This window comes from Loxodonta africana, chromosome 10, assembly GCF_030014295.1.
Source record: "Loxodonta africana isolate mLoxAfr1 chromosome 10, mLoxAfr1.hap2, whole genome shotgun sequence".
Taxonomy (NCBI): domain Eukaryota; kingdom Metazoa; phylum Chordata; class Mammalia; order Proboscidea; family Elephantidae; genus Loxodonta; species Loxodonta africana.
In genome coordinates, this window is record NC_087351.1 from 9,029,615 (window position 1) to 9,101,703 (window position 72,089).

At 38.5% G+C, this 72,089-nt stretch overlaps 1 pseudogene; it reads right to left on the reverse strand.

Moving 5' to 3' along the window:
- Nucleotides 1-17,923: 17,923 nt before the first annotated feature.
- On the reverse strand, nucleotides 17,924-18,545 carry LOC100659574 (BLOC-1-related complex subunit 7-like; annotated as a pseudogene).
- Nucleotides 18,546-72,089: the final 53,544 nt, after the last annotated feature.

Genomic DNA, 72,089 nt, shown 5'->3' on the forward strand with positions numbered 1-72,089 from the left:
GAAGAAGGGAGCAGGCTGACTTATTAGGGGGAGAGTAAATGGGAGTATGTAGTAAGGGTGTGTATAAGCTTATATGTGACAGACTGACTTGATTTGTAAACTTTCACTTAAAGCACAATAAAAATTATTTAAAAAAATTCTGAACAGGAGATTTCAAAGGGTAGCTCAAAAAAACAAATAGAGTTAGAAAAACAAAAGAGAAACTGAAAGAACTAAAGAAAAAATTCTAGATTTGAGTTGCAATAGTGAAGGACTCTGTGAAGAAAATATTGAATGATGCAGGAAGCATCAAAAGAAGATGGAAAGGAATATACAGAGTCACTGTACCAAAAACAATTGGTTGACATTCAGCATTTCAAGACATAGCATATGATCAAGAACCAATGGTACTGAAGAAAGAAATCCAAGCTGCACTGAAGGCATTGGTGAAAAGCAAGGCTTCAGGAATTGACAGAACACCAATTGAGATGTTTCACAAATGGATGCAACACTGGATGTGCTCACTCATCTATGCAGAGAAATTTGGAAGACAACTACCTGACCAACCATGTGGAAGGGATCCATATTTGTGCCCATTCCAAAGAAAGGAGATCCAACAGAATGTCAAAATTATTGAACAGTATCATTAATATCACACACAACTGAAATTTTGCTGAAGATCATTCAAAAACATTTGCGGAGGCGGAGCCAAGATGGCGGACTAGGCAGACGCTACCTCAGATCCCTCTTACAACAAAGACACGGAAAAACAAGTGAATCGATCACATACATAACAATCTATGAACCCTGAACAACAAACACAGATTTAGAGACAGAGAACGAACTAATACGGGGAAGCAGCGATTGTTTCCAGAGCCTGGAGCCAGCGTACCAGTCAGGTACGGCACAAGCACAGAGAGTTGCTCCACCCCCCTGAACTAACCCCGGGAGGGGGGCTAGCTGGCTCCGCGGGAGGTGTGGGACGCAGCTGGTGGGAGAAGTCCCCGGGAGGCAGTGATGGGTCTTGGAGCATGAAGAGCAGCATCCCAGCCGGGGAACCGTCCCACCGGGATTTGGACTGGACGCAGGTACGGCATAAACACGGAGAGCTGCTCCACCCCCCTAAACTAACACCAGGAGGGGGCCCGGCCGGTTCACGTGGGCGGCGTGGGACGCAGCCAGTAGGAGAATTCCCCGGGAGGCAGTGACTGGTCTTGGAACGGGGAGAGCAGCATCCCACCCAGGGAACCGTCCCGCCGGGATTTGGACTGGACGCAGCAGATTTTCTGGAAAAACTAGTTTCCCAGTGATGGCTCGGAGACAACAATCCATATCAAACCACTTAAAGAAGCAGACCATGACAGCTTCTCCAACCCCCCAAACAAAAGAATCAAAATCTTTCCCAAATGAAGATACAATCCTGGAATTATCAGATACAGAATATAAAAAACTAATTTACAGAATGCTTCAAGACATCACAAATGAAATAAGGCAAACTGCAGAAAAAGCCAAGGAACACACTGATAAAACTGTTGAAGAACTCTAAAAGATTATTCAAGAACATAGTGGAAAAATTAATAAGTTGCAAGAATCCATAAAGAGACAGCATGTAGAAATCCAAAAGATTAACAACAAAATTACAGAGTTAGACAACGCAATAGGAAGTCAGAGGAGCAGACTCGAGCAATTAGAATGTAGACTGGGACATCTGGAGGACCAGGGAATCAACACCAACATAGCTGAAAAAAAATCAGATAAAAGAATTTAAAAAAATGAAGAAACCCTAAGAATCATGTGGGACTCTATCAAGAAGGATAACCTGCGGGTGATTGGAGTCCCAGAATAGGGAGGGGGGACAGAAAACACAGAGAAAATAGTTGAAGAACTCCTCACAGAAAACTTCCCTGACATCATGAAAGACAAAAGGATATCTATCCAAGATGCTCATCGAACCCCATTTAAGATTGATCCAAAAAGAAAAACAACAAGACATATTATCATCAAACTCGCCAAAACCAAAGATAAAGAGAAAATTTTAAAAGCAGCCAGGGAGAAAAGAAAGGTTTCCTTCAAGGGAGAATCAATAAGGATAAGTTCAGACTACTCAGCAGAAACCATGCAGGCAAGAAGGCAATGGGACGACATATATAGAACACTGAAGGAGAAAAACTGCCAGCCAAGGATCATATATCCAGCAAAACTCTCTCTGAAATATGAAGGCGAAATTAAGATATTTACAGATAAACACAAGTTTAGAGAATTTGCAAAAACCAAACCAAAGCTACAAGAAATACTAAAGGATATTGTTTTGTCAGAGAACCAATAATATCAGATATCACCACAACACAAGGTCACAAAACAGAACGTCCTGAAATCAACTCAAATAGGGAAATCACAAAAACAAACAAATTAAGACTAATTGAAAAAAAAATACACATAACAGGGAATCATGGAAGTCAACAGGTAAAAGATCACAATAATCAACAAGAGGGACTAAATACAGGAGGCATTGAACTGCCATATGGAGAGTGATACAAGGCGATATAGAACAATACAAGTTAGGTTTTTACTTAGAAAAATAGGGGTAAATAATAAGGTAACCACAAAAAGGTATAACAACTCTATAACTCAAGATAAAAGCCAAGAAAAACGTAACGACTCAACTAACATAAAGTCAAACACTATGAAAATGAGGATCTCACAATTTACTAAGAAAAACGCTTCAGCACAAAAAAGTATGTGGAAAAATGAAATTGTCAACAACACACATAAAAAGGCATCAAAATGACAGCACTAAAAACTTATTTATCTATAATTACGCTGAATGTAAATGGACAAAATGCACCAATAAAGAGACAGAGAGTCACAGACTGGATAAAGAAACACGATCCATCTATATGCTGCCTACAAGAGACACACCTTAGACTTAGAGACACAAACAAACTAAAACTCAAAGGATGGAAAAAAATATATCAAGCAAACAATAAGCAAAAAAGAAGAGGAGTAGCAATATTAATTTCTGACAAAATAGACTTTAGACTTAAATCTACCACAAAGGATAAAGAAGGACACTATATAATGATAAAAGGGACAATTGATCAGGAAGACATAACCATATTAAATATTTATGCACCCAATGACAGGGCTGCAAGATACATAAATCAAATTTTAACAGAACTGAAAAGTGAGATAGACACCTCCACAATTATAGTAGGAGACTTCAACACACCACTTTCGGAGAAGGACAGGACATCCAGTAAGAAGCTCAATAGAGACACGGAAGATCTAATTACAACAATCAACCAACTTGACCTCATTGACTTATACAGAACTCTCCACCCAACTGCTGCAAAATATACTTTTTTTTCTAGCGCACATGGAACATGTTCTAGAATAGACCACATATTAGGTCATAAAACAAACCTTTGCAGAGTCCAAAACATCGAAATATTACAAAGCATCTTCTCAGACCACAAGGCAATAAAACTAGAGATCAATAACAGAAAAACTAGGGAAAAGAAATCAAATACTTGGAAAATGAACAATACCCTCCTGAAAAAAGACTGGGTTATAGAAGACATCAAGGAGGGAATAAGGAAATTCTTAGAAAGCAACGAGAATGAAAATACTTCCTATCAAAACCTCTGGGACACAGCAAAAGCAGTGCTCAGAGGCCAATTTATATCGATAAATGCACACATACAAAAAGAAGAAAGAGCCAAAATCAGAGAACTGTCCTGACAACTTGAATAGAAACTGAGCAACAAAAGAATCCATCAGGCAACAGAAGAAAACAAATAATAAAAATTAGAGCTGAACGAAATGAATTAGAGAACAGAAAAACAATTGAAAGAATTAACAAAGCCAAAAGCTGGTTCTTTGAAAAAATTAACAAAATTGATAAACCATTGCTCAGACTGACTAAAGAAATACAGGAAAGGAAACAAATAACCCGAATAAGAAACGAGAAGGACCACATCACAACAGAACCAAATGAAATTAAAAGAATCATTTCAGATTATTATGAAAAATTGTACTCTAACAAATTTGAAAACCTAGAAGAAATGGATGAATTCCTGGAAAAACACTACCTACCTAAACTAACACATTCAGAAGTAGAACAACTACAAATAACAAAAAAAGAGATTGAAACGGTAATCAAAAAACTCCCAACAAAAAAAAGCCCTGGCCCGGACGGCTTCACTGCAGAGTTCTACCAAACTTTCAGAGAGGAGTTAACACCACTCCTTCTGAAGGTATTCCAAAGCATAGAAAATGATGGAATACTACCCCACTCATTCTATGAAGCCACCATCTCCCTGATACCAAAACCAGGTAAAGACATTACAAAAAAAGAAAATTATAGACCTATGTCCCTCATGAACATAGATGCAAAAATCCTCAACAAAATTCTAGCTAATAGAATCCAACAACACATCAAAAAAATAATTCACCCTGATCAAGTGGGATTTATACCAGGTATGCAAGGCTGGTTTAATATCAGAAAAAACATTAATGTAATCCATCACATAAATAAAACAAAAGACAAAAACCACATGATCTTATCAATTGATACAGAAAAGGCATTTGACAAAGTCCAACACCCATTTATGATAAAAACTCTTACCAAAATAGGAATTGAAGGAAAACTCCTCAACGTAATAAAGGGCATCTATGCAAAGTCAACAGCCAATATCACTCTAAATGGAGAGAACCTGAAAGCATTTCCCTTGAGAACGGGAACCAGACAAGGATGCCCTTTATCACCGCTCTTATTCAACACCGTGCTGGAAGTCCTAGCCAGGGCAATTAGGCTAGACAAAGAAATAAAAGGCATCCGGATTGGCAAGGAGGAAGTAAAGTTATCACTGTTTGCAGATGACATGATTATATACACAGAAAACCCTAAGGAATCCTCCAGAAAACTACTGAAACTAATAGAAGAGTTTGGCAGAGTCTCAGGTTATAAAATAAACATACAAAAATCACTTGGATTCCTCTACATCAACAAAAAGAACACCGAAGAGGAAATAACCAAATCAATACCATTCACAGTAGCCCCCAAGAAGATAAGATACTTAGGAATAAATCTTACCAAGGATGTAAAAGACCTATACAAAGAAAACTACAAAGCTCTACTACAACAAAGTCAAAAGGACATACTTAAGTGGAAAAACATACCTTGCTCATGGATAGGAAGACTTAACATAGTAAAAATGTCTATTCTACCAAAAGCCATCTATACATTTAACGCACTTCCGATCCAAATTCCAATGTCATATTTTAAGGGGATAGAGAAATAAATCACCAATTTCATATGGAAGGGAAAGAAGCCCCGGATAAGCAAAGCACTACTGTAAAAGAAGAAGAAAGTGGGAGGCCTCACTCTACCTGATTTCAGAACCTATTATACAGCTACAGTAGTCAAAGCAGCCTGGTACTGGTACAACAACAGGCACATAGACCAATGGAACAGAATTGAGAACCCAGACATAGATCCATTCACGTATGAGCAGCTGATATTTGACAAAGGACCAGTGTCAATTAATTGGGGAAAAGATAGCCTTTTTAACAAATGGTGCTGGCATAACTGGATATCCATTTGCAAAAAAATGAAACAGGACCCATACCTTACACCATGCACAAAAACTAACTCCAAGTGGATCAAAGACCTAAACTAAAACGATAAAGATCATGGAAGAAAAAATTGGGACAACCCTAGGAGCCCTAATACAAGGCATAAACAGAATACAAAACATTACCAAAAATGATGAAGAGAAACCCGATAACTGGGAGCTCCTAAAAATCAAACACCTATGCTCATCTAAAGACTTCACCAAAAGAGTAAAAAGACCACCTACAGACTGGGAAAGAATATTCAGCTATAACATCTCAGACCAGCGCCTGATCTCTAAAATCTACATGATTCTGTCAAAACTCAACCACAAAAAGACAAACAATCCAATCAAAAAGTGGGCAAAGGATATGAACGCACATTTCACTAAAGAAGATATTCAGGCAGCCAACAGATACATGAGAAAATGCTCCCGATCATTAGCCATTAGAGAAATGCAAATTAAAACTACGATGAGATTCCATCTCACACCAACAAGGCTGACATTAATCCAAAAAACACAAAATAATAAATGTTGGAGAGGCTGCGGAGAGATTGGAACTCTTATACACTGCTGGTGGGAATGTCAAATGGTACAACCACTTTGGAAATCCATCTGGCGTTATCTTAAACAGTTAGAAATAGAACTACCATACAACCCAGAAATCCCACTCCTCGGAATATACCCTAGAGATACAAGAGCCTTCACACAAACAGATATATGCACACCCATGTTTATTGCAGCTCTGTTTACAATAGCAAAAAGCTGGAAGCAACCAAGATGTCCATCAACGGATGAATGGGTAAATAAAGTGTGGTCTATTCACACAATGGAATACTACGCATCGATAAAGAACAGTGACGAATCTCTGAAACATTTCATAACATGGAGGAACCTGGAAGGCATTATGCTGAGCGAAATTAGTGGGAGGCAAAAGGACAAATATTGTATAAGACCACTATTATAACATCTTGAGAAATAGTAAACCTGAGAAGAACACATACTTTTGTGGTTACGAGGGGGGAAGGGCGGGAGGGTGGGTGAGGGTTTTTTATTGATTAATCAGTAGATAAGAACTGCTTTAGGTGAAGGGAAAGAAACACTCAATACATGGAAGGTCAGCTCAATTGGACTGGACCAAAAGCAAAGAAGTTTCCGGGACAAAATGAATGCTTCTAAAGGTCAGCGGAGCAAGGGCGGGGGTCTGGGGAACATGGTTTGCGGGGACTTCTAAGTCAATTGGCAAAATAATTCTATTATGAAATCATTCTGCATCCCACTTTGAAATGTGGCGTCTGGGGTCTTAAATGCTAACAAGCGGCCATCTAAGATGCATCAATTGGTCTCAACCCACCTGGAGCAAAGGAAAATGAAGAACACCAAGGCCACACTACAACTAAGAACCCAAGAGACAGAAAGGGCCACATGAACCAGAGACCTACATCATCCTGAGACCAGAAGAACTAGTTGGTGCCCAGCCACAATAGATGACTGCCCTGACAGGGAGCACAGCAGAGGACCCCTGAGGGAGCAGGAGATCAGTGGGATACAGACCCCAAATTCTCATAAAAGGACCAAACTTAATGGTCTGACTGAGACTAGAGGAATCCCGGCGGCCATGGTCCCCAGACCTTCTGTTGGCACAGGACAGGAACCATCCCCGAAGACAACTCATCAGACATGAAAGGGACTGGTCAGCGGGTGGGAGAGAGATGCTGATGAAGAGTGAGCTAATTATATCAGGTGGACACTTGAGATTGTGTTGGCAACTCTTGTCTGGAGGGGGGATGGGAGGATAGAGAGAGAGGGAAGCCGGCAAATTTGTCACGAAAGGAAAGACTGAAAGGGCTGACTCAAGAGGGGGAGAGCAAGTGGGAGTAGGGAGTGAGATGTATGTAAACTTATATGTGACAGACTGATTGGATTTGTAAACGTTCACCTGAAGCTTAATAAAAGTTAAAAAAAAAAAAAAAAAAACTTGCGGCAGTACATTGACAGGGAACTACCAGAAATTCAAGCCAGGTTCAGAAGAGGACGTGGAATGAGGACTATCCTTGCTGATGTAAGATGGATCTTGGCTGAAAGCAGAGAATACCAGAAAGATGTTTACCTGTGTTTTATTAACTATGCAAAGGCATTCAACTGTGTGGATCATAACAAATTATGGATAACACTGTGAAGAGCGGGAATTCCAGAGCACTTAATTGTGCTCATGAGGAACTTGTACATAGAACAAGAGCAATCATTCGAACAGAATAAGTGGATACTTTGTGGTTTAAAATAGGAAAAGTGTGCATCAGGGTTGTATCCTTTCGTAATACTTATCAATCTGTATGCTGAGCAAATAATCTGAGAAGCTGGACTATAAGAAGAAGAATGTGGTGTCAAGTTTGGAGGAAGACTCATTAACAACTTGCAATATGTAGATGACACAACCTTGCTTACTGAAAGTGAAGGGAACTTGATGCACTTACTGATGAAGATCAAAGACCACAGCCTTCAGTATGGATTACACCTCAACATAAAACAAAAATCCTCACAACTGGACTAATAAGCAACATCGTGATCAATAGAGAAAAGATTAAAGTTGTCAATGATTTCATTTTACTTGGATCCACGATCAACACCCATGGAAACAGCAGTCAAGAAATCAAACAACGTATTGCCTTTGGCAAATCTGCAAAAGACCTCTTTCAAGTTTTAAAAAGCAAAAATGTCACTTTGAGGACTAAGATGAGCCTGACTCAAACCATGGTATTTTCAGTCACCACATAATAAGGAAGACTGAAGAAAAGTTGATGAATTTGAATTATGGTGTTGGTGAAGAATATTGACTGCCAGAAGAATGAACAAATCTGTCTTGGATGAAGTAAGCCTGAATGCTCCTTAGAAGTGAGAATGGCAGGACTTCATCTCACATATTTGGACATATTATCAGCAGGAGCCAGTGCCTGGAGAAGGCCATCATGCTTCGTAAAGTAGAAGGTCAGCAAAAAAGAAAAAAAACACTCTAAGAGATGGATTGACACAGTGGCTGAAATGATGGGCTCAACCATAGCAACAATTTTGAGGATGGACAGTGTTCCATTCTGTTGTACATAGGGTCACTACGAGTTGAAACCAACTTAAAGGCACCTAACAACAACAACAACAACTCTTCAAAACTATAAAGGTCATCAAAAAAAAAAAAAAATGCAAAGTGAGAAACTATCACAGCTAAAAGAAGCCTAAGGAGAAATGACTATGGTTATCTCAGAACAGAAAAAGGATATTAGGTAAAAATAAAGAAATTGAAACCGCAGCTACTAATAGTGTATCAATTATTCAGTTAATTCATAAAACACTTCAGTTAACAATACCGCATCAGTACTGGACTTCAGTTAAGAACAATGTACCAACATTTGTGTGTTAATTGTGTCAAATATACAATAGTGATTTAAGATTGAATAATAGGGAAAACTGGGCATGGAGTATTGGCATCTCTGTACAATTTCTCCGTTAATCTAAAACTGTTCAAAATAAAAGATTTATTAAAAATATCAAATACAAATGACAAAGGCAAATCAAGGTGATCAGGATTCCTGGTTTCCAAAATGGATTAAGACTTATTTTAGGGCTCTGGAAAGAGCTAGAATAATTTATGTGTGTCCTATACAGTAGTCCTCTCTTATCCACAGGGAATAAGTTCCAAACATCTGTGGATGTCTGAAACCTGAATAGTCCTGAGCCCTGTATATACTATGTTTTTGACTTATAAATTAGGCACAGTAAAAGGTTAACGACAATAACTAATAATAAAATAGAACAATTATAACAGTACACTGTAATACACATTATGTGAATGTGGCAGGATGGAGCGGGAAGGTGTAAAATATTATCACACCACTCATTTAACATTTTCAGACCTTGGTTGACCATAGGTGACTGAAACTGGTGAAAGTGAACCTGGGGACGATGGGGGCCTACTGTACTTACCCTTCTATCCATATTTCAAATTATATGATGTTGCAGAAGTGTTTACCTTAATTATTTCACAACTTACTTAAGAATTGTACAATCATTCCAATAGTTCAAGAATATGTAATAAGTCATAAAAATGTCAAAGATAAATGCATTTTACTGCATCATGGATTTTACTCCTTTGCTGGCTCCGCTTCCAATAACTAAGCCATAAACATTGACTTTCTCAAGACTTTGCAAGAGGTTGAAAACTGAAGATAAGTAATATAATAAACACGTAAAGTAAGCCAGACTGCCAGACTTTAGGGACAATAACAGCAAAGACTGGGGAAACTAGAAAGGGCTGCCTATTCCCTAAAACAGCTCCAGTGTCTTGTTACCATGCTGGATATACTCCTGAGTTGGAGGATCTCTTTTCAAGGGAAACTAGATATCTGTATTTTTAAAGTGAAATCTCTTGATATTTTTAATGTTGGCAACTAATAACTGCATACTGATTTCATGCACGAGCTACATATTTGCTACCCAAGAACTTCATCCTATCCCTAAGCATTCCCAGTATTTCCTATGACTCCAATTTGCCCACCAATATATAGATGATTCTGAAATCTATATCTCTTGCTCAGACCTTTTGGTAGATTTCCAAGCCTGCATATCTAATTGTTTAGTAGTTGTCTTCAAACCTACCCTTAAACTGAACTCTATGCTCTAGTCATATGAAACAGCTTACTTTTTTTTTTTTTTAACACATCAAGGCTTTTCTCATTCATGCAATTTTCTGACATTGTTTATTCTACCTGAATTGAAAATTCTACCGTCTCCCTCATCACCTGGCCAACACCTACTTTTCTTCCAAGATTAGTTCAAACATTTCTTCCTCTATGGGCGGTTTCCTTATTCCAGAAGTGGATTTTACTAAAAAAAAAAAAAAAAAGAATTATTACACTTTGTACCTCACTTGAAAACTCTACAACAGAGATAATATAATTTTTCAAATAAAGGACTTTGACAACTGTCTTAGTCATCTAGGGCTTTTATAACAGAAATACCACAAGAGGATGGCTTTAACAAAGTGAAATTTATTTTCTCACAGTCTAGAAGGCTAGAAGTCCAAGTTCAGGGTGTCAGCTCCAGGGGGAAGGCTTTCTATATCTGGTAGCTCTGGAGGAAGGTCTTTCTCATCAATCTTCTCCAGAACTAGGAGCTTCTTGGGCAGGAACTCCGGGTCCAAAGGACACGCCCTGCTACCGGCCCTACTTTCTTGGAGGTGTGAGGTCCTCCAGCTCTCTGCTTGCTTCTCTTTCCTTTTATCTCTTGTAAAATAAAAGGTGGTGCAGGCCACACTCCAGGGAAATTCCCTTTACATTGAATCAGGGATGTGACCTTAGTAAGGGTGTTACTATCCCACTCTAATCCTCTTTAACTTAAAATTACAATCACAAAATGGAGGACAACCACACAATACTGAGAATCATGGCCCAATCAAGTTGATATATATTTTGGGAGGACACAATTCAATCCATGGCAACAACCAATGAAATTTCTGGATTTTTTTTTTTTCCTGAGAGTATACCCACAAGCTTACAATCGCTAATAAGTCCATATACAAGCCTATGTCCATAAGACCCAGGCTGAAAACCGCAGTTAAATGTACCAATTTGGAACAGCCTATTTAACCCTTCATTGTCCTTCTTTGTTTATATTTATCTCATCCATTAGACTTCAAACCCCTTGAGTGGAAGGGATTTGAATTCCTTATCTTGTATCTCAGAGCCTAAAACAACACTGGGGGCATAGTAAGTGTTCATTGATTGAATGAATGAATGCGTGAATAAATTATTTCTTGTGTAATGCTAAAGGTTGGGGCTATGAAGACTGAGGAATCAAAACCAATAATTTAAAAGAACCACTGAAGGGATATCTTACATATGTGTTATTGTATTTTTGTGGGTTTTGTTTTCTCTCCTCTTGAATCTCATATATCTATAGCTCCTTAATAGAAAAAAATCCCCACACTTTATTTAGAGCTCTAGTGGCTTACCAGTATCAAATTTTCATTTTAAATACAGGCAATAAAGTTTTGTCAGCCCACTGGTAGGCCAAAGACCTTCTTTCTAAAGCACTTGACAAAAAGGAAAGAGCTGATGCTACTGTGACAGTAACTTATGCAGGTGATTTGCTCCTTTGACTCCATCCTAATTGGAACATTAATTTTCAGCTAACGAAGAGACAAGCCTAATTAAGAAAGCACCATTCAACTCATTATGGATGTATATTCATTTAGAAATTGTATTACTGAACTTGAAGACATGTTAGCAGAGGATAAAGGGAAAGAAGAGTAAAATACAATAGGGAGCCACTCGTAATGCACTTGTATAATTTTCAACTAGCTTTTAAAGATATTAGTTAGCAATGCATTAATATAAAAAAAAAAACTGCTTAAAATGCTTTAAAACGTTAGGTAATTCTCCCCTGCCTCCCCTCTAAAAAGCCTCAGTAGCTAAATTACAGACCTGAAAATTGATGGTATTCCATTAGATAAGGTATTATTATGTTGTTAAGACCTGACAAACAGAACATGGTAGACTGTGGCAATAATTATTTTGGCTCGTCATTCAGATAAATGATTGGTGAATTTGCTCATAATATTTGGCGATGACATTTTTCCTCTGACCAATATGTTAATTCAAAGAAAACAATTAACTTCTTTGAAATATTCTAATGCACTTTGAAAAATTATTTATAGTATAGTAAGAGGACTTACTGGGAAAATAATTTTAAGATACCATACTGCTTTTGCTTGTACTGCTATAATAATCCCTGAGAAAACTGTTCAACTCCCTCTTTGAATATTACTTAATGCAACATTGTAAATAAGTTAGAAAACAATGAATAGTAAATAATAAATGGTGTCAACAGCTTAATAAGCATTTGGAAAATATTAGATCTTTAACTAATATTTTTCATTAAAAAGTCCATATGATTTTTTTTGAATCAAAGATATTACAGAAAATATAAAGAATTAAGGTACTAAAATAAGTTTATGCAAAACAATCAGGTGCATTTTTTTTAAAGTATGACATGAATGCAAAAGCTATAGGGAAAAAGAATAGATTTCAATATAAATTTAATTATTTAAGTTAAAAACATAAGTTTTTAAAAAGATAAAATATTTACAGCAAATATGACAAACAACGATTTTCTAATATAATAATGAACACCTATATAGATAAATGTGAAACAATATAAACTCCAATGGAATATGGAGAAAGGGAATAAACAATTTTAAAAATAATAAATATGAAGTCAATATATAATTAACTAACATTTTATTTTATAAATAATAAGTATAAATTTAAATATAAGATAATGCTCAGAAATTCAATAAACCAGGGGCAGATACAGGTTGTTGTTGTTAGGTGCCGTCGAGTCAGTTCCGACTCATAGCGACCCCATGTACAGCAGAACAAAACACTGCCCGGTCCTGCGCCCTCCTTACAATCATTGTTATGCTTGAGCTCGTTGTTGCTGCTACTGTGTCAATCCACCTGGTTGAGGGTCTTCCTTTTTTCTGCTGACCCTGCACTTTGCCAAGCATGATGTCCTTCTCCAGGGACTGATCCCTCTTGACAACACGTCCAAAGTATGTAAGACGCAGTCTCACCATCCTTACTTCTAAGGTGCATTCTGGTTGTACTTCTTCTAAGACGGATTTGTTCGTTCTTTTGGCAGTCCATGGTGTATTCAATATTCTTCGCCAACACCACAATTCAAAGGTGTCAATTCAAAGACACAGGTTAGGAGGTGTAAATTTCTAAAAACATGACTGTAGGTGCTCCTCATATATTAAGAGACAACAGAACACACAAGTGGCACAGTAGGGGAAACCTCTTAGACATAACTAAATGGGATGAAGTTCCCAGGCTCGAAGGCAGAGGACCACAGACTCAGAAGCCATCTACGTCAACTGACACAGCATAGTTCTTAAAGGTGATGTTCTACATCCTACTTTGATGAGTAACGTCTGGGATCTTAGAAGTTTCCAAGCAGCCATCCAAGATACAACCAATGTTCTCTTCTAGTCCAGAGCAAAGGAGAGGGAAAAATCCTAAAGACCCAAAGGAGCAATTAGCTCAAAGGACTAATGGACCGCATGAACCACAGCCTACACGACCCGAAAACCAGAAGAAAACTAGATGGTTCCTGGGTACCACTAGCTACCGCTCTCACTAGGATTGTAATAGAGGGTCCGGGATAGAGTGGGAGAAAAATGTGGAACAAATGATCAAATTCACAGAAAAAGACCAGATTTACTGGTCTGACAGAGACTGAAGGAATCCCTGAGACTATGGCCTTGGGATACACTTCTAACTCAGACTTAATGCTGCTCCTGAAATCCACGTTTCAGCCAAAGATTAGGCAGGCCTGTAAGACAAACAATAACACACTTGAAGAATGTGCTTCTTATATCAGTCAAGTATAGGAGATCAAATGGGTAATACCTGCCAGGAACAAAGACAAGAAGGTGGGAGGGGACAGGAAAACGGACGAACGGACACGGTGAGCCCAAGGTGGAAAGGGGAAGGGGGAGAGTACTGACACAATGGGGTATTGGAGCTGATGCCATGAAACAATTTGTGTATAAATTTTTGAATGAGAAACTAACTTGCTCTGTAAACTTTCACCTAAATCACAATAAAATATAAAATAAATAAAATAACACAAATTCAGTAAAGATACAGAAAGTGATAATACCTAGTGTTTGCAAAGATGATGGGCAATCATCTCCACAGTTCTTTGTTCATTGGCAATCTATTTCAAAAGCCTCCAAAATGTACCAACTTATTGGGCCAAGAATTCTCTTAGTAGGAGTTTAATTTATAAAGCAATCACAAAAATGATTAAAGATATATGTTAAAAGTTTATAGCACTATCTTTGAATTAATAGAATTTTAGAAACATCTTTAGTAAAGTGAGTTTATTTAAAAGAACCGTACATATTCATAACTGGAATACTATGCTACCAGTAAAGAAGGGTGTTGTAGATCCTTACGCAGTGATGTGAAAAGACTTCTATAATATATTGCTAAGAGGTAATTAGCAATATATTTATTTAGATTGTAGCTATTGCTTCTCTAATACAAGTGATGATGAGGTTTACATGGTTCTCTTATATTTTTGTTCATCAATGTTAATCTATATTATTGCCTTTCTAATTATTCACTTCAATACTATAAATTATATAAAAATTTTTGCTTATATAATTTTTCATTATTGATTGATACCCCTTGACTACGAAACACTACAGAAATGACAACCAGCAACTCATTCTATGTTCTACCCTCTTTCCCCTTCCCAAATGTTGGTGGATTATATCATTTCTATGCTTTCCGTATATATGATGTATATACTCCACTATCTCATTCTAATGTTCACCTTTATTTTATTCTTCATGCTGAGGTTAAATTTTTTTTAGTCAGTCCTTTTCTGGTAGTTTTCATAGTCATTTATTAGTTTTCTGAAATTTCTTTCTCCAATGATTTTCTCAAGAGAGAACTCACAGGAAAAAATATGTTCTAACTTATGGCCTGGCAGTGCAGTGGTTGAAGTGCTCGGCTGCTAGCCAAATGCCAGCAGTTCGAACTCACCAGCCATCCACTGGGAGAAAGATATGGTAGTAAAGACTACAGTATGGGAAACCTATCCTATAGGGTCACTATGAGTCAGAATTGACTCGATGACAATGTGTGTTTTTTTTTTGTGGGGGGGTGTTTAACTTGTGGCCAATTCAAAACAATGTTCTTTAGCCTTTCTTCCAGATGACTGGGTTAGCTAAATGTAAAATTCTTGTTTCATACTTTCTTTCCTTAAGCATCTTATAGATAGCATCCCTCATCTCTGTTTTTTTTTTTTTTACATTGAATGTTGCTGTGGGAAAATCTGAAGCTAGCCTACTTTTTCCCTACGATGTGAGTCGAAATCTGAGCTTAATTGTTGAAAAGATTTCAATTTATTCCTTTAAATTAAATGAATTTACTAGGATATGTCTTGCTGCTAAATGTCGTCTGTTGATTTTTCCTGGGAAATGCTCTCTTGGTCTTCACTTTCAATTTGTATAGCTAGTCTTCCCTCGCCCCCAAGAAAGTGTTTTTTTTTTTAAATATCTTTAAATATTTGTATTATTACATTATTTAGGTTTTCTTTTTCAATGTTGTATCTTTTATGTTCATCTTTTTCTGCCTAGCCTTTTAAGAACTTTTCTTTCCATTGTTTTTTGATACTTTAAACATTTCCTCCGCAGGTTTCCCACAAAATACAGTATCCTTTTTGTTCCCTTCAATTTTCTCTTCTTCTCTGTGATTACTTTTTTTCTTATTTCCTAAGTACTGACAACTTATATTTTTTTTGTATCCTATTGCCCAGCCATCTCAACTCTAAATTGATTTTCTTTATTATTTGTAGTCTTCATGCTGAAATACTTGCTCACAATTATTATCTACTCCATGGAAATATTTGTATGCAATATCCTTTGTCAGCGTTTAAGTTATTCTGTTCTGTTCCATGATTTTTCTTCTTAAAATATCTTTCTGTTAATGCTATACCGGTTTATTTTTTATTACTCATTATTGAATATTATCCTTGTTATTATTTGCTGTTAAGTTGTTTCCAACTCGTAGTGACCCTATGGAACAGAACAGAACTGCCCCATAATGTTTCCTAGGCTATAATCTTTTTTTTTTTAACGTAACTTTTACCTTTATTTAAATTTTGATTGTGAAATTTCCTTTATCAGATACAATGTAAACAATCACTGCTTTTTCAATGTTTGTTTCACCATGAAGAAAATGTACACCATAATTTTGTTTTAGTTTTTTCTTTCTTTTAAAGTGTTTGCATCTTATATACTTGCATAATTAGATTTTGTTTTATTTTCTAAATTGATGACCCTTCTTTTTAAAGACAAATCAAGCTCATTTACATTTCATAATTATAATAGATGTTGGTAGAATGAAATTGTATAAATGAATTTTCAGATTCTTCACTTCTGATTTTTTTAATCTGAAGTATATGTGCACATGTATAATAGAGATAAATGCAACCTCATTTGCTTAGTTGATTTGGTGATACACAATATGAATTAAATTGGGCTTTTATTTGCTTTCTCTTCTTTCAATGAAAGCACTATTTTCTGAACTAGATGGTACCCAGCCACCACCAACGACGGCCCTGACAGGGAACACAACAGAGAGTCCCCAACGGAGCAGGAGAAAAGTGGGGTGCAGAACCCAAACTCCAGCAAAAAGACCAGACCCAATGGTCCGACCGAGGCTGGAGGGACCCCAGAAGACAAGGCCCCCGGACTCTCTATCAGCCCAAAGATAAAACCATTCTAGAAACCAACTCCTCAGACAAAGAACGGACTGGACCACAAGGCACAAAACGACACCTGTAAAGAGTAAGCACCTGAGCCCAAGCAGACACACGAGACTAAACGGGCAGCCCTTGTCTGGAGACGAGAAGGCAGAAAGGACAGGAGCTGGCTGAATAGACATGGAGTGGAAGGAGGAGCGTGCTGCCACACCACAGGGAGAGCAACCAGGACCACACAACAATGTGTGCATAAACCTCTGCATGAGAAGCTAACATGAATTGCAAATCCCCACCCAAAGCACAACAATATATATATAGAAAGCACGATTTTTCTTATGTCAGGTTTGTAGTAAGATATTTCCTCCTCAGCATTAGTAAGAACTGAACTAGAAGAGGATAGTGTCCCATTTTCAATTTAAACTAAGAAATAAATATTCAGATTTGACAACAGACTAGTGGTTATGCCATTTAACAAGATGAATCTAACAAACACAGTAACATCTACAAACATAAGGTCTTCACAACCTTACGGCACAACCCTATGCCACAATCATTCACAGTAACTCGGCTACCTTCACATTTGGGAATAATGTCATACAAATGAATGTGCTAATGATAAAGAAAATTACTAAGGAACCCAAGGCCACTTAATCTTAAGAGTCACAACAACAAAGAAGCCCCAGGAATGAGGGTCAAGGCAGGAGGTTGCAGTTGGCCAGATATGATTCAATTAACCTAGTTCTCATCTAAGCTAAGTTGAAGCTAAATCAAAATTTGCTGAAACAAATAAACTGTCTCCCCTGAATTACTAGAAAAGAAAGGAAAACAACAGGTACTGCCCAGCACCATTCTGTGACCATAAAATTAAAATGTTTCTTGAATGCAAGATTAAAATTAAAAAATGGTCATTGAAAAGAAAATTACTTTTTTTATGTATACACATTGGAAGCTCTATTTCTGGATTAAAAACATTATTTAGTGTTTACTTAAGAATCAAATTTAGGCATTTTGACTTTCAACATATCAAGAGTTCTATAGGAAAAACTAAGACACCTTTTAATTCTACTTTAATAGCAAACTAAACAGAGCAACTTAAAATTTCACAAGAGCATGGGTTGGTCGGATTCAAGAAGTGCTTCCAAAATTCAGCCACCTAACTTCTGTTCAGGACAAACTGTACATCATTACAAATCTTTTCTAACTTAACTTTTGGGGAAGAAGGTGGAAAATCAATCCATGGCATGATGGTTGTAGTAAGATATTTCCTCTTCATCATCAGGATTTTGCACTGTTACATGTTATTCTATTTCAACAGGTAATCAAACTGGTCCCGTAGAGCTGATGACTGCTCAACATTCTTCCAAATAGCTTCTTGCTGGTATTGAAGGTGTGTTGTTATTATTGCCATTGTCCTTAAACTATCTTTTGTGTGTAAGATGGCATCTTCCTGTAGTATCATGTTTCGTAAGCTGCCTGGTCTACAAACTCAGAACTCCGAAGGTAGCCCTTCAGCACCTGCTTGGTGAGCGTGATCACGTCAGTAGCACAGGTGTTCTCAGAGAGAAGCCCTTTCCCGGATTGACTGAAGCGGGCTTGCAGATCCGGTGCCCCAGTAGCCATCACCTTAGCTGGCAAACACTTCCCCACGCTAGGCTATAATCTTTAAGGGTGCAGATCACCAGCTCTTTTCTCCTTTGGACTCTCTAGTGGGTTTTGGTTAGCAGCCAAGCACTCAACCATTTGTGCCATCAGGGACCTGCATCATTGAATAAATTATGTTTTTCAGGTACAGTAGTACAAAGATAGGGTCTATGTAGAGAGAAATTACTTTTGTCGTCTTTCTGGCTTTGCCATCAAATGGGATCTCTACTTCCTCACTATGACAGGGACAAACCAAGAAAGCCAAACCTGTTGTCTCTAAGTTGATTCTGACAAACAGCTCCCATCAAATATGACTTTTTATGAGCTTTGTTGTATAAAGTGCTTTCTGCAATAAAAGTAAATCCAAGATGGCCTTTGCTCTTACTCCTTCTCAGTGTGGTTCCTGCCTCTATTGTTACAATGAAATGATAACCATCTCTAATCCAGAGTGAATCCTACATTTCAAGTAATATACTTTTTGTCCTGAGGTTTTCTGAGCTCTGTCACCCTTGGACTAACCTACATGTATCATCTCTTCAATTCTGTACAGTGGCATTTGTACAATCCTAACATTTCCATATATGTGGAGTCTCTAGGGGACTCCCTGGGTGGTGCAAACTGTTAAGCGCTCAACTACTAACACAAGGACTGGATGTTCGAACCCCTGGGAGGCACCTTTGAAGGAAGGCCGGAGAATCTACTTCTGAAAATCGGCCATTGACAACCATATGGTGCACAGTTCTGCTCTGACACGTACGGGGTCTCCATGAATTGGACTTGACTTGATAGCAACTGGTTTAGTTTTTGGAGGGTACAGAACAAATATGCCTCACAGTTTCTCTGAAAATGCAGTTTGCAGATTCTTTTTCGCTGTACGAATTTTTATATGATTTCTAGGAGAAGAGGAAAGATACCGATTTATATGGCACCTTCGAACCTTAATTCCCCGCTAGCTGCCTATTTAACAAGGATTTTCCAGCTACTTGTTTAAATTTACATCTGCACGAGTTAATGCAGTTGATCCACAAAAGCAATCACATATAGATTAATCTTATAATCCACAGGAGATACAATTGAAAATTTGAAATTCACACATTGTAAGTGGGAGTGGTTACATACAACCTAGCAAAAACATATATGGTTGCAAGATATAAATATTACAATATACAAAACAGGTTCAAATCTGATGTGAGGGTGAGATCATGGGTTATGACTATAAAAGATAGCCCCCAATTTACTGGGAGGTTCTGTTCCAATGACTCCACTGTAAGTCAGTTCTGATGTAAGTTTAGTGCCTCTTTCTTTTTTTTAGTTTTCATTATTGTTGTTGTTAGATGCCATCGAGTCGGTCCCGACTCATAGTGACCCTGTGCACAACAGAACACTGCCCAGTCCTGCACCATCCTTACAATCGTTGTTATGCTTGAGCTCATTGTTGCAGCCACTGTGTCAATCCACCTCATTGAGGGTCTTCCTCTTTTCTGCTGACCCTGTACTCTGCCAAGGATGATGTCCTTCTCCGGGCACTGATCTCACCTGACAACATGCCCAAAGTATGTAAGACGCAGTCTCGCCATCCTTGCTTCTAAGGAGCATTCTGGTTGTACTTCTTCTAAGACAGATTTGTTCCTTCTTTTGGCAGTCCATGGTATATTCAGTATTCTTCTCCAACACTACAATTCGAAGGCGTCAACTCTTCTTCTGTCTTCCTTATTCATTGTCCAGCTTTCACATGCATATGATGTGATTGAAAATACCATGGCTTGGGTTAGGTGCACCTTAGTCTTCTTATTAGTACCTTCATTATCAGTATCTTTACAAATCATAAACATCTGAGAGTGAACATCTGAGAATGATAACAGCAAATTACATCTGTAACATTGTGCATAGTACATATTACTAACAATAAGATGTACAAAAAACAAAATAAGAGGTGGGAACAAGACAGCAGAATAAGCAGTTGCTTCCTGTGGCCCCTCTCACAATAAAGAGAAAAAACAAACAAACAAGTAAATAGATTATATATGATGATCTAGGAGCTCAAAACATCAAAGACAAAGTTGAGGAGTTGGATTGAGAGGCAGAGGAGAGAGAGACACTTCAGAAGCAGCAAAGGAGTGCCAGACTTGATCTATCTGGCACCCTGCTGGCTAGAACATTCAGTGCACGTGGGCTGAGGCAAGCACTAGCACTTGGGAAGCATTTTTACCACTTTGAGAGAAGCTGAGTGGTGGAGAATCTGCATAAGCCTTTGGACCCGGGGGGAAGTGGCGCAGGATCTGCAAAATTTAAGTGCAGGCATCTAATCTACTGCACAGGATCAAAATAACCCTTTCCCCTCTGGGAAGCGCCTCTCTTTCCCTCACCCGCCCCCTTCCCACGCTACTCCAGTGCTGGTATGGCAAGTTCAGTGGTTACCTTGCCCCCTGGGCCAGAAGTAGGATTGCTCATACCGAGCCAGTCTTCTGGCTTTGGGGAGGGAACAAATAAACAAACAAACAAAAAGAAAACCACAAGCTCCCCTAAGCTGGGCCCTCAGGGCTAACCACTCCCAAACTAGTCTTGTGGCTTTAAAAAATTGCCTTGCTCCCTAAGCCAGGAACTCAGGGCAGGCACTGCTCCTCTGCCTAGGCATAGGCATAGGGGGTCCACAGACTTTGAATGCCTTTCACCCCTGCCTAGACCTGTGTGGGCTTATTCAATGGCATAGGTGTTAGCATAGAACAGCAGGGTATATACCTGAAGCCTATTCTCAACTGCAGCAGCTAAGGAGGAGTGGTAGATTTGCTGACATTTGACACTGCCCTGTCCATTAAGCAGGGTCCTCAGCCACCCACATCAGGGGCCTGAGGGTTGGCAGCTTTGCCCACTACAACTATTCACTCATGAAAGAGGATCCTCCCACAGTCTGGCTGCAAAATCCACCCACCATGTGCTCTAGGATACAAGGACACACCTTCCACCTAGGAGCTCGAGGGCAGCCATCAGCTCCCTACCTCACTCAGCATGTAATTCCCTACTTCAGCCTGTGCCTGGCCCAATCACCCCTACTTAGCCCTGCCCATCTAGGATGGCAGGTGAGAGCCTGCATCACACACTCAGAGACCAACGACCTGGACACATGAGCTGAATCAACATAAGAAAAGTAAATAGACTCCTGGGCTCACATACCTAGTAGCAGCTCTAACTACTGGTGGCAAGACCTGAGAACTTCAAAGACACCAATAATTAAAGCAGCTCACACACTCAGCCTATTTGGACAAATAAAAACAAAACAAAACAAAACAAGAAGCTAGGACACAGTAAGCACCCGTACAATAAATAAATATAATAACTTATTGATGGCTCAGAGACAACAGTCAATATTGAGTCACATAAAGAGGCAAACCATGATGGCTCTAGCAAGAGACCAAAACAGAAAAGAACCAGAAACCACCAAGAGGAAAAGAAGGTTTTGGAATTACCAAAGGTAGAATTCAAAAGATTAATATACAGAGCTCTTCAAGAGATCAGGAAGAAGATCAAGCAAAACACAGACCAAGCCAATGAAGACATAGAAAAGCAATAAAGGAATTTAAGAAGACTATACAAGAGCAAAACGACAAATTTAATAGGCTGCTATTTTTTTTTTTTATAATCCATAGAGAGACAGCAAGTAGAAACACAAAAGATTAACAATAAAATTTTCAAATTAGGCAACCCAATAGGAAGTCATAGCTGTAGAATTCAGGCAATGGAACTCAGAATTAGACTGATGATAAAGCACTTGACACCAATTTATTTCAAGAAAAACCAGAGAAAAGAATTAAAAAGAAAAAATGAAGAAACCCTAAGAATTATGTGAGACTTTGTCAAGAGGAATAACCTATGAGTGATTGGAGTACCAGAATGTGGCTGATAACAGAAAATACAGACAAAATTGTTGAAAATTTTTTGGCAGAAAACTTCCCTGATATTGTGAAAGACTGGAAGATATCTATCCGAGAAGCTCATTGAAGCCCACACAGGGTAGATTCCAAAAGAAAGTCACCAAGGCATAATATAATTAATCTTACTAGTGCTGCTATAAAAAAAAAAAAAAAAAATACCAGAAGTGGATGGCTTTAACGAAGAGAAATTTATTTCTTCATAGTGAAGTAGGGTAAAAGTCCAAACTCAGGGCATCAGCTCCAGGCGAAGGCTTTCCCTCTCTCTTGGGCTTCTCATCAATCTTCCCCCGGACTAGGAGCTTCTCTGTGCAAGGACTCCAGGTCCAAAGGACATGTTATGTTCCCAGAACTGCTTTCTGGGTGGTATGAGGTCCCCCATCTCTCTTTTATATCTCAAAAAGATTGCTTCAAGACACAACCCAATCTTGAAGATTGGGTACTGCCTCACTAACGAAACTGCTGCCCATCCCCCCTCATTAACATTATAGAGTCAGGATTTACAATATATGGGAAAATCACAACAGATGACAAAATGGTGGCTAATCACACAACACTGGGAATCACGGCCCAACCAAATCGATACGCACATTTTTGGGGGGACATAATTCAATCCATGACACTTGCCAAAATCAAAGATAAAGAGAGAATTTTAAGAGGGGCTAGGGATAAACAAATCATCACTTACACTAACTCAGACTGCTTAGCACAAACCATGCATACAAGAAGGCAAGAGATGACATATATAAAGTCTTGAAGGAAAAAAAAAAAAAAGCCGCCAGCCAAGAATTATATAGCCAGCAAAACTGTCTCTCAAATACAAAGTCAAAATTAGAGCATTTCCAGATAAACAGAGGTTAAGGGAATTTTAAAAAAACAAACCAAAATTACAAGAAATGCTAAAGGGATGTCTCCAGTTAGAGAATGAATAATATCAGATAACAACCCAAGACTAGAACACAGGACAGAACAACCAGATATCAAACCAGACAGGGAAGTCGAAATATGTCAAAGCTAAAACACTGAAAATAGGGAAACAGAGGCATCAGTATGTAAAAGATGACAATATTAAAACAAAAAAGAGGAAATAAATGGTATAGTTATAGAACTTTCATATGGAAAGGAAGTTAAGGTGATACTGAGAAATAAAAGATTCATTTAAATTTAGAAAAATAGAGGAAAACTTTACAGTAACTACAAAGGAAACTAACAAACCTACACATCAAAGCAAAAGAAGAAAAACAGAAAGATTCACCAAATACAAAATCCACAGCAATGAAAAAGAGGAAAAGAAAATACATAAAGAAAACGACTCAGCACAGAAAATTAGGTGGAACAAAGAAACTGTCAACATCACACACACAAAAAAAATACATTGAAATGACAGCACAAATTCATATCTATCAATAATTATGCTGAATGTAAATAGACTAAATGCATCAATAAAGAGATAGAGAGTGACAGAATGGATAAAAAAAACACAATCTGTCTATATGCTGCCTACAAGAGAAACACCTTAGATTCAAAGACACAAACAAACTAAAACTCAAAGGATGGAATAAAATATATCAAGCAAAAAACAATTAAAAGAGTAGGAGTGACAATATTAATTTCTGACAAGATAAACTTTAAAGCAAAATCCACCACAAAGTTTAAGGAAGGAAACTATATAATACTATCAATACACCAGAAGCACATAACCATAATAAATATTTACGTACCTAATGACAGGGCTCTAAAATACATAAAACAAACTCTAATAGCATTAAAAAGGGAAATAGACAGCTCTACAATAGTAGTAGAAGACTTCAACACATCAGTTTCCCTGAAGGACAGAACATCTAGAAAAAAGCTAAATAAAGACACGGAAGATCTAAATGCCACAATCAACCAACTTGATCTCAAGGACATGTTTAGAACACTCTACCCAAGAGCAGAAAAGTATACTTTATTTTCCTATGCACATGAAACATTCTTCATATTAGACCACATAATAGTCACAAAGCAAGCCTCAACAGAATCCAAAACATTGAAATATTACAAAGCATCTTTTCTGACCACAGAGCCATAAAAGTAGAAATTACAGAAAAACAAAAGGTCTGTGGAGAAGGACATCATGGTTGGTAAAGTAGAGGGTCAACAAAAAAAAGGAAGACCCTCAAAGAGATGGATTGACATCGATGGATTGACAACAAGATGGCTGCAACAGTGGGCTCAAACAGAGCAACAATTGTGAGTATGGTGCAGGACTGGGCAGTGTTTCCTTCTGTTGTGCACGAGGGTGCCATGAATTCGAACCAATTCTAAGGCACTTCACAACAACAAACCTAAACTAACACACACCAAGGTAGAACAACTAAATAAGCCTATAACAAAAGAAGAGAATGAAGAGGTAATAATAATAAAAAACTCCCAACAACAACAACAAAAACTCTGACCCTGACAGCCTCACTGGAGAATTCTACCGAACTTTCGGAGAACAGCTAACACCAATACTACTAAAGGTATTTCAGAGAATAGAAAACAATGGAATACTGCCAAACTCATTCTATGAAGCCAGCATAACCATGCCAAACCAGGTAAAGACACCACAGAAAAAAGAAAATTACAGACCAATATCCCTCATGAACATAGATGCAAAAGTCCTCTACAAAATTCTAGCCAATAGAATTCAACAACATATCAAAAAACAAAAAAAAAATCACCATGACCAAGTGGGACTCATACCAGGTATGCAGGGATAGTTCAACATTAGAAAAACAATCAATGTAATCCATCATATAAATAAAAAAAAGAGTAGAACCACATGATCTTATCAATTGATGTAGAAAAGGCATTTGACAAAGTCCAACACTCATTCATCATAAAAACTCTCAGCAAAACAGGAACAGAAGGGAAATTTCTTGACATAGTAGAAGGCATCTATAAGAAACCAACAGCCAACATCATTTTAAATGGAGAGAGTCTGAAAGCATTCACCTTGAGAATGGGAACCAGACAAGGATGCCCTTTATCATCACTCTTATTCAACATTGTGCTGGAGGTACTAGCCAGATCAATAAGGCAAGGAAAAGAACTAAGGGGCACCCAAATTGATAAGGAAGAAGTAAATGTATCCCTATTTGCAGTTGATATGATCTTATTCACAGAAAACCCAAAGAATCCACAAGAAAACTGCTGAAAATAATAGAAGATTTCAGCAAAATATCAGAATACAAGATAAACATATAAAAATCACTTGTATCCCTCTAAAACAACAAACAGAACTTCAAAGAGGAAATCACCAAATCAATACCATTTACAATAGCCCCCAAGAAGATAAAGTACTTAGGAATAAATCTAACAAGAGGTGTAAAAGACCTATACAAAGAAAACTACAAAACATTACCTCAAGAAATCAAGGGACCTACGTAAGTGGAAAAACATACCACACTCATGAATAGGAAGGCTCAGCAACGTGAAAATATCATTTCTCCCCAAAGCAATGTACAGATACAATGCGATCTGGATCCAAATTCCAATGGCATTTTTTAATTAGATGGAGAAACAAATCACCAACTTCACATGGAAGGAAAAGAGGCCCCAGATAAGTAAAGCATTACTAAAAAAGAAGAACAAAGTGGGAGGCCTCACCCTACCTGATTTTAGTATCAATATGACAGCAGATACATAGACCAATGGAACAGAATTCAGAATCCAGAGGTAAATTCACCCACCTATGAGCGGCTGATATTTGGCAAAGGCCCAAGGTCTGTTATAAATGAGGGAAAAGACAGTCTCTTTTACAAATGGTGCTGGCATAACTGGATATCCATCTGCAAAAAAATGAAACAAGACCCCTACCTCACCTCATGTACAAAAACTAACTCAAAATGTGTCAAAGATCTAAATATAAAATCTACAACTATAAAGATCATGGAAGAAAAATTAGGGACAATGCTAGGAGCCATAATACATGGCATAAACAGAAGACAAACCATAAGTGACAATGCACAAACTCTAGAAGAGAAACTAGATAACTGGGAGCTCCTAAAAATCAAACACTTATGCTCACAAAAAAATCTTCATTGAAAAAGTAAAAAGACTACCTACAGACTGGACTGGGAAAAACTTTTTGGCTATGACATACCCGACAAGGGTCTAATCTCTAAAATATACTAGATACTGCAACACCTCTACAAGAAAAAGACAAATAAGTGAATTAAAAATGGGCGAAGGAAGTGAACAGACAAGCCACCAAAGAAGACATTCAGGCGGCTAACAGATACATGAGCAAATGCTCAAGATCATTGGTCATTAAAAAAAAAAAAATTTTTTTTTAGTCATTAGAGATATGCAAATCCAAACTACAATGAGATACCAATCTCACAGCAACAAGTCTGGCATTAATCCAAAAAACACAAAATGATAAATGTTGGAGAGGTTGTGGAGAGACTGGCAAACTTATACACTGCTGATGGGGATGTAAAATAGTACAACCACTCTGGAAATCGATTTGGCACTTCTTTAAAAAGATAGAAATAGAAATATCATATGATCCAGCAATCCCACTTCTTGGAATATATCCTAGAAAAATGTGAGACATCACATGAATTGTTATATGCACACCTGTGTTCATTGCAGCACCATTCACAATAGCAAAAAGATGGAAGCAATCTAGGTGCCCATCAAGAGACAAATGGATAAACAAATTATGACACATATACACAATGGAATACTATGCAACGATAAAGATCATTGAAGAATGCACAAAACATCTTATAACTTCAATGAATCTGGAGGGCTTTATGCAGAGCGAAATTAGTCAGTTGCAAAAGGACAAATATTGTATGAGACCACTATTACAAGAACTCAAGGAAAGGTTTAAACACAGAAGTAAATATTCTTTGATGGTTATGATAGTGGAGAGGGAGGAAAGGAGGATTCACTAACTTGATAGTAGACAAGATTCATCTTGGGTGAAGGGAAGGAAAACACACAATACAGGGTAAGTCAGTACAACTGGATCAAACCAAAAGCTAAGAAGTTTCTTGAACACAACCAAACACTTCAAGGGACAGTGTAGAAGGGGCGGGTGTCTGGGGACCATGGTGTCAGGGGACATCTTGGTCAATTGGCATAAACAAAAAAAACAAACACACTGCCGTCGAGTCAATTCCGACTCATAGCGACCCTATAGGACAGAGTAGAACTGCCCCATAGAGTTTCCAAGGAGTGCCTGGAGGATTCAAACTTCCGACCTCTTTGGTTAACAGCCACAGCACTTAACCACTACGCCACCATGACAAAGTTTATTAAGAAAATGTTCTGCATTCCACTTTGGTGAGTGGTGTCTGGGATCTTAAAAGTTTGCAAGCAGCTTTCTAAAATACATCAGTTGGTCCCAACTCATTTGGAGCAAAGGAGAATGAAGAACCTCAAAGACGACAGGAAAGTATTAACCCAAGAGACAAAAAGTCCACATAAACCAGAGACTCCATTAGCTTGAGACCAGAAGAACTACATGGTGCCTGGCTACCACCAAAGATTGCCCTGACAGGGAATTCAACAGAAAGTCCCTCACTGAGTGGGAGAAGAGTGTGGAACAGAACTTAAACTCATATAAAAGATGAGACCTAAGGGTCTGACCGAGACTGGAGGAATCTCCAGGCCATGGCCCCAGATGTCTTGTTAACCCAGAACTAAAACCATTCCCAAACACCACTCTTCAAACAAAGGTTAGAGTAGAATATAAAACAAATAGTAATACCCAAGAAGAGTGTGCTTCTTAGTTCAAGCAGATACAGGTGACCAAATGGGCTGCTCCTGTCCACAGGCAGGATGAGAAGGCAGGAAGGGACAGGAACTGGTTGAATGGACAGAGAAAACCCAGGGTGGTCAGGGAGAGTGTGCTGTCACATTGCAGGGACTGCAGCTAGTGTCACATAACAATATGTACATAAAAATTTTGTATGAGAAATTATCTTGATCTGTAAACTTTCACCTAAAGTACAAAAAAAAAAAAAAAAGACAAAAAAGAGGGTTGTAAATGTGGTTCTTCTTAACTCAAATATGTGTGAGTCAAGGACTACATGTGTTTCTTTAGCAGCTCCGAATCGTGTCTTCCCATAGTTCTAATATATTTCCCAAGGTTTCCACTAACAACTGATAACTAGAGTTTTGAATTTTGGCTCCAGTCATGATTTTGTTCATACAGAACACATACAGATTTTAGATATGAATACCTGAACCAAAGAATATGGAGTTGACACATTTACATTAAAGAATTACATTAATTTTTTTCCACCATGGGATTAAACCCTTTAATGAGTATAAAGCCTTTATATTGAGCCTAGTGCAGAGTAAGAATATAACAGTCATTCTTGTTTTTATCATATACCATTATCATTTTTACTGTTATTCACTAGGGAATGAATATATGAGCTTGTGATCAGAGTAAATTGTTCAGGGCAAAACATAAAGGTGCTAAAAATTAATGCATTCAAAGTATTCACAATGTTTTATTAAAGGAAACTAGGAATGATTGGGGAAAATTTTTTTACTTTCAAAGCTGATAAATGGAAGACCCTGAGAAAAACTATTGGCTGGATAAACCAATATCTGAGTTACTATGCCATTTTTTGGTTCTTATTTATTCATTTCCAGGAAATATGAGGTAAAATACAGTAAAAAGTCTTATTAGTAAATATAAGAAGTGTTTTGGAGTAGCAAATATTTTCTCACAACAGTCGAAAGATATCATGAAATGGGACTTGTGTGGCTATTTACAAGAATAAAGATTTGATAAATTTTCTGCAAAGTAAGTTGGATAATTGTATCAAGAATCTTTAAAATGACCATATCATTTAAACTAGTAAAGTTACTTCAGAAAACAAATATAAAAATATATACATGAAGAAGATGCTCAATGAAAAAATATTTGTAATGATAAAAAAGTTGAAAAAACCCTAAATGTTTATTATAGGAATATTGTTAAAAATACATAGGGGGGCAGGGCCAAGATGGCAGAGTAGTCAGATGCTTCCAGTGGTCCCTCTTACAGCAAAGACCTGAAGAAACAAGTGAATCAATTACATATACATGACAAGCTAGAAACTGTGAACATCAAAGGCAAAGTTAAGAAATCAGGCTGAACAGCAGTGGGAGGGAGAGACAGTTCAGAAGCACCAAGGAATTGCCAGACCTGATTTGTCAGGAACCGGTACCTCTCAGCCCCGATCCCCTGGCATGACCATGGCAGGGCTAGTGGTAGTGTTCAGAATGAAGTTTCTTCCATCACAGAGAGCAAGAGGCACAGAGTTTTCTCACGCCTCTGGAATCAGCAAAGAACGGTGCTCCCGGCAAAAGATAAGTCTTTCCTTGAGTGTATTTTACTGCATGGGTCAAAAAGCACCCCTTTCAAAGGATTCTCTCCCATTCATCTGATCCCTCCTCCCTCTTCCCCAGGCCCAGAGCCAACTTCACTGGCAGTCTATTTCTTTGGGCCTGAGATAGGTCCTGCTCCACATCCTGAGCCATTCTCCCAGCCTTGGAGAAGGAACAAATTAACAAACAGGAAAAAAAATAATCTGCCAGCTCCCCTAAGCTGGAAACTCAGGGCAGAAGCGGTACCTGTCCAGGCGCAAGAGGTCCACGGACTTTGAATGCCTTTCACCCCTGCATGGACCTGTGTGGGTCCACTTCAGTAGTTAGGCCCTTGTTGGCCCAGTGCAAGGGTATGTGCGCCTGAGATCTGACTCTTTAACTGTTTCAGCTGGTCAGTGGAGAGGCAGGTTTTGATGTTTGACACTGCTCTGCCTATCAAGCAGGGTCCTCACCTACCCACATCACGGGCCTGAGGACTGCTGGTTCCACCCACACCACATAGCCACCTGTGACAGTGGTCCAAGGATAAGTGGTGCCTCCCAGTCCTTACACCTAAAAGCATTGGGTGCCCATCGTCCAGCTGCAGAGCCCATCCACCTGTGTGCTGTAGAGAACAGGGATGCATCTTCCTCACAGACACTTGGGGGTGGTTGTCAGCTCCCTGCCTTGCTCAGAGTATGACTCCCTGCTGCAACCACATACCTGTGCGTACACCAATCACCACTGCTCCTCTAAAATCATAGGTGAGAGCCTGCACCACACACTTGGTGACTGACTACCTGGACACCTGAACTGAATCCATAAAAGAAAAGTGAATGGACTCCTAGGCTCATATACCTGGTAACAGCTCTAGCCGTCTGGTGACAGGACATTAGAACTTCAAAGGAGATGATAATCAAGCTAGCTCACTCTAGCAGATTATTTGGGTATATCAAAAGAAAACAAAGCAAGAAGCTAGGACACAGTAAGCATACATTAAATAAATTAATACAATAACTTATAGATGGCTTGGAGACAACAGTCAATATCAAATCACATAAAGAAGCAGACCATGATCACTTCAATAAACTCGCAAAGAATCAAGGAATATTCTGGATGAAGATATATTCCTGGAATTACCAGAGGTGTGGTTTTTCAGAATACAAAAGAATAATATACAGAACTCTTCAAGAGATCAGGAAGGAGATCAGGAAAAGCGGAGAACAAGCAAAGGAACACACAGAAAAAGCAGTGGAGGAAATTAAGAAGGTTATTCAAGAGCATAATGAAATATAAAGAAAAACTACTCAGCACAAAAAATTAAGTGGAAATCAGAAACTGTCAACAACATCCACAAAAAAGACATTAAAATGACAGTACTAAACTCATACCTACCCATAATTTTGCTGAATGTAAATGGACTAAATGAACCAACAAAGAGACAGACAGTGGCAGAATGGATTTAAAAAACATGATCTGTTTATATGTTGCCTACAAGAGACATACCTTAGATTTAAAGACACTAACAAACTAAAACTCAAAGGATGGAAAAAAATATGTCAAGCAAACAACAATCAAAAAAGAGCAGGAGTGGCAATATTAATTTCTGACAAAATAGACTTTAAAGTTAAATCTACCACAAAGGACTAGAAGGGACACTATATAATTATTAAAGGGAAAATACACCAGGACATAAACATATTCAATACTTAAAAAAACAAAAAACCCACTGCCGTTGAGTCGATTCTGACTCATAGCGACTCCATAGGACAGAGTAAAACTTCCCCATAGAGTTTCCAAGGAGCACCTGGTGGATTTGAACTGCCAGCCTCTTGGTTAGCAGCCATAGCACTTTACCACTACGCCACCAGGGTTTCCATTCAATACTTATGCACCCCAAAACAGGGCTTCAAGATATATAAAACAAACTCTAACAGCATTGAAAAGCGAGATAGACATCTCCACAATAATAGTAGGAGACTTCAACAAGCCACTTTTGGTGAAGGACAGAACACCCAGAAAGAACCTCAATAAAGAAACAGAACATCTAAATGCCACAATCAACCGACTTGACCTCATAGACATACATAACACTCCATCCAACAGCAGCCAACTATACTTACTTTTCCAATGCACGTGGAACATTCTCTAGAGCAGACCACATATTAGGTCATAAAGCAAGCCTTAACAGAATGCAAAACATCAAAATATTACAAAGCATATTTTCTGACCATAAAGCCGTAAGTAGAAATCAATAACAGAAAAAACAGGGAAAAGAAATGAAACACATGGAAACTGAACAAAACCTTGCTCAAAAACTTCTGAGCTATTGAAGAACTTAAGGACGGAATAAAGAAATTCATAGAATCCAGTGAGAATGAAAACACTTCCTATCAGCTAAAGCAGTACTCAGAGTCAATTTGCAGTCAAAAATACACACATCTGAAAAGAAGTGACAAAATCAAAGAATTATCCCTACAACTTGAACAAATAGAAAGAAAGCAACCAAAGAAATCCTCAGGTATCTGAAGAAAAAAGAAAAGTAAAAATTAGAGCAGAATTAAATGAGAGAAGAGAAAAAAAACAATTGAAAGAGTTAATAAGACCGAAAGTTGGTTCTTTGAAAAGACTGACACAATCAATAAACCATCGGCCAAACTGACAAAAGAAAAATGGGAGGTGAAGCAAATAACCTGAATGAGAAATGAGATGGGCATATCACAACAGAACCAACTGAAATTAAAAGAATCAGATCAGATTACTATGAAAAACTGTACTCTAACAAATTTGAAAACCTAGAAGAAATGGACAGCTTTCTAGAAACACAATATCTACATAAACTAACAAAAACGAAGGTAGAACAACTAAATAAACCCATAACAAAAGAAGAGATTGAAAAGGTAGTTAAAAAACTCCCAGCAAAAAGAAGCCATCACCCTGATAGGTTCACTGGAGAGTTCTACCAAACTTTCAGAAAAGAGTTAACACCACTACTACTAAAGTTATTTCAAAGCATAGAAAAGGATGGAATACTCCTAAACTCATTCTGTGAAAGCAGCATTTCTCTGATACCAAAACCAGGTAAATACACCACACAAAAAAGAAAATGACAGACTAATATCCCTCTTGAGCTTAGATGCAAAAATCCTCAACAAAATTCTAGCCAATAGAATTCAACAACATATCAAAAAAATAATCATCATGACCAAGTGGGATTCATACCAGGTATGCAGGGATGGTCCAACATTAGAAAAACAATCAATGTAACCCATCATATAAATAAAACAAAAGACAAGAACCACATGATCCTATCAGTTGATGCAGAAAAGGCATTTGACAAAGTTCAACACTTACTCATGATAAAAACTCTCAGCAAAATGGGAATGGAAGGGAAATCCCTCAACATAGTAAAGAGTGTTTATACAAAGCCAATGGTCAACATCATCCTAAATGGAGAGAATCTGAAAGCATTTCCCTTGAGAACAGGAACCTTTTATCACCACTCATATTCAACATTGTGCTGGAGGTCCTAGCCAGAGCGATTAGGCTAGATAAAGAGATAAAGGGCATCCAGATTGGCAAGGAAGAAGTCAAAGTATCTCTATTTGCAGATGAAATAATCTTATACAAGAAAACCCTAAGGAATCCTCAAGAAAACTACTGAAACTAATACAAGGGTTCAACAGAGTATCAGGATATAAGATAAACACATAAAAATCTGTTGAATTCCTCTATAACAACAAAGAGAACATAGAGGAGGAACGCATTAAATCAATACCATTTACAACAGCCCCAAAGAAGATAAAATACTTAAGAATAAATCTAATCAGAGATGTAAGAGACCTATATAAAGCAAATTACAAGACACTACTGCAAGAAACCAAAAGAGACCTACATAAATAGAAAAACGTACCTCACTCATGGATAGGAAGACTCAACACTGTAAAAATGTCTATTCTACCCAAAGCCATCTACAGATACAATGCAATCCCAATCCAAATTCCAGTGACATTTTTTAATAAGATGGAGAAACAAATCACCAATTTCATATGGAAGGGAAACGGGCCCTGGGTAAGCAAAGGATTACTGAAAAAGAAGAACAAAGTGGGAGACCTCACTCTACCTGATTTTACAACATTTTATACCTCCACAGTAGTCAAAACAGCCTGGTACTGGTACAACAACAGATGCATAGACCAATGAAACAGAATTGAGAATCCAGACATAAATCCATCCACATAAGAGCAGCTGATGCTTGACAAAGGTCCAAAGTCTGTTAAAAGGGGGAAAAGACAGTCTCTTTAACAAATGATGCTGGCATAACTGGATATCCATCTGTAAAAAAACAAAATAAGACCCATACCTCACACCATGCATAAAAACTAACTCAAAATGGATCAAAGACCTAAATATAAAATCTGAAATGATAAAGATCATGGAAGAAAAAATAGGGATAACACTAGGAGTCCTAATACATGGCATAAACAGTGTACAAAACATTACTAACAAACACCAGAAGAGAAACTAGATAACCGGGAGCTCCTAAAAATCAAACACCTATGCTCATCCAAAGACTTCACCAAAAGAGTAAAAAGATTACCTAGACTGGGAAAAAGTTTTTAGCTATGACATTTCTGATCAGCACCTGATCTCTAAAATCTGCACGATATTGCAAAAACTGAACTACAAAAAGACAAATAACCCATTTAAAAAATGGGCAAAGGATATGAACAGACACTTCACCAAAGAAGACATTCAGGTAGCTAGCATATACATGAGGAAACGCTCACGATCATCAGCCATTAGAGAAATGCAAATCAAAACTACAATGAGATACCATCTCACCACGCCAAGGCCAGTGTTAATCCAAAAACACAAAATAATAAATGTTGGAAAGGTTGTGGAGAGACTGGAACACTTATACACTGCTGGTGGGAATGTAAAATGGTTCATCTACTTTGGAAATCAATTTAGAGCTTCCTTAAAAAGCTAGAAATAGAACTATCATACGATCCAGCAATCCCACTCCTTGGTATATATCCTAGAGAAATTAGAGCCATTGCATGAACAGATATATGCATACCCATGTTTGTTGCAACACTGTTTACAATAACAAAAAGATGGAAGGAACCAAGGTGCCCATCAACAGATGAATGGATAAATAAATTATGGTGTATTCATATAATGGAATACTATGTGACAAATAAGAACAACAACGAATCCATGAAATATTTCATTGCATGCCGGAACCTGGAAGGCATTATGCTGAGTGAAGTTAGTCAGTTGTAAAAGGACAAATATTGTATGCGACCACTATTATAAGAACTCAAGAAAAAGTTTAAACACAGAAGAAAATATTCTTTGATGGTTATGAGGGTGGGGAGGGAGAGAAAGGGGTATTCACTAATTAGATAGTAGACAAGAACTATTTTAGGTGAACGGAAAGATAGCACATAATACCGGAGAGGTCAGCACAACTGGTCTAAACCAAAAGCTAAGAGGTTTCCTGAATACACCTGATCTCTTCAAAGGCCAGAGTAACAGGGACAGTGGGCTGGGGATCATGGTTTCAGGGGATTTCTAGGTCAGCTGGCATAACAAAGTGTATTAAGAAAATGTTCTGCATCCCACTTTGGTGAGTGACGTCTGGGGTCTTCAGCGCTAGCAAGTGGCCACTTAAAAGCCATTAAGTGGTCTCAACCCACCTGGAACAAAGGAGAATGAAGAACACCAAAGCTACAAGGTAAATATGAATTCAAGAGACAGAAAGGGCCACATAAGCCAGAGACTACACCAGCCTGAAACCGGAAGAACTACATGGTGTCTGGCTACCACTGATGGCTGACCTAACAGGGAACACAACAGAGATTCCCCGATGGAGCAGGAGAACAGTGGAATGCAGATCTCAAATTCTCATTAAAAAAAAAAACAGACTTAATGGTCAGATTGAGGCTAGAGGGACCCCAGAGGTCATGGTCCCCAGACCCTCTGGTAGCCCAAGACTGGAACCATTCCCAAAGCCAACTCTTCAGACAGGGGTTGGACTGGACTAGAAGACAGAATATGATAGCGGTGAGGAGTAAGCTTCTAGGCTCGAGTAGACACATGAGGCTATGTAGGCAGCTCCTGTCTGGAGGGGAGATGAGAAGACAGAGGGGGACAGGAGCTGGTTGAATGGACATGGAGAATACAAGGTAGAGAGCAGGAGTGTGTGGTCTCATTAGTGGGGGAGCAGCTAAGAGTACATAGCAAGGTGTGTGTAAGTTTTTATATGAGAGACTGACTTGATTTGTAAACTTTCACTTAAAGCTTAATAAATTAAAAAAATAAATAAAATAAAAAATTTCAAAATAAAACGTGTTTTGGCAAGGGTAAACCCTAATATTAAACATTATTTTGAGATGAAGGCATGCCTTCCTCACAATCAAGAGCAGAAAAAGCTTGATTGACTAGGCGTCCTATGAGTTAATTTCACTGTTTCCTCTGCTGTCATCATATTACAGAAAAGGCCATAAATATAGAGCTGGTTAACTCTCACAGGCCTAATTTCTACCTATACCCTGTTGCAGTTGAGTTGATCCCAAATCATGGTATCCCCATGTGTTACTGAGTAGAACTGCTCCAAAGGCTTCCTTTCCTGTAATCTTTACAGAAGCAGATATAATTGTTGTGATATTCACCTCTGCACCAACCAAAAAAAAAAAAAAAACCACCAAACCCACTGCCATCGAGCCGATTCCGACTCATAGTGACTCTATAGGACAGAGTAGGACTGCCCGGTAGAGTTTCTCCAACGAGCCCCTGGCAGATTCGAACTGCCGACCTCTTGGTTGGCAGCCATAGAACTTAACCACTAAGCCCCTAGGGTTTCCACCTTCACACCAGAAGTGTGTATATGGCAGGAGAGAAAGAACATGGATTTGGGTGACAGACAAACTTAGGCTTGAAACTCAGCCCTCCTACCTCTGAGCTGTGTGGCCTTGGATAAGTTACTGAACCTCTCTGAACTTGTTTGTTAATTGTAAAATGCCAAGAATATTATCTACCTTATAGAGTTTGAGGACTAAATAAGATAATATATGATTTGCCTAATAGAGCACCTGCCTCATAGTATACTTTTAATAAATGTGGATTCCCTTGTGGGAAAAAGAAAAATACACAGGATAAGCATGTAATAGAATATTACACAGTCATTGACAAAAATAATTTAAAAGTTTTTTCATTATTATGTGAAATGTTCCCATTAAACTTTTAAATGAAAAGGAAGAATTATTTATAGTATGTTATCAATTATGTAAAATTTATATATACAAAGGAAAACATATTAAAAATCCAATAAAATATTAATGATAGCTATTTCTGGATTGTGGGAATAATGGTGGGTTTTATTTTCTTCTTGTGTGCTTTTCCCAAACTTTCTACCATCAATATATACTTCCAATTATAATTTTAATATAACAATAATAGAATTATAAAATATAAAAGTATTTCATGCTGAAAGAAAGTAAATTGGTCCATGTGTTAGTTCTCCTATATTAGAAAAATGTCAAGGATGTTTAATATCATCAAACATTTTTACTGATATCTCATATGGAATTTGTATTTTTCAAATGTCTCATTTAACTTTGAGAAGTAAATATCTCGCAATTTCTGAATTAACCAAAAAAAAAAACCAAACCCAGTGCTGTTGAGTCGATTCCGGCTCATAGCAACCATATAGGACAGAGTAGAACTGCCCCATAGAGTTTCCAAGGAGCGCCTGGCAGATTCGAACTGCTGACCCTTTGGTTAGCAGCTGTAACACTTAACCACTACACCACCAGGGTTTCCAATTATCAAGTTATAATTCCTGCAACCAGGTTCTGAGTGTTAAAAGCTGTTAAAGCAATAGGATAACTTCTCTCCTGTGACATTTAGAAAGATCCCTTCCGTCTTTGAGGTATAATCCACCTTGTCTGAAGAACTCATCAGATTCTTACGCAAAATGCTTCCACTTATTATGAAACTTGGAGTTATATTTAAATACAAAGCTGCTTTGGCTTGTTTCGGGGTCAGTGAGGAAACTTTTAGCTGCTTATCAGCATGCATGAAGTCTTCGCTCATATTATGCTATTTCTCTATTATTTTCAAAAGTTCTGTGATTCCTAAAGAATTAACTTATTAATTGTAATTCTAGATATAGTCAGCAAATTATGTCGGACCTTATTTCTGTAAGTAGCTAGAATCTCCTGAGCCTTAACTCCCTAGCACCCACCTCCAAAAGACTCACTGCCGTGGAGTAGATTCTGACTCACAGCGACCCCGTGGGGTTTCCACGGTTGTAAATCCTAGGGCATCAGGCTACCACAGCTTTCTCCTGCAGACCTGCTGGGGGTTTGGATCCCCAGATTTTCTATTAGCAGTCGGTTGTTTCAACCACTACCCCACCAGGGCTCCTTTGACCCCCAAAGAAGTATTATAATTTCTTCTCTTAAGGAGCTCTTGGTATTATTGAAGACAATTATTGTTTAATTTTTAAAAATTGATTAATTTATAAAATATTGATACCATGTATCAGCACAAGTAGATTCTATGGAAACTACAAAGATAAAGTACATAAACAGAGAAACTATTTTTCAAAAGCACACAAACAAGGAGAAGCATACAATTAACTGAAATGTGGGACAAACCGTGTTGAGAGCTATATAATAAAGGGACCAATAACTTGCTTTGCAAATACAGAGATGGGAGAGATTATTTCTAGCTGATGGATGTATTCAGGCTTCTTTAATAGCCAGTAAGCCTCATTAGGAAACCCTGGTGGTGTAGTGGTTAAGAGCAAAAGGTCAGCAGTTCTGATCCACCAGGCACTCCATGGAAATTCTACTGGGCAGTTCATCTCTCTCCTATGCGGTTGCTATGAGTCGGAACTGACTCAAAGGCAATGGGTTTTCTAAGCCTCATTAAAGGGAGGAATCCTTATACCTTGATACAAAATGAAGACAATCATAACACAGTGGGAATACAGTTTATGTTAACAAATTAGTCTGTGTACGACCCTGTTAATTTTTGCTCTATTCAGCAACCTGCAGCCTAATCCCAGCAATCCCTTTGACTAGAGATGCTTCTAGTCACAATGACAGATCACAAAGCCATCTCCACTGCTGGTAAACTATGCGAAGATCACCTGGCAACTGGGAATAATGGCCTTCGGTTTATGTATGAAGATACAAGTGTACACACAGGGTTGATGGCTACATTTGTCATGCTGATTTGACAATATGGTATTGACCTAATTACAGTCATCTATAATTACAAGCTTGGAAGAAGTGCGGCCAGAATGCTCCTTAGAGGCAAGGATGGCGAGACTGCGTCTTACATACTTTGGACATGTTGTCAGGAGGGATCAGTCTCTGGAGAAGGACGTCATGCTTGGCAGAGTACAGGGTCAGCAGAAAAGAGGAAGACCCTCGATGAGGTGGACTGACACAGTGGCTGCAACAATGGGCTCAAGCATAACAACGATTGTAAGGATGGCGCAGGACCGGTCGGTGTTTCGTTCTGTTGTGCGTAGGGTCGCTATGAGTCAGAACCGACTTGACGGCACCTAACAACAACAACATAATTACAAGGCTCACAATGTTACCACCGCTTCATTGGAGTTTTCTAAAAGTTAACCGAGATAATATTCAAGGTTTTTTTTTTTTAATCAATATTTTAAGGACAGTATCTAATTAAATTACTCTTGCTGAGTAGAAGACGCCTTTGTACTGATTAGATAAACCTCCTCAAGTCAAATTATTTAGCTATTATACCAACATTGAACAAAGGGAGCCGAGGCTGATGATTTTGGGCCAAACTTTGGAAATTCATTGGTTAATGATGTGTTCTCAGGTGTATATTTTTATTTTACTTTTATTCTGCCTCACGTTTATCTTCAATTCAGTAGGGAGTATGTGCATAAGAGTCCCGTGTGTGTCTCATAACTTTACTATAATCAGTTAACATATTCTGACCAGACGCAGCTAAGTGCAAGTTCAAGAAAAATGGAAAAATAGCCTTCAGAAAAGAGCTGACTCCAGGAAAACGAAGGTTAAAGGAATTGGATTTATTCTGAAAAGCATCTATTAATCAGGATTCTGTCTGTTTGATTAAAAGCTCTTTTGGTAAAAAGCAACAGAAATCCATTTAAACTAACTTTTGTATAATATGGAATTTATTACAAGAACAAGGAAGCACGCCCTGGGACCTAAAGGAAGAAATACAGCCGGACACACCAGTACTGATACCAGAAAATGGCAAAATCAGGAACCAAAGCAGGTTTTCTCAATCTGAATGTCTAGAGGTATCTCTCCTTCATTTTCTCTTGACTTTGCCTCTTGTGTTCAGATGTCTTTCTGTGCACGTCGTTTAATGTCTACATCGTGGAAGCCGACTATACTATAGTGGCAGCCTCAGTTACATATTTGTTTTTCCTCCAAGTTCAAGTGATATTACACCCTTACCTATGTGACCTAATCCCAAATTTCTGGAAGAAAGATCCGAATTAGCAAGGTGTGAATCAGGTACTTCAAGTGTGGCCAGTGGTGTGGACTTTCTTATCATAAGCCCAGGTGCACACAGGTTCTCTTCCCTGAGAAGCTATGCCAAAAAGTTTCTACCATGCTGCTCTATTAATGACTTTTCTTGAGGAGACTGAACTTAAGAATTTAAACGAGGTGCTTAACATCATAGAGCCCACAAGTGACAAAACTGGGGTTAGCGTTGTGGTCTGTCTCAATACAAAGGCCTTGCCCTTTCCGTCACCAAATTCCCAGATGAAAGAAATGTACGAAAGTTTGCTCCTATCTGCTAATTTTAAGGGTACAGGTAATAGAGACATTCACAGTTGGGGAGAAAAAAAACAAAAACAAAAACTTCTGAACATCCTTGAAAGAGATATAAAGACTAGTCTCCTAGTAAGACTGGGGAGGCTGCAAAAACGTACTATCCAGAACCCTCCTGAGAGGAGTGTTGTTGACTAATAGGCCCAGCTGGCCTTCCCTGAAATCACCTTGGAGTTTGAACTGAGTCCTTGCTTTTTTTCCCCAGCCAATGACTGAGCCCAGAGGGGAACTAGTACTGTCCACTTCTGTGGGATATGGCTCTCCTCTGACAGGTGACTCTGACTTGATGCACCCCATAGCCAAAACATCCATAGAATGGTGCTGCAGCCTGGGACTCTTTCTGACTGGTCCTCCTTCCTGTCCTCTCCTTTCACAGGTGTCAAATGTGTGTCTCACTGAGAGGGTTCTTGCTGCCTGCTCCTGCTCCCTCCTCTTCATCCTTCACAAGTGTCTCCCTCAATTAATTTCCTGTATGTCTAACCCCATCTTGCCATATGTTTATCAGAGAACCTGACTAGACTCAAAGAATGTTAGAGAAGAAAAAAATAGTAAGACACCAAAGGAGAAACCTGTATTAAAACCAAAGTTTGAGAAGCAGTTGGAAAAGGGCTTAACATAGACTTCTTTCCATATTGTTTGTGGGACTCTCCATTGATTTTATCTGACTTTTAGAATAGCATGTATTATTCCTCCCCCCCACCTGGGGAAACACACACATAGCACATATAACAGTGTGTTAAGATAATGGAAAATACAGAACTTAAAATCTAGAAAATAAAATTTACCCATAATTTTTACGGGCATAAGAATTTGATGTATTTCCCAGCCTTTTGGCTATAATTTTGATTATTTTCTATATTAAAAAATGATTAAATTAAATATACTTTTTGGATCTTTTCACTTATCATATGTTGATAACATTTTCCAATGTTATTAAGTAATCTATATTTTGTCATTATGTCCTTGTTCTCATTCCTGATGACCCTTCCAGACAAAATGTGCAAGTACAGAATGATGGTTAAAAAAGCGAAGATGTAGTCACTGAAATGGGACACCCCAATTTTGTGGTGTTGGAGGAAGAGCAAACCCCTGGCACCTGGGAGTGAACCCTTTGACCACTACAAATATGGGGGAGAAAATAAAAAAAAAACAGACCCATTGCCATCGAGTCTCAACTCATAGCCACCCTATAGGACAGAGCAGAACTGCCCCAGAGGGTTTCCAAAGAGTGGCAGGTGGATTCAAACTGGCGAACTTTTGGTTAGCAGTTGAACTCTTTAACCGCTGTACCACTAGGGCCCCAATATGAAGGAGGAGAGAGGTTTAAGTATCTTTTGTCTTCCAGAACAGCCCTTGAAGCCGTTTCCCCAAAGAAAATGCCCTGGTGAGGCTCTCCTAAACTGTAGTAAGTGCCTTATATACAACTGATGGCAGGGTGTGTAATCCCCCGCCAGATGGCTCTGACCACGATTTGATCACCATTTCTCTTAGGCTTACTGAGAAATTTATTGTAAACAGCAGATATGGCTTTAGTTCCTGTACCTCCCACACAAAATACTTCCCACTGGTTGAGTGGACAGACAGATGAGACAAACTTCAAGCAATCTTCCAAAAATCAGGCCTAGACTCAACGATTTGAGCTAACCATCAAGTTTGGAGGCCACCTTGGAGGCACTGTCAACCTGTCCCCTGACTGTTCTAGGTACTACTTGGGGGCAAGGGGCAACAATTTGTTGCTGCAAATTTACACAAGGTGTTTATGCAACAGCTTAAGGATCTTGACAAGTAACTTGAACATATTCTATTGAGTTATTTGGGTTATGGGGTTTTATTTTTCTCTACTGAAAGATGTCACTGTGCCAAGGGCTGCCTAGACATACTTCCGTGTTGTATAGCTTCTGAACTGATTCTGTGTTGTGGTTGAGCCTGGACGTCTTGGCACTGGTGCCCAAACATCAAGGAAATATCCATCACTCAGGGAGATATCCCTTGTAAAGGCTTTTTTTTTTTTTTTTTTTGGTTTGGGATAGTAAGTTCTCGAAATCAGGGATTTCCCAGATAAATAGCTGCGCTGAAATGGTAGAAATTACATCTGTCAAAGAGCTTCGAAGCACGAGTTATTCTTCCAAGCTCTCCAGGGCCCACCTGTAAAATGAGACCTTGTCATTGGGTTTCTGTCAATATTTTTCTGAGCTGATATTTCAAGGGTAAGTTTTAAGGCCTTAAGATATTTTTCCTCTTTTTTTTTTTTAAACCCCTGGAACATTTATATGATGATCCGGAGGTGAAGAAGGGATTATCAAGTTGCTTATTATCAAGTTGCCACCTTAACCAGAACTGTGGTGTTCCCCTATGAATCGTACCATACCTCTGCATATTACAGTGGACATGAAAGAAGCAGGTGGAATATCATGTCCTGTGAAGTGGTATCATATGTGGTGTAAAGGTCCCAGGCAACATTATCATTCCTCACTTAGTGTGTTAATGGCTTGCCACTCTGGTTCTCTAGAGAGCTGCTGGAGTAAGACTTATCAGCACTGTGAACAGATTCAGCGAACCAAAACCACAACACATGTTCTGGTGAAGGGCTGTTGCACCTCTACCAGGTGTTGACAATTTCCATGATAACTACTACTTATTGAGTACCTCCTTCTTGCCTTGCCTGTTTCTGTAATAATCCTACTACATATTACATCTTTTACTCCCCATAACAATTTTGTAGAACGCATATCACAATCTCTATTTTTCACATAGGGAGCCAGGCTTAGAAATGATAAGTCACATACTCAAATTATACAGCTAGGAAGTGGTACAATTGAGATTTGAACCAGGAACTTTCTGGCTCTAAAATCCATGCTCTTTCTACAGGGACATATGATAAAATACTAATGAACTACTAATGCAATACCCAAAGGTTCCACTTTAAATAATTTTATGCCCCTTGTGGTAAACATTTTTAATATGACTAAGAAAACCACAAATACACATACTCACAACTTGGAAAAGAGAAAGTATAGTAAATGAAGGAAATAGAGAGAGGAAAAAAATTCAAATCCTGAATTGTACTCATCAATCCAGATATCTAAAAACTGTGCAACCTGGAGAATACAAGGTCAATTGGATGTTTCATAAATGTGAAGTGATGGGGACATTTAGAATTTCTGTATTCTGGAAAAATAAGTTTTGAAGTCATAGCCTATAGTAGGTTACTTTCCTGTCTGAAATTTAGAAAGAGTAAACTAAATTACTAAAGCTCTGATGGCACAGTAGTTAAAAGCTTGGCTGCCAACCAAAAAGTCAGCTGTTCGAATCCACCAGCTATTCCTTGGAAGCCCTTTGGAGCAGATCAACCCTGTCTTATAAGGTCTCTGTGAATTGGAATTGACTCGAGGACAACAGCTTTTTTTTTTTTTTAAACTAAATTTGGCTTCTGACTAACAGTTACCAAGAGTAGTACTAGTCGAATTAGTAAGCAAAAACAAGAGCAAACTAGAAGAGTCTTATAGTCCTTGAATGTCCAGTTGAATATCATAATTAAATTATTCCTCTTTTATTTTTAAAGTTTTAGGTTTAGATTCACAGAGGCTGAATCTTATGTATTTTATTTGTAGATTTGTAGTATTCATTGGAAATGTCTGCTGCTGAAGGTTTATGAATAATTGGCACTGTGAAGGAAGACAAATCTATTTCATTGATTTTGTATGACAGATTGAAAATCTTTCTGATTTTCAAGACTAAGCTTCAAAGATTTTATTTGAATTGAAGTCAGCAAAAGCTGTATATATAAAAGAATTAACAAGGATATATTATAAAAACAAAGAAAACTAATTTAAGATGCATAAAACTAAAGATGTAATGACTAAACACCACAGAAACCAAAGAATTGCTCCAGAAATGTAATTGAGAAATCTGTAACTCTACCTTCTAAAATTTTGAATGTTGCCTGGAATTGATCAAACAGAAACCAAATGAACAACATTCATTGAATGCTATTTCATATGGGCTCCATAATAATAGATCAAGTTGTGCTTTGAAGTTCTAGGCCTTTTAGGGGAGTGGTGGTTATCTGTATTCATACATTTGGTAAGGCAGTAATTGCTTTTTACAATAACATTTGGGTACATTTCATTCTAATTCAAACAGGGGTAAAAAGCAAATTTCAATAGACTGAATAACTCTGACAGATATCAAATGCATTCACTGCTTCTTTTTTCTTAATTTAATGAGACTTTATGCTATAATAATTTAATTTATATTAAATAATAATATAAATATTACAATAAGTAAATAATACAATGATAATTATATAATAATTTAACTTATGTTTACAAAGATTATTTTATTTCATCTCTGCAAGAATCCTGTGTAATATTTCCATTTCACAAATCAGGAAATGGGGTTTCAGAAAGAACTCACTGTGTTATAACTGGAAATCCTGGTGTTATACCTAGAAAAGTAGAAATCAAATTTCCCTCTTGCAATTCTCAGTCTTGTATTCCTTCCAGTTCATCACCATACACAATAAATACTTACCAATCATTGTTTTCATAATCTTTTCATGGCAATTTCCCATGATTTTACCTTGAGGAGAGGAGGAGAACAAATGCCAAGGTAGTTTCTGACCTTTGAGTACATTGATAAGACCACAAAGTCCCTGAGACTCACAAGCCTGAACAGAGTGTGATTTAATTATACTATGAGTTAAAATATTCTCTTTAAGAACTACAAAGGCATTGGTATTCTCTTGAGTATATCTTAGAACTAAAAAGGTCAATGAGAATTAAAGCAGCACTCTTAATATATTGGAAACCCTGGTGCCATAGTAGTTAAGTGCTACAGCTGCTAACCTAAAGGTGGGCAGTTCAAATCCTCCAGGTACTCCTTAGAAATTCTGTTGGGCAGTTCTACTCTGTCCTATAGGGTCACTATGAGTCGGAATTGAATTGACAGCAACGGGCTTTAGTTTGGTTTTAACATATTACCTTGGGAGAAGAGGACCAGTTAGGAGGTTTCAGATAGAAGTGGAAGAGAAACTATTTAGAAGAAATTGTAAGAAATTAATGTGTTTGTACATCTACGTATCTATGCCCATATATATCTGCATCTACATATATGTGTACACACACATATGCGCATACATGTACATATGTAGAAAGAAAGTGATTACCAGAAAGGCCGCTACTATGAACCATTTTTCAGTTTCAACCATGCCACAACTTCTTTAAAGTAAAACCCAGCATATCAAACATACATATTGGGAATGGAATTTTAAAGATATTTGGCAAAGAAAATGTGGCCTTTCAATGTGAATACAAAGGTTGTTTTTGTTAGGGACAAATATTGAGTCACTTTGCTACGGCTCAATAATATCATGTATTATTTCAGTAAAAAGGAGTCCTCGTGGTGCAATGGTTAAAGTGCTTGGTTGCCAACAGAAATGTCAGCAGTTTGAACACATCAGCCACTCCGTGGGACAAAGATGTGGTAGTCTGCTTCCATAAAGATTTACAGCCTTGAAAACCCTATGAGGCAATTCTATTCTGTCCTTTAGGGTTGCTACGACTCAGAATCCACTCAATGGCAATGGGTTTGGTGATTTGGGTTGGTCATAGCAAATAATAATATAGACATATTCTTTAAATAGTCAGTGGCAACTAGGACTCATCTGAAGAGAATTGTCTATTTAATACACAGGCATACCTTGGAGATATTTCGAGTTCAGTTCCAGACCAAAAACAATAAAGTAAGTGTCATGATAAAGCGAGCCACATAAATGTTTTGGTTTCCTAGTGCAGATAAACCTTATGTTTACAGCATAGTGTAGTCTATTAAGTGTAAAACAGCATGATGTCTAGATAAACAATGTACACACCTTAATTAAAAAATGCTTTATTGCTGAAAATGCTAACCATCATCAGAGCCCTCAGTGAGTCATAATCTTCTTGCTGGTGGTCATTGAGGGTCTTACCTCGATGCTAATGGCTGCTGACTGGCAGAGTGGTGGTTGCTGAAGGTTGGGGTGGCAGCTGAAATTTCTTAAAATAAGAAAACAATGAAGTTTGCCACATCCATTGAATCTTCCTTCACAAAAGATTTCTATGTAGCATGTGATACCGTTTGGTAACATTTTACTCACAGTAGAACTTTTTTCAAAATTAGAGCCAATCCTCTCAAACCTTACCACTGCTTTATCAACTAAGGTTAAGTAATATTCTAAACTCTTTAATGTCATTTCAACAATGTTCACAGCACTTTCTTTGCTTATCCGTAAGAAGCAACTCCTCATCTGTTAAGGTTTTATCATGAGATTGCAACAATTCAGTCACATCTTCAGGCTCCATTTCTGATTCCAGTTTTCTTGCTCTTTCTACCACATCTGCAGTTACTTCCTCCACTGAAGTCTTGAACCCCTCAAAATCATCTGTGAGGGTTGGAATCAACTTATTTCAAACTCCCGTTAATGTTGATATTTTTGACCTCCTCCCATGAATCACAAACGTTCTTAACAGCACCTGGAGGGGTGAATCCTTTCCAGAAGGTTTTCAATTTGCTTTGCCATAACCCCTCAGAGAAATCACTGGCTATGGCAGCTATAGCCTTATCAAATGTATTTCTTAAATAATAAGATTGAATGTCAAAATTACTCCTCGATCCATGGGCTGCAGAATTGATATTGTATCAACAGGCATGAAAATAACATTAATCTCCTTGTACATCTCCATCAGAGCTCTTGGGGGACTAGGTGCACTGTCAATGAGCAGTAATATTTTAAAAGAGATTTTTTTTCTGAGCAGTAGGTCTCAACAGTGGGCTTAAAATACTTAGTAAACCATGTTGTAAACAGATGTGCTCTCATCCAGACTTTGCTCTTCCATTTACAGAGCACAGGCAGAGTACACTTTGCATAATTCTTAAGAGCCCTACGATTTTCAAAATGGTAAATGAGCATTAACTTTGACTTAAATTCACCAGCTGCATTAGCCCTAACAAGAGAGTCAGGCCGTCCTCGGAGCCCTGAAGCCAGGGTTGATTTCTCCTCTCCAGCTCTGGAAGTCCGAAACGGCACCTTCTCCCGATACACGGCTGTTCTGTCTGCCCTGACAAGCTGTCGTTTCCCAAGCAGCCTTCACCAACTGTCTTAGCTCGAGCTTCTGGACAACTTGCTGCAGCTGCTGCGTTGGCCCCTGCTGCTTCGCCTTGCACTTTTATGTTATAGAGACAGCTTCTTTCTTAAAACCTCATGATGCCACCTCTGCTAGCTTCAAGGTTTCTTCTGCAGCTTCCTCACCTCTCCCAGCCTTCATAGAATTGAAGAGAGTTAGGGCCTTGCTCTGCAGTGGGCTTTGGCTTGAGGGGAAATCGTGGCTAGTTTGATCTTCTATCCATACCACTAAAACTTTCTCCGTATCGGCAATAAGGCTGCTTTGCTTTTTAATCATTTGTGTGTTCACAGGAGTAGCACTTATTTTATTTTATTTTTATTTTACTTTAGATGAAGGTTTATAGAACAAACTAGTTTCTCATTAAACAGTTAGTACACGTATTGTTGTATAACACTGGTTAACAACCCCATGACATGTCAACACTCCCCCTTCTCAACCCTGGGTTCCCTATTACCAGCTTTCCTATTCACTCCTGCCTTCCAGTCCTTGCGCCTGGGCTGGGGTGCCCCTTTAGTCTCATTTTGTTTTATGGGCCTGCCTGGAGTAGCATTTTTAATGCCCTTCAAGAACTTTTCCTTTGCATTTACAAGTTGGTTAACTGTTTGGTGTAAGAGGCCTAGCTTTTGGCCTATCCCGGCTTTCAACATGCCTTCCTCACTAAGTTTAATCATTTCTAGTTTTTGATTTCAAGTGTGAGACATGCAACACTTCCTTTCACTTGAACACTTACAGGCCATTGTAGTGCTATTAATTTCAATATCGTAGCATCTCAGGTAGTAGGAAGGCCTGAGGAGAGGGAGAGAGATGGGAAAACAGCTGGTCGGTGGATCAGTCAGAACACACACAACATTTATAGCTTAAGTTCGCCCTCTTATGTGGGCGAGCTTTGTGGTGCCTCAAAGCAATCACAAAGATCACTGATCACAGATCACCATAACAGATTTAATAATAATGAAAAGTTTGAAATACTGCAAGAATTACCAAATGTGACACAGAGACATGAAGTGAGCGTGTGCTGTTGGAAAAATGGTGGGGACAGGCTTGAATTATGCAAGGTTGCCACAAATCTTTGATTTGTAAAGAACGCAATTTCTGTGAAGTGCAATAAAATGAGGTATGCGTGTAATCTGAATACTCTCATGGTGACCTATATGTGCCATCTAAATGACTTTCTAGGAAGTCATGATATACAAGTTAATATATCGCTAGAAATGGGATGCTCAGTCTAAACATGGACATGAACAGCATTGAGTCGAAAAAATTCTTTCTGAATAATTTTTCTTGCTGAAAGAAAATATTTTGAATCCAGTCAGGATAGAGTTTTGTTTCTTAATGATTATTTTATGTCATTTTAATTTATTAAAAGCCTTGCATTGGTTGATATATAATAATTCATAAGACCACTTATGAATAGAACTTCCTAGCAGAGCTTATGGTTTTCCTTTAAATTAGTATTTTTAAAATTACGTAAAGTAAAATTGATCTTTTTTTGCTGTACAGTTCTACGAATTTTAACACATGTACAGATTTATATTTCACCAGCAAAATCAAGCTACAGAACACATCCATCACTCCAAAAACTCCCTTACACTCTCCCTGTATAAACCAAAAAAAATTCAAACCTGTTGCCATCGAGTCGATTCTGCCTCATAGCAACCCTATAGGACAGAGTAGACCTGCCCCACAGAGTTTCCAAGAAGAGCCTGGTGGATTCAAACTGCCAAACATTTGGTTAGCAGCCACAATACTTAACCATCATCACAACCTATTCCCACCTATTCGCACCTCAAACCAAAAAAACCAAACCTGTTGTCATCAAATGGATTCTTACTCATGGTGACCTCATGTGTTCAGAATAGAAGTGCACATAGGGTTTTCAATGGCTATAAAATTACAGAATTAGATTGCTAGGCCTCTCTCCTATGGTAACTGGGTGGATTCAAACCACCAACTTTTTGGTTGATTACAAGTCATGATTGCCACTTAGAGGCCTTAGCTCCACTCTAACTCTCCCATTTTATAAAGTATATGGGCCTTGTAATTGACTATTAAGTACAGTACTGAGATGCTAACTGTACCATAGGTCAGTGATTCTCAATGTTCGTGTGTGTGTGTGGTGGGGGGTCATTAGTTTGTACCACCTGATGTAGGAGCATTTCGTAATCTCATGAAGATAGCAAATTCCCTCCCATTCATTCTGATAAACACTCCCTGTCTCCGTAGGAGGAATCATTTTCTCTCTCCCATGTGAGAATCACCAGTATTTATGAAAATATCCATGTCAAGTGCCTATACATGCTTTTGAAACTCTTGATAGGAAGGTTTCAAATAAATAACTTAGCAAAGGGAACCTATGAACCTAAGGAGAATGAGCCAGTAGTACTAACTCAAGTTGCACTTTCCAGAAAATGTCCAGGCAACGCAGAAGGAGCATAGTATACTGACCTTCACTTGCACACATGACATTCCCAACCCATCTTCAGCAGAGATGTGGACAGGCAGAGCAGAAAGGAAGGGCCTTAGGTTGTTAGGTTGTTAGGTTTCAGTCTGCGGTCATACTGCAGAGCCTGAGTTCTGGATCATAGTTTCTATGTCTAAATCTTGTAAGACCTTGAACAAGTGCCTGACTCTTCAAGTCTCATTTGTGTAAGAGGGAGGATAATAAAAGTAGCTGGCAGGGTTGCAGTGGTACTCAGATGACCTAATACACGTAGAGTGTTTAACGTAGTGCCCGCCCCACAGTAAACACTCCCAGGTGTCAGCGTTGGTGTTTCTGTTGTTCTTATAAAACCACAATCTCTTATTCAAAGTTCTAAAATCAAAGATGCTCTGGAAACCAAATCTTTTTCATAAATTGGACACAAGCTCATTTAGCAGCAGACCCTGACCTGAACTGATGTGAGGCTGTTTATAGAATTTTATTCCCATTTGGCGTCTATGTTCATTTGTTTTGCTCCAGAAAAATTGAAGTGTTTGATTAAGGGGTGCTACTCCAGAGCTCGCTGGGGGAGTTCTGCAATATGTGCCATATGATCTTTCTAAACTTTGAAAAATTCTGGATTTAGAAGCTCCTTTGTCCTCAGGGTTTTGGGTAAGGGATGACGGACCTGTGTCTTCATTATTGTTGCCATCATAAGAAACACAAAGCAAATAATTTCTCTGCACTCAGTCAGGAAAGGATAGAGAGGACATAAAGATAGTTCTTTTGGGAAATTTTGCCACCAGTAAGCGAGAGGTGAACAGCTAACACTGAATTTAATTACAGTTCCAGATTAACGTTGACCCATTCTAACAGAAATGTCTAGAACAGGATTAAAGATTGAAAAAGAGTTAAAATACACACACACAAAAAAAAGACAGAGAACTAAAAAATGGCTACTCACAATTTATACAATTTGTTGAAAATAATGAATATTTTTGCAAAGGTATAGTCACATTACTTTTTTCCTTCTATCCGGCTAATCATGGGACATTGGGGAGCAGAGCTGAACAGAAAACTAGCAGAGTGGGTTAGTGACAGAAGTGCACTAGGAGTTGCGCTGTGTGGGGAGGGAAGAAGAAGCAGACATGAACATAGAAAGAATAGGATGAATGCGTACCAGGCTTCCCAAAGTGGTAATGTGCTCTGAAGTACTGTACATAAATCAGAAATGTGCCAAGTATGTGGCAATTAGTTTTCTTACTGGGATCAATACTGTTAGAATGTATCCAAAACTTGGAAATAAGTAAAAGACATGACTTTGCCTTCTGTCGGGCAGCACTGGGTTTGCACCTTTCACTGAGTTTCTTTTCCCTGATGCACTTTAGGTAAACTCTGTAGGAAGATGATTCTCAACCAGGGATGACCTCCCCCCAGGAGACACATGACAATGTCCGTAGTTTTTGACTATTGTGACTGAGTTTTTGACTCTGTTACTTGCTAGAAAAAGATACTGCTAAAAATTCTACAGTGCACAAGACAGCCTCCCTCCCCACCACTACAGAATGTCAATAGTGCCAAGATTGAGAAACCTTACTCTGAGGGGTTGGGGGTGGCAGGTGAGCTTACAGATTTCAGCCAGTGTAGCGGTGAAAACAATTTATGACCAGTGGAAAAGATGATTCCAGTTTTACAGTCAGTACTCTGCTGGACGTTAACCAGTTTTGTGTCTAACCCAGCAATCTTATCCTTTAGTTTTTTATTCAATTGCTTATAACTCTTTAGATCCTCAAATATATTTTAAACTAGTTTCTTACTGGGTTTCTCATTACTTAAAAATTTTAATACATGTTCATTTTATAATTTTTTAATTTTTTTTTACCCTTTTAAAATTATTCTATAATAACTATCTGCATTAGAAGGCGACTAGCTATAAGAATGAACAGTTGTAGAAAACTTCATATTTGAAGTCAAATTCACCCCTGGCTTTCATGGGAAAGGTGAGATCTTGGACACGGTCATAGTCTGTGTAGGTATTCCATTTAGCTTACTGAGGTTGATCTTTGTCAGTCATTTCTGAGGCCTCAGAGATATCATTTCTAAATAGATTCTGCAATTCTTAGACAAAAGCATTGCATTCTGTGTTATTTAACACCTCCTTGGTATTTTGACTAGTGTTTTGCAGACACATTCCTTATTACAATGGCCATGTAGTCTAATAGGGGAAACAAGTACACAACGCTCACTATAATTCCAAGCAGTGTGACATGTGCAAGTGTCTGTGAACTCCTTGAATGGCATGTTTGAGAACAACTATGATATTTTTCTCTTGGAGAAGACTGATGAAGAGACACCTCCTTTTACCTCGACTAGTTCTCCACACAATTAGAGTTTCGTATCTTTAGTCAAAATGGTGGAAACATCTCCTTACAGCTTCATGTCCAACTTTTCTTATTGATAGAATTACCTGGCTTGCCTTATTCAAGAGTGCCTCTCACTTCTCATTTTATATATGTCATTTGTGAACTTCAATTTGAAAAATGGGTTAGAGGCAGCATGCAAAACTGTTCCATAAACATGATGGTTTGATGGCTGTTAATAAATCAGCACACCTTGCCTGAGCTCACCTTCCCACTCAGCCATCCACCCCAGACTTTCTGCTGTAAAGATGTTGTTTTTCTTTTCTTATCTTTTTATTTTAATGCTTTTCTTTCTAACTTTAAACTGAGGTTCAACTAAAATGGTGCATTTCTTACACTCTTCCCCTCTTCCATCCTAGTGTCCCAAGAAGACTAATTTTTGCTAAGATCTGAGTTTCTCTTTGCTTTCCTTATATATGGGCAGGTCTTGAAGCTATGTGAGGCCTTTATTTGAAACTCCAGAGAAAGAGTATCAATGCACAATAGGCCCTGATTAAGACCCAGTCTGCTGAGCTGAGAGCTTCTGCCACCTAGAAGTTGCAGCGATTGTATATGACAAAATTAGCAAAGGGAAATGACACAGACATATTTGGGTATTTCGAGTAGTGGAAAGAACTTAATTGTTGTACAAAATTATTTCAAATCTTGGCTCTACTCCTTACTCAGCTTCTCTGAGTCTCTGCTTCCTTGCCTGTAAACCTTTTCTAGCAAGGCTGCTATGAAGATAAATCATAAGGTCAGATGCAAACTGTATATCATAAAGCTTAGTTAATATATGTAGGTATTTGTTAAATATAGGCAATTATAATTTACATCATTAGTATTCAAGAAGAATAATAAACTTTTAGAAATGCTGCAAATGTGACTACAGAACACAATTTTCACCATGTAACATTACAATAAGTATTTTAAAAAGTCTTATTAAATGTAGACATCGGATGTAGAGAGGACTAGGTTCACGCACTAAGAGTTTCAATTCCAAGACTTGAGATTAAAGTTTGTGCTGCAGCAAAATTATAATGCAAAATGCCACAGACTTTCCATGTTTTTTTTTTTTTAATTAACTTTTATTGAGCTTCAAGTGAACATTTACCCATGTTTTTAACAAATAGTTGAAACTATGAAAATCACATCTGTAAATGCTAAGTGACTGTAGTATTCTACTGGACACCAACGATGGGAATAAAAATAAAACAAAACCCAGTGCCATCAAGTCGTTTCCAACTCATAGCAACCCTATAAGGACAGAGTAGAACTGCCCATAGGGTTTCCAAGGAGGACCTGGTAGATTCTAACTGCCAACTATTTGGTTAGCAGCCATAGCTTTTAACCACTACGCCACCAGGATTTCGAGTATGGAAATTGTGTGATGGAGAGAAGGAAAATGACTAGAAGTGAGACTTTGGAGAATTCAGTCAGGTATGAATATTCTGTGCTTAAAGGAAAATTGGGAGGAAGTGCAGTTTTGGTAGATACAACAATGCCTCCCCATGCCCTAATCCTCAGAAGCTGTGAATGTGTTACCTTACCAAAAAAAAAAAAAAAATTGCTAATGTGATTAGTTTAAGAATCTTGAGATGGAAAAATTATCCTGGATTATCTGAGTGGGCCCAATGTAATCATAAAGGTCCTCAAAAATGGAAAAGGGAGGCAGAAGAGTGAGGCAGACAGAGATTTGACTACAGAAGTGGAAGTCATTGGATGTGAGAAGAGCTTAACTTACGTTTGCTGGCTTCGAAGAAGAAGTAAGAGGGCCAAAAGTCAAGGAATGTGGGTGGCTTCTTGGAACTGGAAAAGGCAAGGAAACAGGTTCTCCCCTAGAGCCTCCAGAAAGGAATGCAACCTTGCTAACTTGACTTTAACTCATTGAGATCCATTCTGGCATCCCAAACTATATTTGTGTTGTCAGTACAGGTGAGGTCAACACAACTGGACTAAACCAAAAGCAAAGAAGTTTCCTGAATAAATTGAATGCTTCAAAGGCCAGCGTAGCAGGGGCGGGGGTTTGGGGACCAAGGTTTCAGGGGACATTTAAGTCAATTAGCATAATAAAATCTATTAAGAAAACATTCTGCATCGCACTTTGGAGAGTGGTGCCTGGGGTCTTAAACACTAGCAAGCAGCCATCTACGATGCATTTCAACCCACCTGGAGCAAAGGAGAATGAAGCCCTTTCTGTCTCTTGGGCTCATAATTACTTTATGTCTTTGGTGTTCTTCATTCTCCTTTGCTCCAGGTGGGTTGAGACCAATTAATGCGTCTTAGATGGCTGCTTGTTAGTGTTTAAGACCCCAGCTGCCACTCTCCAAAGTGGGACGCAGAATGTTTTCTTTCTTTCTTTTTTTTAAAATTTTTATTGAGCTATGAGTGAAAGTTTACAAATCAAGTCAGTCTCTCATGCAAAAATTTATACACACCTTGCTATATAAATCCTAATTATTCTCTCCCTAAAGAGACAGCACACTCCTTCCCTCCAATCTCTCTTTTCGTGCCCATTTGGCCATCTTCAGACCCCCTCCTCCCTCCCATCTCTGCTCCAGACAGGAGATGCCAACATAGTCTCATGCGTCTACTTGATGCAAGAAGCTCATTCTTCACCAGTATCATTTTCTATCCAGTTGTCCAGTCCAGTCCCTGTCTGAAGTGTTGGCTTTGGGAATGGTTCCTGTCTTGGGCTAACAGAAGGTCTGGGGACCATGACCTCTGGGGTCCTTCTAGTCTCAGTCAGACCATTAAATCTGGTCTTTTTCCAAGTATTTGAGGTCTGCATCCCGCTGCTCTCCTGCTCCATCAGGGATTCTCTGCTGTGTTCCTTGTCAGGACAGTCATCAGTTGTAGCCGGGCACCATCCAGTTCTTCTGGACCCAGGCTGATGTAGTCTCTGGTTTATATGTCCCTTTCTGTCTCTTGGGCTCATAATTACCTTGTGTCTTTGGTGTTCTTCATTCTCCTTTGCTCCAGGTGGGTTGAGACCAGTTGATGCATCTTAGATAGCCTCTTGCTAACGTTTAAGATGTTAGACTCCACTCTCCAAAATGGGATGCAGAATGTTATCTTAATAGATTTTATTATGCCAATTGACTTAGAAGTCCTCTGAAACCATGGTCCCCAAACCCACACCCCTGCTACACTGGCCTTCAAGGCGCTCAGTTGATTCAGGAGACTTCTTTGATTTTGATTTAGTCCAGTTGTGCTGACCTCACCTGTATTGTGTGTTGTCTTTCCCTTCACCTAAAATAGTTCTTATCTACTATCTACTTAGTGAAAACACCCTCCCTTCTTCCCTCCCTTCCCCTTCTCGTATCCTTCAAAGAATATTTTCTTCTCTGTTTAAGCTATTTCTTGAGTTCTTATAATAGTGGTCTCATACAATATTTGTCCTTTTACAACTGACTACTTTCACTCAGCTTATTGCTTTCCAGATTCCATGTTATGAAATGTTTCACAGATTCATCATTGTTCTTTATCGATGCGTAGTATTCCATTGTGTGATATACCATAATTTATTTACCCATTTATCTGTTGAGGGACACCTTGGTTGCTTCCATCTTTTTGCTATTGTAAACAAAGCTGCAATAAACATGGGTGTGCATATACCTGTTCACATAAAGGCTTTCATTTCTCTAGGAAATTGCTGGATTCTACGGTAGTTCCATTTCTAGCTTTTTAAGGAAGCACCAAATCAATTTCCGAAGTGGTTGTACCATTTTATATTCCCCTAGCAGTGTATAAGTGTTCCAGTCTCTACATAACCTCCAACATTGATTATTTTGTGTTTTTGGATTAATGCCAGCCTTGTGAGATGCAATCTCACTGTAGTTTTGATTTTCATTTCTCTAATGGCTAATGATTGTGAGCATTTCCTCATGTGTCTGTTAGACACCTGAATGTCTTCTTTAGTGAAGTGCCTGTTCATATCTTTTACCCATTTTTTAATTGGGTTATTTGTCTTTTTGTAGTTGAGTTTTTGTGGTATCATGTAGATTTTAGAGATCAGGTGCTGATCGGAAATGTCATAGCTAATAACTTTTTCCCAGTCTGTAGGTAATCTTTTTACTCTTTTGATGAAGTCTTTGGATGAGCATAGGTGTTTGATTTTTAGGAGCTCTCAGTTATCTAGTTTCTCTTCTGCATTGTTAAGTAATGTTTTGTACACTGTTTATGCCATGTATTAGGGCTCCTAGGATTGTCCCAATTTTTCTTCTATGATCTTTATTGTTTTAAATTTTATATTTAGGTCTTTGATCCATTTCGAGTTAATTTTTGTGCATGGTGTGAGGTATGGGTCTTGTTTCATCTTTTTGCAGATGGATATCCAGTTATGCCAGCACCATTTGTTAAAGAGACTGTCTTTTCCCCCATATAACTGACTTTGGGCCTTTGTTAAATATCAGCTGCTCATATGTGGATGAATTTATGTCTGGATTCTGAGTTCTGTTCCATTGGTCTATGTGTCTGTTGTACCAGTACCAGGCTGTTTTGACTACTGGGGTGGTATGATAGCTTCTAAAATCAGGTAGTGTGAGGCCTCCCACTTTGTTGTTCTTTTTCAGGAATGCTTTATTTATCCAGGGCCTCTTTCCTTTCTATATGAATTTGATGATTGGTTTCTCCATCTCATTAAAAAATGTCGTTGGAATTTGGATTGGAATTGCTTTGTATTTATAGATGGCTTTTGGTAGAATAGACATTTTTACAATGTTAATTCTTCCTATCCATGAGCAAGGCATGTTTTTCCACTTATGTAGGTCTCTTTTGGTTTCTTGTGGTAGAGTCTTGTAGTTTTCTTTGTATAGACTTTTTACATCTCTGGTAAGATTTATTCCTAAGTATTTTATCTTCTTAGAGGCTACTGTAAATGGTATTGATTTGGTGATTTCCTCTTCTATGTTCTTTTTGTTGGTGTAGAGGAATCTAACTAATTTTTGTACATTTGTCTTGTATCCTGATACTCTGCTGAACTCTTCTATTAGTTTGAGTAGTTTTCTTGAGGATTCTTTTGGGTTTTCTGTGTATAAGATCATGTCATCTGCAAATAGAGATACTTTTACTTCTTCCTTACCAATCTGGATTCACTTTATTTCTTTATCTAGCCTAATTGCTCTGGCTAGGACCTCAAGCACAATTTTGATTAAGAGTGGTGATAAAAGGCATCTTTGTCTTGTTCCTGATCTCAAGGGGAATGCTTTCAGATTCTCTCTTTTTAGCATGATGTTGGCTGTCGGCTTTGTATAAATGCCCTTTATTGTGTTGTTTACTCTGATTCTTAATAAGTCAGATTTCCAAATTTAAACTTTAGGCTTATTTGGAAGAGTAATGAAATGTAAGGGTGTTTAACTCTCATCTAACCTAAGTAATTTAGGTTTGAGGAAACTGAGGTGCAGGGAGGTTACCTAGATAGGTCAAAGTTGCACATCAATGCAATAACATCTCTAGGTCAAGAACCAGAATCCCCAGACTCCCTCAACCACTCTCCTTTGCCACATACTGCACTGCTCACCCCTAAGATGTCAGAAGTTCCAGAGAGGACTGCTTCCTCAAAGACTGACGAAGGGTCCATAAGTGGTTCTGTGATGTCCCTCCTGGTCCAGCTTCCCTCAGATGCCACAAGAGCCAGGCCTTGGGAAGTGGAGAAGAACTGTCTGCTAGGAGAAGAGAGCCCTCTTGAGAAGTTTAAACGGTCCCTGGGTGGTGCAAGCTATTTATGCTCTACTACTAACCTAAAGGTTGGCTGATTGAACCTACCCAGTGGTGCCACTAAAGAAAGGACTGACAATCAGCTTTCATAAAGATCATAGCCAAGAAAACCCTGTGGGACAGTTCTCTGTCACATGGGGTGACTATGAGTTGGCATTGACTCTATGACAATGGGTTTTTGTGGAGGTAAATATAAAATTTATGCTTAATACTGGGAGTGCATATCCTGAGGCCCTTGCCGTGTTCCCTTGCCACCAGGAAAGAAGCTGAGTTAATTAAGTTGCACTTATTTTTCTCCTTTGTAAATTTTTGACCTTCTCAAGGTCTTCCATGGAAATTTCCTGCTAAGGGAATTATTAAGAATGTCAAGAGACTATTTTCTTCTACCATACTTGATGAAAAAAAATTTTTTGTATCATTTCTAAGTAAGCTAATTTTTTTACTCTTCTGATTATAGATATTTCTTAAGCATTTGTAGTTTGCTCATGTTTGCTGGTGTTTTGTAACCTAAGTAGTCTTTGTGTTCATTGAGTGGATTTTTTTTTTCCAGCTGAACATAGACGTAAGTAATCCTCCAAGTATATGTTAAAGGAGCTCTTATTGTGTCATTTAGTTGTATTATGTTGTTACCGTGTATTATAGAATTTTCTGATGTTCTATGTCTAAATGAAAAAATGCAGGCTTTCAGAGCTGAAAGAGATTGAAGGGAGAGCAGATATTTCTGCTAAATATCTTCTCTGAGTGACACAAAATTTTGTTGCCTGGAAAAGAGAGTCTGAGCTAACTAACACTAAAAAAAGTCACATATTCTCCCCAATATCTCTATAGTGCAGGCCCAGATTATCTGTACTTAGATAATTACAGCCCCCTAATTTGCCTGCTGTCTTTTAGAGTGGCATTTCTCACAGTGTGGATTTAAGACCATCTGCCTCATGCTTGACAGCGGCCCCATCACACACTGGGTGCAAGAACCTGCATACCAAAAGTTGAGCATCATTGCTCTAGACCTACTTACTCTAACCCATTCTGGAGACAGCTGCTAGGCTATAGTTATCGTGGGTCCCTGCATTAGAATATTAGGGTGTAGCTGAATTTTATCCAGCATTCCCACCTAGACTCAACACATTGAGCATTTGAAGTTAGATTCTTACAAAAGGAAAGAGACCTTCGGATATAGCGGGCAAACAAGGATACAATGGCCCAGTTGTAGGTCCACCAATATACCACTTTTGGCCCCAAGGCAGGACACACTCGAAGTCCAGGGGCCCTTCGTAGAAATGACTATGGTTCATGATGGATGTGGAAGTTGTATCTTCTTCTGATGGATAATTCCAAGGTTATTCATTGGATGAGACAAATAATTGAACTAGGCACAACTATGTCTTCCAAACTAGCAAGATGCTAATTCAGGTAGCCCCTGCCTGTGACTAGGGTTTAACTATTCCCCTCTGTGACATCAGAAGTGGGGAATATATTTCTCATTGTCACATCCCACCAAGGTATGAGAAGAGAAGGTGTCTTTTACTGGGTTAATTACTCTGAAGATCTGCTTGTTCTTATTGACCCAATTGCTCTATTTAATTAAAAAAAAAAAAAAAAAAAACGGAGTCTGTGCGTGCCTAATACACTAACATACTTTGTCGTCTTCCATCATAGAACAAGGTGAAGTAGTTAATTTTTCACTCTAATCACAATATTTTCTATTAATAAGTAAGCTGGAACCTAATCTCCTTTACTTCATTCCCAATGAGAAAGAACTACAACTAGACCTTAAGAAATTTTCTCTACAATTAAATCTACAAAATGGTCACATTCATACCATTATTACTTTAAAATTATCATTAGTATTAATGGGCTGCAAAGGATAAAATCAAAATCCTTCAAGTAAGCTCTTCATTCTTGGCATCAGAGTGGCTAAGCAACTTATTTGAAGTCACACATCTGTGAAGAAATGGAGCCAGGGTTTGGGCTGGTAATCCTGGAGTCTAACTCCTGAGCACTGCAGATTTCCTCCACACAGGACACTCAGGCACGTGTAGGACAAAGTCAGTGAACTATGAATGGGGCTTCTTATTAAACTTTTTCTCTCCGACCTCAAGCAAAATTCTAACATGACGTACAAGATTTCTGTTCAGTGGTGTATACACTCTACTTCTCTCTTCTACTTGAATGTCGATAGGACCAGTGACTATGACGAGTATCACTCCTGTGATTAGATGACTGATTGGTTTACTTTAAGTTTACCAAAAAGGAGGATATCCTGGACAGACCTGACCTAAGCAGGTGAGTGCTTTAAAAGAAGGTGAAGCATCAGAGAGACTCTCTCTTGTTAGCCTCGGAGACAGTCTTCATGAGTTCCACAGCTGCCAACAGCCATGTGTGCTTGGAAAAGGCCTCAAGCTGCCAGGTGAGGACAGAGCCAGTCAACACCTGGTTTGCTGCTTTTGAGACCCCAAGCAGACACCTGACCCACATAAACTGAAGGATAATAAATGGGTGTTAACCATTCCCAAAGCCAACACTTCAGATAGGGATTGGACTGGACTGTGGGATAGAAAATGATACTGGTGAGGAGTGAGCTTCTTGGATTAAGTAGACACGAGACTGTATGGGCAGCTTCTGTCTGGAGAAGAGATGAGAAGGCAGAGGGGGTCAGAAGCTAGCCAAATGGACACGAAAATAGAGAGTGGAGAGGAGTATGCTGTCTCATTAGGGGGTGAGCAACTAGGAGTATATACCAAGGTGTATATAAATTTTTATATGAGAGACTGACTTGATTTGTTAACCTTCACTTAAAGCACAATAAAAAAAAAAAGAAAGAAAGAAATCAAACACCACTTTGCATTGGGCAAATCTGCTGTAAAAGATCTCTTTAACGTGTTAAAAAGCAAAGATGTCACTTTAAGGACTAAGGTGCGCCTGACCCAAGCCATGGTATTTTCAGTTGCCTCATATGTATGAGAAAGCTGGACAATGAATAAGGAAGACTGAAGAATTGATGCCTTTGAATTATGGTGTTGGCAAAGAACGTTGAATATACCATGAACTGCCAGAAGAATGAACAAATCTGTCTTGGAAGAAGTACAACCAGAATGCTCCTTTGAAGGGGGGATGGTGAGACTTTGTTTCACTTACTTTGGACATGTTATCAGGAGGGACCAGTCCCTAGAGAAGGGCATCATCAGTGAAAAAGAGGAAGCTCCTTGATGAGATGGACTGACAAATGGCTCAAACATAGCTACTGTTATGAGGATGGATCAGGACTGGGCAGCATTTTTCTCTGTTGTACATGGGGTCACTATGAGTCAGAACCAACTCGACGGCAACTACTGACAACAATATGTACGCTCACAATTTTGTGGAATCAACATCTCTCTATCTGGTTCAAGAATATTTGCTTCACCTCCAAAGGAGATCCCATTAAGCAGTGACTCCCTATTCCTTTCTGCCCCCCAGGCTCTGGCACCACTAGTCTGCTTTCTGTGTCTATGAATTTAATTATTCTGATGTTTCATATAAATAGAACCATATAATATGTGAAAAAAAATAAAATAAAAGGGTATTATTTTAAGCCACTAGATTTGTGGTTATTTGGTATGCACAGTAGAAAACTAATACAGGTTGTTTCTGTTTTATTTCTTTGATATGTCGCTCTGGCTCCGACCCTTCCATCTGGTAAATTTCTTTATCATTTCTGGTCCCTGTTCCACAGTCACTTCTGACCCAAATCATCCACTGAAGATTCTTCTAGATCCTGCATCTGTATCTATAGCAAATATGTGTCATCAAAACATTTTCCATTTTCTGACTCTTTTTATGGCATCTCTCTGCCTGTTTCTCAGAATGTATTTTGCTACATAATTATGCTGCCCATGTGCTTTGTTCTCTCTGCACATCTTACTGGATTTGTTGAACAGTGGAATTTCCGTATCCATTGTTGATCCACTAGAGTAGACACTAAGCTTTGTGACTACGGGGCTTTGTCTGTGTTGTTTCAACTGAATCTCTAGCATGTAACACTACACTTAGCACATTGTTGTTGTCGTTAGGTGCTGTCAGGTCAATGTCAACTCGTAGCAACCCCATGTGACAGAGTATTACTGTCCCATAAGGTTTTCTAGGCTGTAATCGTTATGGAAGCAGATTCCCAGGCCTTTCTCCCATGATGCATCTGGTGGGTTTGAACCTCTGACCTTTTGGTTAGCAGCCAAGCGCTTAACCGTTGAGCAACCAGGGCACCTCATAGTAGATGCTTAAAAAGGATCTGTCAAATACATGAATGCATATGGTATCTTTCAGAAAAAAAAATGTAGTTGCTAAGCAAATTTTATTTTATTGTACTAAGCAGTTGAATCCTGGACTTTCCATTGCTTTTGTGGATCCCTCTGTCCTCATGGTATCAGATATAGATGCGTCTACACTAGATGCTTACACAGAGTTGCTGAAAGACACAGGAATAGAAAATATCAAGGCAAAAACAGTTTCATTCATACATAACCTTGACTGGAACTTTAAAACTAGCTGACTTGGCACATGGGTTTTGCTTTCTGACATTTGTTTCTCTTTATCTCTTCAGAACTCAAATCAGATGGAAGGAGTGGTACCCTGAATCTGTGCAAAATCAGGTGAAGGGAGCTAGCTGTTTTGTATCACGCAGCACAGGTCTCATCATGCCTGTGTCAGTAATGTGGGCACTCTGGGTCTCCAGGGAATTCTCAGGGGTCAGCAGAATGCACAGCAAGCGGCAGGATTTAGTGTGTACGCTTTTTGGACCTGGTGGTGTCATAGTCTCCACACAGCTACACAGCCAATGTGTGCAGTGCTCTGCTTCCAACCTCCCATCTCCCCAGGCCTTTGTAATATATAGCATGCAATATGCCGTTAGTACATAAAAATAAAACCTCACCAGTGTGCACGAGTAGACAGAAAGGGGAGCTAACATTTCCAGGGCACTATTTGCTAAATGTTGTGCCAAGTACATTTCATTTTGATTTTCACATTAACCATCTTGTAAAAAGGGCTCGTTACTCCCACTATATAGATGATGAAATGGCGTCTTATAGAATACCAGTCAAAAAACAAATGCTATAAGCAGCAGAGATTTGAACCCAGGACTGCTCAAATCTCAGGCCAATGCCTGCTATGTGATTTCTGTCTTGTCAAAATATATGCAAGAGCCAAGGCCTGAGTCTGAGGCAGGTGGCTGAGGTCAGGCCACAGAAGTGGCTTTATTGGGTGAAGTAGTCCAAAGAAGAGCCCTTTCTAATTGATGCTCAGTAACAACGAAGTACACCTTTCCCTAAGAAATGTTCCTGCTTGTGAGTATTGAGGGATCTTTTTTGCCTCATTCTCAGACTGCATAAATCCTACTCATGTTTTCAGACTGAGTTTAAATGTCTGTTTTGCGTGAAAATGTATCCTTTTCTTCCTGGATGTTTCCCGAAAATATTATTATGCTTCTATTTGGCGTTTATTTTATTCTTTATTACTATTCATTCATTCGAATAGAACAAATATTCACTTTATACTATTCTGGACATAGGAAATGCTGGGAGGAGTAGAAACGAAATCCAATCTACAGGGCAGAGAGAAAGCCAAGATATAATACTATATTATGTTAGAAGTGCAACATAGAGGTATTGATAGATTATATTTTTTTTATTGTCATATAGCTCTTCACTGTCCCTGGGGTAAGGTGGGGAACAGTGAAGCCTTTTTAATAGACTTCATGATTGAATAGTTTTAACTTTTTTACTAGGCAGATAAAGAGGCAAGAAAGCATCCTGGGAAGAAATTAGAGAATATGAGAATACTGAGAGGTATATGAAAGAGTTTTTATGTTTGGGAGACTGCAAGTAATACCATGTGACTGGAGTTAAACTCATGTTGGGATTTGTAGGCTGACTGCGTGTGGAAATGTATGCCGTAGCCGGGCCTTCAAGGGACTTGTAAACAGACTAAAATGATTGGATATTGTTTTTGAAGACAAAGCAAAGACATGGCTTATTCTCAAGCAGGTAAGTGATCAACTTTGTATTTTAGAAAGGTCATGTTGGAACCATAAGGGAGAGAAGAGTAGGGCAGAGAGGGTAATACTGAGGGCAGGGAGGCAATTCGTTTGGGCTTTCCTTATTGATTTCAAATGTTTTTGTCAATATCTTCCTAAATCAGTACCAATAGCAACAAAGAGGGAGGAATTAAAAAAAAAATATATGTTTCTATGATCTGATATCATATCTGGATAGTTGGCAAAATGAGATGAGGAGAGGAAGAAAAAGAAGATGGCTTTAAGGGTTCTAATTTAGAAAGCCAAGAAAGGTAACAGTTAAGGAGGTGGTGTGATTGTGTGGACAACTACATTTAATTTTCATCCATACTTGTTAATCCCATTTATATAAAGTACAAAAACAGGCACAAATAATCTGTGGTCATAGAGGTTAGAATATTAGTTACTTTTGGAGAAGGTAAGGTTGGTGACTGGGACAGAGCACAATGAAGGCTGTTAGGGTTCTGGTGATATTATATTTCTTGATCTGGGTGGTGATTTCATGGCTGGGCTCACTTGGGGAAAATTCATGGACATGTACGTTTATAATTTGTATACTTTCTGTATATATGATATAGTTCAGTATTATGTTAATTTAAAATAAACTTTAAAAAACCAAATGAACAATTATAAAAACATTTAACATAGCTGAAGGGAGAATCAGTCAAATGGTGTGTAAACTTGAAGGAATTTTGCTGAAAGCAGTGCAGTCTTGGCCTTGTACTTCATAATCATCTTTCTATGTCATCTTTCACCTTTCTTCTCTTTTCCTTCTCTCAATGGCTTTTTCTTTTTCACCTGCTGACACAGTGGTTAAGAGATGGGCTGTTAATCAAAATGACAGCAGTTCAAATCCACCAGCCACTCCTTGGACACCTTACAGGGCAGTTCTACTCTGTTCTATAGGGTTCCTATGCGTTGGAATTGACTTGATGGCAAGGAATTTTTTTTTTTCCTACTTCTTGGTACTTTCTAGTATTCTTCCTACCTTAATCATAAATATTCTTTTGTATCTACTAAATATTTTTTAAAGAAATACATTTATCTGAGATGTATGAAGGTAGTAAAAATATTAATTGGCATCTGTTTAGTTTCAGACATATTTGAAATATTTGAAATGACTTTTAAAACAATTTTCTAATCTTTTTTTTTTCTTTAATTTTCCTATATTGTTTATTTACACTTCAAGAGATGGTTTCTCCCAAATCAATCCCAAACGTAGAATTGACTCTAAGTGAAATTTCCAGGTGACAAAAAAAGATAAAGTAATAAAGTTTAGTCATATCAAGGAAGAAAATATTAATAGAATATGGCTGATGCAAGGTTTGATGAAATAATTTAGAAGAAAGAATATAGTTACATTGTACAATGTAATTTTAAAGGCAATTTTCTAATTCTAGGAACTATTTTTTTCAGTCTGCTCTTTTACTTATTTTGTACCTTTCTAAACAAGTATAATTAAAATTTTTGTAATTAAACTTTTTGTTTTAAGATGATTATAGATTCACATGCAGTTTTAAGAAATAATACATACAGATCCCACGTACCTGTTACCCACTTTTCCCCATTTTACATCTCGTAAAATGATAGCACAAAATCACAACCAGGATTTTGTCATTGATACAGTCAATACTCAGAGCATTTCCATCACTACAATGATCCTTAACATCCCTCTTATTATGGCCACTCCCTCCTCTCTCTCTCCCTAAAATCCTTATCCTTAACCCCTGGTAACCACTAATCTTTTCTCCATTTCTAAAATTTTATCATTTCAAATGTGTTACATAAATGGAATGATACAGTATGTAACATTTTGGGTTTGGATTTTTTTTTTTTTTTCCCACTCAGTATAATTAATTCCCTGGAGATTTGTCCAAGTCATGGCATATATAAATAGTTCATTCTTTTTTATTGCTGAATGGTATTCAGTGGCATTCTGTACTACAGTTTGTTTATTCATTCACCTGTTTAAGGTCACCTAGGTTGTTTTCAGTTTGGAGCTATTATGAGTAAAGCTGCTATGAATATCCATGTACAGGCTTCTGCATGAACATAAATTTTAATTCCACTGGAAAATGCCCAAGAGTGCAATTGCTGGATCATATGGTATTTGCGTGGTATGAGAAACTATCAAAATGTTTCTCAGAAAGGCTGTGTCATTTTACCTTCCCTCCAGAAACGGGTAAGTGGTTCAGTTTCTCTGCATCCTCATTAGCATTTATTTATTTGTTTTTATTTTAGACAGTCTGATATGTGTGTAGTGATATCTCATTGTGGTTTTAATTTGAATTTCAGGAATGACTAATGATGTTGTACATATTTTCATGTGATGTTTGCCGTTAATTACATATTCAAATTTCTGAAAATAAGGTCCTGGCATGCCTTTTGGGTTGAGATACAGAGAAGACAATTATAAACAGTGTTCTCAATATCAAGAAAATGGATTTGACTGTAGATACAAATTTGGAAGCAATGGGCCAAGATGGAATTAGTGATTGGATATGACAAGTTTTTTTTTTAAGAAAACCTAATTCCATGTGACAGAGTAGAACTGCCCCATAGGATTTATGTTTTGTTTTGTTTTAATTGTGCTTTAGGTAAAGGTTTAAAGAGCAAATTAATTTCCCATTCAATAGTTTATACACATATTGTTCCGTGACATTGATTGTGATCCTCGCGATGTGTTAGTACCCTCACCATTACCACTCTGAGTTCCCTATTTCCATTCTTCAGGTTTTCCTGCCCCCTCCTGCCTTCTTATCTTTGCTTTTGGGCAGATGTTGCCCTTTTGGTCTCAAATAGATGATTGTTCTAAGGAACACTTTCTTCCTGGGTGTTGTTTATTTTATAGGCCTATTTATAATTTGGCTGAAAGGTGATCTCTGGGAATGGCTTCAGTTCCAATTTAGACGGGTGTTGAAAGACCATAGTCTCAGGGGTCCTCCGTCTCTCTCAGACCAGTAGATCTTGTCTATTTTATGAATTTGAATTTTGTTCTACAAAAGGCCTTTTACAAGCTTTTAAGATCCCAGACACTATTCATCAAAGAAGGATGTAGAATGCTGTCTTTATGAGCTGTGTTATGACAACTGACCTAGATGTCTCCCCAAGACTATGGTCCTTAGCCTTCAAGCCCAGTAACTCAGTCTCATGAGGTGTTTGGTTATGTCTAGAATGGTCCCATGACTGTGTCCCCTGTGTGCTGTATTGTATATATGAACACACATACAGCAAATACAAATATGTATGCAAAAATATCCACAGCCAAACCTATATATGCACTTGAGCGTACTCCCATAGGCCCTCCCACGCCTATTCAGCATACATATCTACCCTTGTATCCACTCATAAATTATTGTTTGTTATTACTGTTCTTGTCAGATTGTATGTTATAGTATTTATCATCATTATCTTTTATTCTTGCATATCTCTCAGTGTATTGCATTGCCTTGGTTGTGTTGTACTGGCTTCCACCATACTGTGTACTAAGTTTCCCCTCACCTTAATTAACACATCTTATCTTAGGCTAGGTTCTCTAGAGAAGTAAAACCAGTAAACCATATAAATATTTATGTAGTGCGATTTATATAAAGGAAAATGCTCACACAGTTGTAGAGGCTGGGACATCCCAGATCTGTGGGTCAGCCTGGAGGCTTCTCCTGATTCATGTAGCCACAGGTCAGACAGAGAGCAAGGCTCTTGCTCACAAGCTACGAAGACTGACAAATCCAACGATTGGCAGGCAAGATCACAGACAAGCTGCTAGCACAAGTCCCAGGAACCCGAGGTCAGATGAACAGGAGTCAGCTGCAGCATCCAGAGCAAGCAAAAGCCCAAACGTCTTGCCAAAAACCAAAACTTATTGCCATTGAGTCGCTTCCAACTCACAGTGACCCCATAGGACAGAGTAGAGCTGCCCCATAGAGTCTCCAAGGAGCGCCTGGCGGATTCGAGCTGCCAGCCTCTTGGTTAGCAGCCATAGCACTTAACCACTATACCACCAGGGTTTCTGTTCTTGCCAAAAAGTCCATCTATATATTCAATGCAGGCCATCCCCCAAGAAACTCACTTTCCACTGGTTGGCTACTCACAGCAGATCCCATCATGGGGGTGATCACCTTATATCAAATCTCACCATGGAAGTGATCACGTCATGACATTACTGCCAAACTACAGCATAACTGCCAAACTACTGAGAACTATGGCCCAGCCAAGCTGACACACAACCTTAAGGCTCTCACATGTCTACTCTCTAGTTAGTGATTTTTCCTCCCTCCCCCTCCCATCCCTGGTAACCATCAAAAAAATGTTTCCGTGTGTAAACCTTCTCTTTATCATAGCAGTCTCATACAATAGCTGTCCTTCTGTGATTGGCTTATTTCACTCAGCATAATGTCCTCCAATTCACACATTTGTGAGATGAGATGTTTTGTGGATTCAAGATATTTTTAAGACAAGGTGAGAGAGTATATAAAGTGGAATGAGAAAAAGAGAGACCTCTTTAATAAAATCAGCATTTAAGAGCTTGGAGACTCAGAGAGAATCAAGAAGAGTAGCAGAGCTATGGCAAGCTGTCACAGGCACATTAAAAACATCATGCTTTTTATTTTTATTTATTTTTTTAATTGTGTTTAGGTAAAAGGTTACAGCTCAAGTTAATTTCTCATTCAAAAATTTATACACGTATTGTTTTGTGACATTGGTTGCAATCCCTGCAATGTGACAGCATGGTCCTCCTTTCCACCCCAGGTTCCCTGTGTCCATTCATCTAGTTTATGCCCCTTCCTGCCTTCTTGTCCTGTTTTTGGATAGGAGCTGCCCATTTGCTCTCATATATTTGATTGAACTAAGAAGTACATTCCTAGTGTATATTATTTTTTGTTCTGTAGACTTGTCTAATCTTTGTTTGAAAAGTGGGAATGGCTTCAGTTCTGGGTTAGCAGAGTATCCTGGGGCCATAGTTTCAGGGGTAGGATAATGCTTTTTAAAGGACCAGAGTTAACTGAAGCCTGAAAATCCATGGAAACCTAGCAGTTTCTGGGGAAGAGATGTCTGACACCCCGGATAAGAAACAAGTAAAACAAATTCCGTTTGGGCAAACATGAAAAAGGCAGAAACTGGGATAGTCCATGTCCAATGTCAGTAGGCAGGATTGCCTGGACAAAGACCAGATGCCTTTCTAAGAATGCAGTCTAGAAACATTCTCTGAAGAATAGTTGTTTCCTCATTTTGAAGGTTTAGGACTTCACAGTTGGAAACAGCTCTTTATGTGAAGCATCTTATAAAGTGTGAGTTCTTGCAAACATAGACCAAGAAAAGTGTACGGGGCGAGCCAAAATGTATGTGACTCTTGGTTGAATAAGAGTGGTCAAAGGAAACCACTGGGTTAGAATAATAAAAGTGTCCTATTTATGATTTATCTAACGGAGTGTGTGGACTCCATGAACCCTGTCCCTGAAAATAAACACTGGCCCAGGAACCCTGGCTGCCATAAGAAGCAGCTGTGTTTAATGAGTTAGTCACAATCAGCAACTTCTCCTTCCTATTCACCTTGTTCTTGCCTCAGGAAGAAAATCAAATTGATTAGTTTCTTACCAATATAGGGAAATCTAGACAAAGATAAAAATGTGGCAAATTGTTAGTGATACACTATTTGAGCTGTGGCAAGAAGAGGTGAATGTTAAGAAAAGGAAAATGCCAAAGAAATGCCTATATGTGGGTTTAAGCCAATGTGAGAGACCAATTCTGGACTCCTTGTTACGTGAGAAAAATAAACCATGATTTGTTTAAACCACTGTTAGCCTGGTATTCGGTTATTTGAAACCGAAAGGATTCCAAACTGATTTAGGCACTGGATCAAAGAAGGAGAAGACCTCTAACTCACTTTTTTTCTATTATATGCCTGGCCTCCCAAATCTTGACTTATCTTTTATATTAGAACATCACAGAGACCAAACTAGGACATCATATGCATGCTGAGCTTTTGTGTGAGGGGATTGGAGAGGTGCCCACATAGTTTGAGATAAGGAGATTCTGGGAAGACCCTGTCCCTCTGAAGTTCTCTCCCACAGAGGTGCCTGTCTTTGTCATCTAGTGCTGCTGTAACAGAAATACCATCAGTGGACGGCTTTAACAAACATAAGTTTGTTCTCTCACAGTCTAGGAGGCTACAAGTCTGAATTCAGGGTGTCAGCTCTAGGGCAAGGCTTTCTGTCTCTGTTAGCACTGGAGGAAGGTCCTTGTCATCAATCTTCCCCTGGCCGGGGAGCTTCTCAGCACAGGGACTTCAGGTCTAAAGGATGTGCTATTTTCCTGGCTCTTGTTTCTTGGTGGTATGAGGTCCCCCATGTCTAATCTTATAGAATCTTGCCTCATTAACATAACTGCCTCAAATCCTGCCTCATTAAAATCATAGAGGCAGAGTTCACAACACATAGGAAAATCACATCAGATGGCCAAACAGTGGACAATCACACAATACTGGGAATCACGACCTAGAAAAATTGACACATATTTTGGGGGGACATAATTCAATCCATGACAGTGTCACAAGTCTGAATTAATTTTTATGTCTTAGCTGCTCATGTTTTAGTTTGAAAATTCTAATGGTCTTAGGAGGGAGCATATTAAACATATGAACAAAAATGTTAGTGGATGATGAGGCGACAGTCCCTCTTGGTACCTTGAAAGCTCTGGGAACCCGAGGATACATGGAGACAGGGCCAAGGAAGGATAAATGAGCCAGCAAAGGGAAGCGAGGGCTAGTAGGCTAAATTCACACAGTTTGTGTTTTCCTTATGAACTGACCTAGCCTTGATTGGTTCTGCTTACCTGCCCTGACTCTGCTATGAGATTTCTGGAGCCTCTGTAATCTGAAGACATACTCAGGTGGCAAAGCGACCACCTGGACAGGCTGCTGCTATGACGTGGTACATTTAAAGCACACCTCAATAGCCCTCTTTCTCCTTCACCTAGGAACCAATCTGGCTTTGTCTGCTGTGCTGCCAGGGCGTCCATGTGGCAGCTGTCCTTCAGCCTGCTCTGGACACAGGTACTGACATAATTTTCACCCACGCTTCATTGCCGCAGATGGGCCCAGGGCTTTAGAGAGAACCACTAAATCAACATGCTAAGATAGTTGGGTATCAGTCTGGGGTAGCAGTCCATGAAGACAGTCTTTGCTGCTTTCTTAACTCCCCAATTAATACAATGTTTTTCATTAAACAGGTAATATGTACATAACGAACTCGTTCCTCTGCATTTTGAAAGGAACTACATTTAGTTATGGGAGGCAGCAAAGACCAAAAGTAGGGAGACTTTCAGATGCAGAGATTATTCTTTGTCTGACTGGAACAATTTCCCCTTGCAACTTCAGAGTTTATTCCAATATAGGAATGACTAAGATTACTATTAAGGTGTTACTTACCTATCTGAACATAAAATCCTTATTTTAACTTAAAAGATGGCTGACTCAGCTCCTTATATTTCCAGTTGTTGGCTAACAGATATATTCCCAAGCAAATAACAAACTTCTAAGAAATTAACCAAATGGACAAATACCTTTACTGCAAATTGCTTACAGTAAGTGGCAGAGTGAATCAGAATCAATTTCTCTGTCCAGAAGCCATAACAGAAGCAGGCAA